Below are 72,089 nucleotides of genomic sequence, written 5' to 3'. Positions count from 1 at the left end.
AGGATGCAACTCATATTGTAGATATACAGCCACTCCTCCTCAACAGGATGCAACTCATATTGTAGATATACAGCCACTCCTCCTCAACAGGATGCAACTCATATTGTAGATATACAGCCACTTCTCCTCAACAGGATGCAACTCATATTGTAGATATACAGCCACTTCTCCTCAACAGGATGCAACTCATATTGTAGATATACAGCCACTCCTCCTCAACAGGATGCAACTCATATTGTAGATATACAGCCACTCCTCCTCAACAGGATGCAACTCATATTGTAGATATACAGCCACTCCTCCTCAACAGGATGCAACTCATATTGTAGATATACAGCCACTCCTCCTCAACAGGATGCAACTCATATTGTAGATATACAGCCACTCCTCCTCAACAGGATGCAACTCATATTGTAGATATACAGCCACTCCTCCTCAACAGGATGCAACTCATATTGTAGATATACAGCCACTCCTCCTCAACAGGATGCAACTCATATTGTAGATATACAGCCACTCCTCCTCAACAGGATGCAACTCATATTGTAGATATACAGCCACTCCTCCTCAACAGGATGCAACTCATATTGTAGATATACAGCCACTCCTCCTCAACAGGATGCAACTCATATTGTAGATATACAGCCACTCCTCCTCAACAGGATGCAACTCATATTGTAGATATACAGCCACTCCTCCTCAACAGGATGCAACTCATATTGTAGATATACAGCCACTCCTCCTCAACAGGATGCAACTCATATTGTAGATATACAGCCACTCCTCCTCAACAGGATGCAACTCATATTGTAGATATACAGCCACATATTGTAGATATACAGCCACTCCTCCTCAACAGGATGCAACTCATATTGTAGATATACAGCCACTCCTCCTCAACAGGATGCAACTCATATTGTAGATATACAGCCACTTCTCCTCAACAGGATGCAACTCATATTGTAGATATACAGCCACTTCTCCTCAACAGGATGCAACTCATATTGTAGATATACAGCCACTTCTCCTCAACAGGATGCAACTCATATTGTAGATATACAGCCACTTCTCCTCAACAGGATGCAACTCATATTGTAGATATACAGCCACTTCTCCTCAACAGGATGCAACTCATATTGTAGATATACAGCCACTTCTCCTCAACAGGATGCAACTCATATTGTAGATATACAGCCACTCCTCCTCAACAGGATGCAACTCATATTGTAGATATACAGCCACTCCTCCTCAACAGGATGCAACTCATATTGTAGATATACAGCCACTTCTCCTCAACAGGATGCAACTCATATTGTAGATATACAGCCACTTCTCCTCAACAGGATGCAACTCATATTGTAGATATACAGCCACTCCTCCTCAACAGGATGCAACCCATATTGTAGATATACAGCCACTCCTCCTCAACAGGATGCAACTCATATTGTAGATATACAGCCACTTCTCCTCAACAGGATGCAACTCATATATTGTAGATATACAGCCACTTCTCCTCAACAGGATGCAACTCATATTGTAGATATACAGCCACTTCTCCTCAACAGGATGCAACTCATATTGTAGATATACAGCCACTCCTCCTCAACAGGATGCAACTCATATTGTAGATATACAGCCACTTCTCCTCAACAGGATGCAACTCATATTGTAGATATACAGCCACTTCTCCTCAACAGGATGCAACTCATATTGTAGATATACAGCCACTTCTCCTCAACAGGATGCAACTCATATTGTAGATATACAGCCACTTCTCCTCAACAGGATGCAACTCATATTGTAGATATACAGCCACTCCTCCTCAACAGGATGCAACTCATATTGTAGATATACAGCCACTCCTCCTCAACAGGATGCAACTCATATTGTAGATATACAGCCGCTTCTCCTCAACAGGATGCAACTCATATTGTAGATATACAGCCACTACAGCCACTCTCCTCAACAGGATGCAACTCATATTGTAGATATACAGCCACTCCTCCTCAACAGGATGCAACTCATATTGTAGATATACAGCCACTCCTCCTCAACAGGATGCAACTCATATTGTAGATATACAGCCACTCCTCCTCAACAGGATGCAACTCATATTGTAGATATACAGCCACTCCTCCTCCTCAACAGGATGCAACTCATATTGTAGATATACAGCCACTCCTCCTCAACAGGATGCAACTCATATTGTAGATATACAGCCACTCCTCCTCAACAGGATGCAACTCATATTGTAGATATACAGCCACTCCTCCTCAACAGGATGCAACTCATATTGTAGATATACAGCCACTCCTCCTCAACAGGATGCAACTCATATTGTAGATATACAGCCACTTCTCCTCAACAGGATGCAACTCATATTGTAGATATACAGCCACTTCTCCTCAACAGGATGCAACTCATATTGTAGATATACAGCCACTCCTCCTCAACAGGATGCAACTCATATTGTAGATATACAGCCACTTCTCCTCAACAGGATGCAACTCATATTGTAGATATACAGCCACTCCTCCTCAACAGGATGCAACTCATATTGTAGATATACAGCCACTTCTCCTCAACAGGATGCAACTCATATTGTAGATATACAGCCACTTCTCCTCAACAGGATGCAACTCATATTGTAGATATACAGCCACTCCTCCTCAACAGGATGCAACTCATATTGTAGATATACAGCCACTCCTCCTCAACAGGATGCAACTCATATTGTAGATATACAGCCACTCCTCCTCAACAGGATGCAACTCATATTGTAGATATACAGCCACTCCTCCTCAACAGGATGCAACTCATATTGTAGATATACAGCCACTCCTCCTCAACAGGATGCAACTCATATTGTAGATATACAGCCACTTCTCCTCAACAGGATGCAACTCATATTGTAGATATACAGCCACTTCTCCTCAACAGGATGCAACTCAACATCATATTGTAGATATACAGCCACTTCTCCTCAACAGGATGCAACTCATATTGTAGATATACAGCCACTCCTCCTCAACAGGATGCAACTCATATTGTAGATATACAGCCACTCCTCCTCAACAGGATGCAACTCATATTGTAGATATACAGCCACTCCTCCTCAACAGGATGCAACTCATATTGTAGATATACAGCCACTTCTCCTCAACAGGATGCAACTCATATTGTAGATATACAGCCACTTCTCCTCAACAGGATGCAACTCATATTGTAGATATACAGCCACTTCTCCTCAACAGGATGCAACTCATATTGTAGATATACAGCCACTTCTCCTCAACAGGATGCAACTCATATTGTAGATATACAGCCACTCCTCCTCAACAGGATGCAACTCATATTGTAGATATACAGCCACTCCTCCTCAACAGGATGCAACTCATATTGTAGATATACAGCCACTCCTCCTCAACAGGATGCAACTCATATTGTAGATATACAGCCACTCCTCCTCAACAGGATGCAACTCATATTGTAGATATACAGCCACTCCTCCTCAACAGGATGCAACTCATATTGTAGATATACAGCCACTCCTCCTCAACAGGATGCAACTCATATTGTAGATATACAGCCACTCCTCCTCAACAGGATGCAACCCATATTGTAGATATACAGCCACTCCTCCTCAACAGGATGCAACTCATATTGTAGATATACAGCCACTCCTCCTCAACAGGATGCAACTCATATTGTAGATATACAGCCACTTCTCCTCAACAGGATGCAACTCATATTGTAGATATACAGCCACTCCTCCTCAACAGGATGCAACTCATATTGTAGATATACAGCCACTCCTCCTCAACAGGATGCAACTCATATTGTAGATATACAGCCACTTCTCCTCAACAGGATGCAACTCATATTGTAGATATACAGCCACTTCTCCTCAACAGGATGCAACTCATATTGTAGATATACAGCCACTTCTCCTCAACAGGATGCAACTCATATTGTAGATATACAGCCATCCTCCTACAGCCACTTCTCCTCAACAGGATGCAACTCATATTGTAGATATACAGCCACTCCTCCTCAACAGGATGCAACTCATATTGTAGATATACAGCCACTTCTCCTCAACAGGATGCAACTCATATTGTAGATATACAGCCACTTCTCCTCAACAGGATGCAACTCATATTGTAGATATACAGCCACTTCTCCTCAACAGGATGCAACTCATATTGTAGATATACAGCCACTTCTCCTCAACAGGATGCAACTCATATTGTAGATATACAGCCACTTCTCCTCAACAGGATGCAACTCATATTGTAGATATACAGCCACTCCTCCTCAACAGGATGCAACTCATATTGTAGATATACAGCCACTCCTCCTCAACAGGATGCAACTCATATTGTAGATATACAGCCACTTCTCCTCAACAGGATGCAACTCATATTGTAGATATACAGCCACTTCTCCTCAACAGGATGCAACTCATATTGTAGATATACAGCCACTCCTCCTCAACAGGATGCAACTCATATTGTAGATATACAGCCACTCCTCCTCAACAGGATGCAACTCATATTGTAGATATACAGCCACTCCTCCTCAACAGGATGCAACTCATATTGTAGATATACAGCCACTCCTCCTCAACAGGATGCAACTCATATTGTAGATATACAGCCACTTCCTCCTCAACAGGATGCAACTCATATTGTAGATATACAGCCACTCCTCCTCAACAGGATGCAACTCATATTGTAGATATACAGCCACTCCTCCTCAACAGGATGCAACTCATATTGTAGATATACAGCCACTCCTCCTCAACAGGATGCAACTCATATTGTAGATATACAGCCACTTCTCCTCAACAGGATGCAACTCATATTGTAGATATACAGCCACTCCTCCTCAACAGGATGCAACTCATATTGTAGATATACAGCCACTCCTCCTCAACAGGATGCAACTCATATTGTAGATATACAGCCACTCCTCCTCAACAGGATGCAACTCATATTGTAGATATACAGCCACTCCTCCTCAACAGGATGCAACCTATATTGTAGATATACAGCCACTTCTCCTCAACAGGATGCAACTCATATTGTAGATATACAGCCACTCCTCCTCAACAGGATGCAACTCATATTGTAGATATACAGCCACTCCTCCTCAACAGGATGCAACTCATATTGTAGATATACAGCCACTCCTCCTCAACAGGATGCAACTCATATTGTAGATATACAGCCACTCCTCCTCAACAGGATGCAACTCATATTGTAGATATACAGCCACTCCTCCTCAACAGGATGCAACTCATATTGTAGATATACAGCCACTCCTCCTCAACAGGATGCAACTCATATTGTAGATATACAGCCACTCCTCCTCAACAGGATGCAACTCATATTGTAGATATACAGCCACTCCTCCTCAACAGGATGCAACTCATATTGTAGATATACAGCCACTCCTCCTCAACAGGATGCAACTCATATTGTAGATATACAGCCACTTCTCCTCAACAGGATGCAACTCATATTGTAGATATACAGCCACTTCTCCTCAACAGGATGCAACTCATATTGTAGATATACAGCCACTCTCTCCTCAACAGGATGCAACTCATATTGTAGATATACAGCCACTTCTCCTCAACAGGATGCAACTCATATTGTAGATATACAGCCACTTCTCCTCAACAGGATGCAACTCATATTGTAGATATACAGCCACTCCTCCTCAACAGGATGCAACTCATATTGTAGATATACAGCCACTCCTCCTCAACAGGATGCAACTCATATTGTAGATATACAGCCACTCCTCCTCAACAGGATGCAACTCATATTGTAGATATACAGCCACTCCTCCTCAACAGGATGCAACTCATATTGTAGATATACAGCCACTTCTCCTCAACAGGATGCAACTCATATTGTAGATATACAGCCACTCCTCCTCAACAGGATGCAACTCATATTGTAGATATACAGCCACTCCTCCTCAACAGGATGCAACTCATATTGTAGATATACAGCCACTTCTCCTCAACAGGATGCAACTCATATTGTAGATATACAGCCACTTCTCCTCAACAGGATGCAACTCATATTGTAGATATACAGCCACTTCTCCTCAACAGGATGCAACTCATATTGTAGATATACAGCCACTTCTCCTCAACAGGATGCAACTCATATTGTAGATATACAGCCACTTCTCCTCAACAGGATGCAACTCATATTGTAGATATACAGCCACTTCTCCTCAACAGGATGCAACTCATATTGTAGATATACAGCCACTTCTCCTCAACAGGATGCAACTCATATTGTAGATATACAGCCACTTCTCCTCAACAGGATGCAACTCATATTGTAGATATACAGCCACTTCTCCTCAACAGGATGCAACTCATATTGTAGATATACAGCCACTCCTCCTCAACAGGATGCAACTCATATTGTAGATATACAGCCACTCCTCCTCAACAGGATGCAACTCATATTGTAGATATACAGCCACTCCTCCTCAACAGGATGCAACTCATATTGTAGATATACAGCCACTCTCCTCCTCAACAGGATGCAACAGGATCATATTGTAGATATACAGCCACTCCTCCTCAACAGGATGCAACTCATATTGTAGATATACAGCCACTCCTCCTCAACAGGATGCAACTCATATTGTAGATATACAGCCACTCCTCCTCAACAGGATGCAACTCATATTGTAGATATACAGCCACTCCTCCTCAACAGGATGCAACTCATATTGTAGATATACAGCCACTCCTCCTCAACAGGATGCAACTCATATTGTAGATATACAGCCACTCCTCCTCAACAGGATGCAACTCATATTGTAGATATACAGCCACTTCTCCTCAACAGGATGCAACTCATATTGTAGATATACAGCCACTCCTCCTCAACAGGATGCAACTCATATTGTAGATATACAGCCACTCCTCCTCAACAGGATGCAACTCATATTGTAGATATACAGCCACTCCTCCTCAACAGGATGCAACTCATATTGTAGATATACAGCCACTCTCTCCTCAACAGGATGCAACTCATATTGTAGATATACAGCCACTTCTCCTCAACAGGATGCAACTCATATTGTAGATATACAGCCACTTCTCCTCAACAGGATGCAACTCATATTGTAGATATACAGCCACTTCTCCTCAACAGGATGCAACTCATATTGTAGATATACAGCCACTTCTCCTCAACAGGATGCAACTCATATTGTAGATATACAGCCACTCCTCCTCAACAGGATGCAACTCATATTGTAGATATACAGCCACTCCTCCTCAACAGGATGCAACTCATATTGTAGATATACAGCCACTTCTCCTCAACAGGATGCAACTCATATTGTAGATATACAGCCACTTCTCCTCAACAGGATGCAACTCATATTGTAGATATACAGCCACTTCTCCTCAACAGGATGCAACTCATATTGTAGATATACAGCCACTCCTCCTCAACAGGATGCAACTCATATTGTAGATATACAGCCACTCCTCCTCAACAGGATGCAACTCATATTGTAGATATACAGCCACTTCTCCTCAACAGGATGCAACTCATATTGTAGATATACAGCCACTTCTCCTCAACAGGATGCAACTCATATTGTAGATATACAGCCACTTCCTCCTCAACAGGATGCAACTCATATTGTAGATATACAGCCACTCCTCCTCAACAGGATGCAACTCATATTGTAGATATCAACAGGATGCAACTCATATTGTAGCCACTCCTCCTCAACAGGATGCAACTCATATTGTAGATATACAGCCACTCCTCCTCAACAGGATGCAACTCATATTGTAGATATACAGCCACTCCTCCTCAACAGGATGCAACTCATATTGTAGATATACAGCCACTCCTCCTCAACAGGATGCAACTCATATTGTAGATATACAGCCACTCCTCCTCAACAGGATGCAACTCATATTGTAGATATACAGCCACTCCTCCTCAACAGGATGCAACTCAACTCATATTGTAGATATACAGCCACTCCTCCTCAACAGGATGCAACCATATTGTAGATATACAGCCACTCCTCCTCAACAGGATGCAACTCATATTGTAGATATACAGCCACTCCTCCTCAACAGGATGCAACCCATATTGTAGATATACAGCCACTCCTCCTCAACAGGATGCAACTCATATTGTAGATATACAGCCACTTCTCCTCAACAGGATGCAACTCATATTGTAGATATACAGCCACTTCTCCTCAACAGGATGCAACTCATATTGTAGATATACAGCCACTTCTCCTCAACAGGATGCAACTCATATTGTAGATATACAGCCACTCCTCCTCAACAGGATGCAACTCATATTGTAGATATACAGCCAGGACATATTGTAGATATACAGCCACTCCTCAACAGGATGCAACTCATATTGTAGATATACAGCCACTCCTCCTCAACAGGATGCAACTCATATTGTAGATATACAGCCACTCCTCCTCAACAGGATGCAACTCATATTGTAGATATACAGCCACTCCTCCTCAACAGGATGCAACTCATATTGTAGATATACAGCCACTCCTCCTCAACAGGATGCAACTCATATTGTAGATATACAGCCACTTCTCCTCAACAGGATGCAACTCATATTGTAGATATACAGCCACTTCTCCTCAACAGGATGCAACTCATATTGTAGATATACAGCCACTTCTCCTCAACAGGATGCAACTCATATTGTAGATATACAGCCACTTCTCCTCAACAGGATGCAACTCATATTGTAGATATACAGCCACTTCTCCTCAACAGGATGCAACTCATATTGTAGATATACAGCCACTATCTCCTCAACAGGATGCAACTCATATTGTAGATATACAGCCACTTCTCCTCAACAGGATGCAACTCATATTGTAGATATACAGCCACTTCTCCTCAACAGGATGCAACTCATATTGTAGATATACAGCCACTTCTCCTCAACAGGATGCAACTCATATTGTAGATATACAGCCACTCCTCCTCAACAGGATGCAACTCATATTGTAGATATACAGCCACTCCTCCTCAACAGGATGCAACTCATATTGTAGATATACAGCCACTCCTCCTCAACAGGATGCAACTCATATAGATATACAGCCACTCCTCCTCAACAGGATGCAACTCATATTGTAGATATACAGCCACTCCTCCTCAACAGGATGCAACTCATATTGTAGATATACAGCCACTCATATTGTAGATATACAGCCACTCCTCAACAGGATGCAACCCATATTGTAGATATACAGCCACTCCTCCTCAACAGGATGCAACTCATATTGTAGATATACAGCCACTCCTCTCCTCAACAGGATGCAACTCATATTGTAGATATACAGCCACTTCTCCTCAACAGGATGCAACTCATATTGTAGATATACAGCCAGATATACAGCCACTCTCCTCAACAGGATGCAACTCATATTGTAGATATACAGCCACTCCTCCTCAACAGGATGCAACTCATATTGTAGATATACAGCCACTTCTCCTCAACAGGATGCAACTCATATTTTAGATATACAGCCACTTCTCCTCAACAGGATGCAACTCATATTGTAGATATACAGCCACTCCTCCTCAACAGGATGCAACTCATATTGTAGATATACAGCCACTTCTCCTCAACAGGATGCAACTCATATTGTAGATATACAGCCACTTCTCCTCAACAGGATGCAACTCATATTGTAGATATACAGCCACTTCTCCTCAACAGGATGCAACTCATATTGTAGATATACAGCCACTCCTCCTCAACAGGATGCAACTCATATTGTAGATATACAGCCACTTCTCCTCAACAGGATGCAACTCATATTGTAGATATACAGCCACTTCTCCTCAACAGGATGCAACTCATATTGTAGATATACAGCCACTCCTCCTCAACAGGATGCAACTCATATTGTAGATATACAGCCACTCCTCCTCAACAGGATGCAACTCATATTGTAGATATACAGCCACTCCTCCTCAACAGGATGCAACTCATATTGTAGATATACAGCCACTCCTCCTCAACAGGATGCAACATATTGTAGATATACAGCCACTCCTCCTCAACAGGATGCAACTCATATTGTAGATATACAGCCACTTCTCCTCAACAGGATGCAACTCATATTGTAGATATACAGCCACTCCTCCTCAACAGGATGCAACTCATATTGTAGATATACAGCCACTCCTCCTCAACAGGATGCAACTCATATTGTAGATATACAGCCACTCCTCCTCAACAGGATGCAACTCATATTGTAGATATACAGCCACTCCTCCTCAACAGGATGCAACTCATATTGTAGATATACAGCCACTCCTCCTCAACAGGATGCAACTCATATTGTAGATATACAGCCACTTCTCCTCAACAGGATGCAACTCATATTGTAGATATACAGCCACTCCTCCTCAACAGGATGCAACTCATATTGTAGATATACAGCCACTCCTCCTCAACAGGATGCAACTCATATTGTAGATATACAGCCACTCCTCCTCAACAGGATGCAACTCATATTGTAGATATACAGCCACTCCTCCTCAACAGGATGCAACTCATATTGTAGATATACAGCCACTTCTCCTCAACAGGATGCAACTCATATTGTAGATATACAGCCACTCCTCCTCAACAGGATGCAACTCATATTGTAGATATACAGCCACTCCTCCTCAACAGGATGCAACTCATATTGTAGATATACAGCCACTCCTCCTCAACAGGATGCAACTCATATTGTAGATATACAGCCACTCCTCCTCAACAGGATGCAACTCATATTGTAGATATATACAGCCATATACAGCCACTCCTCAACAGGATGCAACTCATATTGTAGATATACAGCCACTCCTCCTCAACAGGATGCAACTCATATTGTAGATATACAGCCACTCCTCCTCAACAGGATGCAACTCATATTGTAGATATACAGCCACTCCTCCTCAACAGGATGCACCTCATATTGTAGATATACAGCCACTCCTCTTCAACAGGATGCAACTCATATTGTAGATATACAGCCGCTTCTCCTCAACAGGATGCAACTCATATTGTAGATATACAGCCACTCCTCCTCAACAGGATGCAACTCATATTGTAGATATACAGCCACTCCTCCTCAACAGGATGCAACTCATATTGTAGATATACAGCCACTTCTCCTCAACAGGATGCAACTCATATTGTAGATATACAGCCACTTCTCCTCAACAGGATGCAACTCATATTGTAGATATACAGCCACTCTCTCCTCAACAGGATGCAACTCATATTGTAGATATACAGCCACTCCTCCTCAACAGGATGCAACTCATATTGTAGATATACAGCCACTCTCCTCAACAGGATGCAACTCATATTGTAGATATACAGCCACTTCTCCTCAACAGGATGCAACTCATATTGTAGATATACAGCCACTCCTCCTCAACAGGATGCAACTCATATTGTAGATATACAGCCACTCCTCCTCAACAGGATGCAACTCATATTGTAGATATACAGCCGCTTCTCCTCAACAGGATGCAACTCATATTGTAGATATACAGCCACTCCTCCCTCAACAGGATGCAACTCATATTGTAGATATACAGCCACTCCTCCTCAACAGGATGCAACCCATATTGTAGATATACAGCCACTTCTCCTCAACAGGATGCAACTCATATTGTAGATATACAGCCACTCCTCCTCAACAGGATGCAACTCATATTGTAGATATACAGCCACTCCTCCTCAACAGGATGCAACTCATATTGTAGATATACAGCCACTCCTCCTCAACAGGATGCAACTCATATTGTAGATATACAGCCACTCCTCCTCAACAGGATGCAACTCATATTGTAGATATACAGCCACTCCTCCTCCTCAACAGGATACAGCAACTCATATTGTAGATATACAGCCACTCCTCCTCAACAGGATGCAACTCATATTGTAGATATACAGCCACTCCTCCTCAACAGGATGCAACTCATATTGTAGATATACAGCCACTCCTCCTCAACAGGATGCAACTCATATTGTAGATATACAGCCACTCCTCCTCAACAGGATGCAACTACAGCCACTCCTCCTCAACAGGATGCAACATATTGTAGATATACAGCCACTCCTCCTCAACAGGATGCAACTCATATTGTAGATATACAGCCACTTCTCCTCAACTCAACTCATATTGTAGATATACAGCCATTGTAGATATACCTCCTCAACACGATGCAACTCATATTGTAGATATACAGCCACTTCTCCTCAACAGGATGCAACTCATATTGTAGATATACAGCCACTTCTCCTCAACAGGATGCAACTCATATTGTAGATATACAGCCACTTCTCCTCAACAGGATGCAACTCATATTGTAGATATACAGCCACTTCTCCTCAACAGGATGCAACTCATATTGTAGATATACAGCCACTCCTCCTCAACAGGATGCAACTCATATTGTAGATATACAGCCACTTCTCCTCAACAGGATGCAACCCATATTGTAGATATACAGCCACTCCTCCTCAACAGGATGCAACTCATATTGTAGATATACAGCCACAGCCACATATTGTAGATATACAGCCACTCCTCAACAGGATGCAACTCATATTGTAGATATACAGCCACTCCTCCTCAACAGGATTCAACCCATATTGTAGATATACAGCCACTCCTCCTCAACAGGATGCAACTCATATTGTAGATATACAGCCACTTCTCCTCAACAGGATGCAACTCATATTTTAGATATACAGCCACTTCTCCTCAACAGGATGCAACTCATATTGTAGATATACAGCCACTTCTCCTCAACAGGATGCAACTCATATTGTAGATATACAGCCACTTCTCCTCAACAGGATGCAACTCATATTGTAGATATACAGCCACTTCTCCTCAACAGGATGCAACCCATATTGTAGATATACAGCCACTCCTCCTCAACAGGATTCAACTCATATTGTAGATATACAGCCACTTCTCCTCAACAGGATGCAACTCATATTGTAGATATACAGCCACTTCTCCTCAACAGGATGCAACTCATATTGTAGATATACAGCCACTCCTCCTCAACAGGATGCAACTCATATTGTAGATATACAGCCACTTCTCCTCAACAGGATGCAACTCATATTGTAGATATACAGCCACTTCTCCTCAACAGGATTCAACCCATATTGTAGATATACAGCCACTCCTCCTCAACAGGATGCAACTCATATTGTAGATATACAGCCACTTCTCCTCAACAGGATGCAACTCATATTTTAAATATACAGCCACTTCTCCTCAACAGGATGCATTTCATATTTTAAATATACAGCCACTTCTTCTCAACAGGATGCAACTCATATTGTAGATATGCAGCCACTCCTCCTCAACAGGATGCACCTCATATTGTAGATATACAGCCACTCCTCCTCAACAGGATGCAACTCATATTGTAGATATACAGCCACTCCTTCTCAACAGGATGCAAATTATATTGTAGATATACAGCCGCTTCTCCTCAACAGGATGCAACTCATATTGTAGATATACAGCCATTCCTCCTGAACAAGATGCACGTCATATTTTAGATATACAGCCACTCCTCCTCAACAGGATGCAACCCATATTGTAGATATACAGCCACTCCTCCTCAACAGGATGCAACTCATATTGTAGATATACAGCCACTTCTCCTCAACAGGATGCAACTCATATTTTAGATATACAGCCACTTCTCCTCAACAGGATGCAACTCATATTTTAGATATACAGCCACTTCTCCTCAACAGGATGCAACTCATATTTTAGATATACAGCCACTTCTCCTCAACAGGATGCAACTCATATTGTAGATATACAGCCACTTCTCCTCAACAGGATGCAACTCATATTGTAGATATACAGCCACTCCTCCTCAACAGGATTCAACCCATATTGTAGATATACAGCCATTCCTCCTCAACAGGATGCAACTCATATTGTAGATATACAGCCACTTCTCCTCAACAGGATTCAACCCATATTGTAGATATACAGCCACTCCTCCTCAACAGGATGCAACTCATATTTTAAATATACAGCCACTTCTCCTCAACAGGATGCAACTCATATTTTAGATATACAGCCACTTCTCCTCAACAGGATTCAACCCATATTGTAGATATACAGCCATTCTTCCTCAACAGGATTCAACCCATATTGTAGATATACAGCCACTCCTCCTCAACAGGATGCAACTCATATTGTAGATATACAGCCACTTCTCCTCAACAGGATGCAACTCATATTTTAAATATACAGCCACTTCTCCTCAACAGGATGCAACTCATATTTTAAATATACAGCCACTTCTCCTCAACAGGATGCAACTCATATTGTAGATATACAGCCACTCCTCCTCAACAGGATGCAACTCATATTGTAGATATACAGCCACTCCTCCTCAACAGGATGCAACCCATATTGTAGATATACAGCCACTCCTCCTCAACAGGATGCAACTCATATTGTAGATATACAGCCACTCCTCCTCAACAGGATGCAACCCATATTGTAGATATACAGCCACTTCTCCTCAACAGGATGCAACTCATATTTAAATATACAGCCACTTCTCCTCAACAGGATTCAACCCTTATTTTAGATATACAGCCACTCCTCCTCAACAGGATGCAACTCATATTGTAGATATACAGCCCCTCCTCCTCAACAGGATTCAACCCATATTGTAGATATACAGCCATTCCTCCTGAACAGGATGCAACTCATATTGTAGATATACAGCCACTCCTCCTCAACAGGATGCAACTCATATTGTAGATATACAGCCACTCCTCCTCAACAGGATGCAACCCATATTGTAGATATACAGCCATTCCTCCTCAACAGGATGCAACTCATATTGTAGATATACAGCCACTTCTCCTCAACAGGATTCAACCCATATTGTAGATATACAGCCATTCCTCCTGAACAGGATGCAACTCATATTGTAGATATACAGCCACTCCTCCTCAACAGGATGCAACCCATATTGTAGATATACAGCCACTCCTCCTCAACAGGATGCAACTCATATTGTAGATATACAGCCACTCCTCCTCAACAGGATTCAACCCATATTGTAGATATACAGCCACTTCTCCTCAACAGGATGCAACTCATATTTTAGATATACAGCCACTTCTCCTCAACAGGATTCAACCCATATTTTAGATATACAGCCACTCTTCCTCAACAGGATGCAATTCATATTTTAGATATACAGCCACTTCTCCTCAACAGGATTCAACCCATATTGTAGATATACAGCCACTCCTCCTCAACAGGATTCAACTCATATTGTAGATATACAGCCACTTCTCCTCAACAGGATGCAACTCATATTGTAGATATACAGCCACTTCTCCTCAACAGGATGCAACCTCATATTGTAGATATACAGCCACTCCTCCTCAACAGGATGCAACTCATATTTTAGATATACAGCCACTCCTCCTCAACAGGATGCAACTCATATTGTAGATATACAGCCACTCCTCCTCAACAGGATGCAACCCATATTGTAGATATACAGCCACTCCTCCTCAACAGGATGCAACTCATATTGTAGATATACAGCCACTCCTCCTCAACAGGATTCAACCCATATTGTAGATATACAGCCACTTCTCCTCAACAGGATGCAACTCATATTTTAAATATACAGCCACTTCTCCTCAACAGGATTCAACCCATATTTTAGATATACAGCCACTCCTCCTCAACAGGATTCAACCCATATTGTAGATATACAGCCACTTCTCCTCAACAGGATGCAACTCATATTTTAAATATACAGCCACTTCTCCTCAACAGGATGCAACTCATATTGTAAATATACAGCCACTCCTCCTCAACAGGATGCAACCCATATTGTAGATATACAGCCACTTCTTCTCAACAGGATTCAACCCATATTGTAGATATACAGCCACTTCTCCTCAACAGGATGCAACTCATATTTTAAATATACAGCCACTTCTCCTCAACAGGATGCAACTCATATTGTAGATATACAGCCATTTCTCCTCAACAGGATGCAACTCATATTGTAGATATACAGCCACTTCTCCTCAACAGGGTGCAACTCATATTTTAAATATACAGCCACTTCTCCTCAACAGGATGCAACTCATATTTTAAATATACAGCCACTCCTCCTCAACAGGATTCAACCCATATTGTAGATATACAGCCACTCCTCTCAACAGGATGCAACTCATATTGTAGATATACAGCCACTCCTCCTCAACAGGATGCAACTCATATTGTAGATATACAGCCACTCCTCCTCAACAGGATTCAACCCATATTGTAGATATACAGCCACTTCTCCTCAACAGGATGCAACTCATATTGTAGATATACAGCCACTCCTCCTCAACAGGATGCAACCCATATTGTAGATATACAGCCACTTCTCCTCAACAGGATGCAACCCATATTGTAGATATACAGCCACTTCTCCTCAACAGGATGCAACCCATATTGTAGATACACAGCCACTCCTCCTCAACAGGATTCAACCCATATTGTATATATACAGCCACTTCTCCTCAACAGGATGCAACTCGTAATTTAAATATACAGCCACTTCTCCTCAACAGGATTCAACCCTTATTTTAGATATACAGCCACTCCTCCTCAACAGGATGCATCTCATATTGTAGATATACAGCCACTTCTCCTCAACAGGATGCAACTCATATTTTAAATATACAGCCACTTCTTCTCAACAGGATGCACCTCATATTTTAGATATACAGCCACTCCTCCTCAACAGGATGCAACTCATATTGTAGATATACAGCCACTCCTCCTCAACAGGATGCAACTCACATAGTAGATACACAGCCACTCCTCCTCAACAGGATTTAACCCATATTGTATATATACAGCCACTTCTCCTCAACAGGATGCAACTCACACAGTAGATACACAGCCACTCATCCTCAACGGGATTCAACCCATATTGTAGATATACAGCCGCTTTTTTTCAACAGGATTCAACCCATATTGTAGATATACAGCCACTTCTCCTCAACAGGATGCAACTCATATTTTAAATATACAGCCACTTCTCCTCAACAGGATGCAACTCATATTGTAGATATACAGCCACTTCTCCTCAACAGGATTCAACCCATATTGTAGATATACAGCCACTTCTCCTCAACAGGATGTAACTCATATTTTAAATATACAGCTACTTCTCCTCAACTGGATGCAACTCATATTGTAGATATAAAGCCATTTCTCCTCAACAGGATGCAACTCATATTGTAGATATACAGCCACTTCTCCTCAAGAGGGTGCAACTCATATTTTTAATATACAGCCACTTCTCCTCAACAGGATGCAACTCATATTTTAAACATACAGCCACTCCTCCTCAACAGGATTCAACCCATATTGTAGATATACAGCCACTTCTCAACAGGATGCAACTCATATTGTAGATATACAGCCACTCCTCCTCAACAGGATGCAACTCAGATAGTAGATACACAGCCACTCCTCCTCAACAGGATTCAACCCATATTGTAGATATACAGCCACTTCTCCTCAACAGGTTGCAACTCACATAGTAGATACACAGCCACTCCTCCTCAACAGGATTCAACCCATATTGTAGATATACAGCCACTTCTCCTCAACAGGATGCAACCCATATTGTAGATACACAGCCACTCCTCCCCATCTCTTTAATATTCTATTCCTATTAAATAATTTGTAACTCTGTATTTCAAAGAAATTTCTACTATCAAAATCATCTGTGTTCCAGCTATTCCAATTGTATTAAAATCCTCCATTCCTATCAGTGTTTTAAAGTTATCTGTTTTATTTATTATCCTTCTAGCATTACAATAATAACAATTAAGCCTATTTTTATAACTACTTATATATTTATTTCCTATGCTAATGCTTTTCTCTGCCTCTTGTTCTTTTTGTGTTTAGTTTTTTCTGCCCTCACCACTGTCCAGTCCTAGTTTAAAACTTACCTTAGAGCTGAATTAGTATCTTTAGCGAAAACGCCAGTTCCCCACTCTAGTTAAATGTAAACCATCCATTTCTAAAAGCCCTCTTCTTCTACTGAACTGATCCCACAAACCAATCAGGCGATCTTCTCATCTTTACATACTAACCTAAGCCTAGTATATAACCCTAGTAACCTGCTTATAACTTCATCTCCATAGATATTACCTAGCAGTATCCCTGTAAAAATTAAGTTATAGTTTTTCTTGAAATGCCTTTATTAACCACTTGCACGTATTAATTAACTTCTCTGATCTACCTTTCTTCGCATTGGCCCTTACATGTACCACGAAAGCTGCATCTCCATTAGCTCCCTCTATTACATTTGCTCTGTAAGTTATATCCTCCACCTGTGTCTCTTGTTAGCATAATGTGATTCTTTTATCCCTATTCACCCCATAGACTGTTCTATCCACATGTCTTGTCAAGGAATCACTTATAACTATAACCTCCTTGTCATTCACATCCTTATTTGAGCCTTTTGTTTTCCTTCCCTTCAATAGTTGCTCATTCGCTTAAGCCAAGCGCTGAAATTTGTCGCTCAATGGAATAAGGTCATTATAACTAAATTAACTGCTTTTAACCCTAATAGTAGCCTTTCTAACTTTCTTTATGTACCCCTTGTATTTAAAAGCTTAACTTCCTCCCGAAATCCTGCTACTATTTCCCACACTCTTTTATCAATTGCCTCAACTTTAATTTGGATAACTTTCAACTTCACCTTGAAACATTACATAAATATTGCATATCTTCACAACTAGCTTCCTTAAAAGTGCATGCTAGTCCTGAGTTCCCAAATAAAGCCCACTCATTGCAGCACCCATTACAAGCCCAACAAACTATGAAGACTTCAGTCCTAAAACTAAATTAAAAATCGTGGCAGGTATTCCAATTTAGCACTTTACGCCTCAGGAAGAGAGGCAAAGCAATCGAGGGAGCTCAGAAGAGTCCTTCTCTTCGCCCTACTCGCGAAGTTAAATTTGATGCTGAGCTAGTGATTAAGAGCTAAATCAAAATAATTTTAAGTTTACGAGATTGTGCTGTAGACTGGTGATAAAGATCCATTGGTGGTCTACGAGAGGTTAAATATTAACCCCCCCCCCCAAAGAACAAACAACAAGAGGATAGGGATCTGTAAATCTTAATACCTGGTAATTTATATGTGGGATGAAAACGAGAGTACCCCGAGAAAAACCCGCTTTCACTAACCAGATGCCGAATGATATATCTGGTTAGTACCTGAGCTATAAACAAAGAGGACAATTAGACATTAAATAAACATTTAGTAATAAACATTACTAAATTGAATTAGTAGACATTAGTAAATTGTTTGAATGCATTAAAGGTTGAAATGTACATTTGTCAAGAGGAGGGGGTGACTGATAAATGGTGAACTGGGCTGTAAGCGGGTTACGGATTACTGCTTTTTTTTTATAAAATTTAGTGGCTAGTTGAAGTAAATGTGTTTTTACAGGTGGTATGTCATATATTTTATCTAGGTATCAGTGAGGAGTGTAGCATCGCGAACGGAAGGCAGTCCTGATAGTCTTAAAATAGTCGTAACCATTCTATTTAAACTTATACTTACAGCCTAAAAAATAATAAATACCAAATATCAGTATACTATTTTTAACACTGTTACTATTATGGCTAACGTTTAAGAAGGATTTATATTATTTTTATCACTGCTTTGTCTTTACACTAAAGTATTAAAATTTATATTTTATTACAAGAAACATAGAAAAATAACTTAATAAGTTAATTCTTAAAACACCAAGACACATTGAACTAGCTTTTAACTTGAATTTATTTATTAAAACAATGAATTTATACACTTTTACGATTTACTCTCAAATTGAGATACACCTAAGCCTAAAGTACTGTTATACGTATTAAGCCTATTTTAACATTGTAAAACTTACACCTCTAAACTCCAAATTAAAACTTTAACTGCCTTACTTTATTTACCAAAATCACTATATCTAGATATTATTGTGTTAATAAACCTAAATTACTACAAAGTATAATATTACCATTAAATAACTTTTAGAAATCTCAACAGATTAAGTTTGTTTGTTTGTTTGTTTGTTTTGGAATTTCGCACAAAGCTACTCGAGGGCTATCTGTGCTAGCCGTCCCTAATTTAGCAGTGTAAGACTAGAGGGAAGGCATCTAGTCATCACCACCCACCGCCAACTCTTGGGCTACTCTTTTACCAACGAAAAGTGGGATTGACCGTCACATTATACGCCCTCAACAGATTAAGAGTTAAAAAAAAATTACAGCGATTTATCTTGGCTGTTTCTTTTTCTTCTCAAGAAGAAACACAAAAATATTCCTTTAAAAATAAAATTACGTTCCATAATTTTTCCAAAAGTGAACTATCTGCTGTGCCCACCTTGGAAAATCGAATAACTGACTTGAGCATTGTAAATTCGGAGACTTATTGCTGTCCCCACGACGAACGAAGAAATATGCACTCTGTACACTGCAAAGTAGTATGATATAAGAGCTTCAAAATAAATTAAATAAACATGTTTGTTACCCTTATTTTAAGTTTCATTTATTTTTGAAACTGATTGCTTTTGATAACCCTGCTAAGGTACATCTGGTGTATTTGAATACACAATATTTTTATAATGTCATATGTTAATTTTTACACGTAATTGATGCGAACTTAACTTCCATTGTACCTGGAACAATAAATGTCGCTCAGAATTCTAGAAAATTACATAAATATTTCGCTTGGCATGACCTAGTGTTTAGGGTTCGAATTCCAGTAGTCAAACATGTTCTACCAATCTGCTGTGGGGACATTATAAAGTGTCAGTCAATCCCACTATATATTGATAAAGATTTGTCTAGAAGTTGGCAGTGGGTGACGTAGAGTAGCTGCCTTCTCTGTAGATTGTAGCAGCTAAATTATGGACAACTAGCTCACATAGTCCCCTATTAGCTTTACGCGAAATTCACCCAAACTATAAATATTCTTTTCATAATGTCATATTCTGAACATAATTGGAAATGCCACATTTTCTTTTAGTGAGTTTAATTTCATATCAATAATTTTTCCTCAACCAAAAACAAAACGAACTGCTTCCGCAATTTCTCTTTTAAGGAACGACGACAACAATAAGAGTATTTCAAGGGCAATTATTTTTTAAAAAAAAGATAAAGGGTATTCTAAATGTTTCGAGTTACACGTGCTGAAATACATTTTAGTGATAATTTGGATAATAAATTTCATGATTATTAATGTTACATGTTACAAATAAAAATAACAACCAAAAAACCATTAAATACGAGAATAGTTCTCTGACACTGAACATCCCAGTATGAGGAAGGCCGATCTGTGAATTCTATAGGCAGCGGTTTATGTGTTATGTTATCGCTAATGCTCCACGCTTTCGTGCCGAAGATGCGCGAAAACAGATATTATCAAATTCCACTATTTGACTAGACAAGAGCAGACCAAGAGTTAATAGGAATGGGTTACCTCTTGTTTGTTAGTTGAAATTTTGGGACGGTTACTGTCAATAGTAGCTTTGTGGGAATATATATATTTCGAGAAAAAACGTAACATCATTAAATTAAGATATAAAAAAAATTTTAAAACTAGAGATGTTTAAAGAACAACTAAACTCGGAGTGTTTTTACAAAAACATATGAAATAGAAAATGGTGAAGGTAACTGTGATAAGAAACATATTATTTTAATCAGAAAAATTATCAGGAGAGCTTACAGAATGGAGTAACAATAAAATAATATAAAGAGAACCCAGTTTACGTGAACCAAGAAGCACAAATTCTAAATAAGAGTAGCAGTGAACGACTAGGATTATTCACATTTCTGTATGTTATCAGTTAAATAAATTTAAAAACATAAGATGGGAGTGAAGACAATTCAAACTCTCAACCAATGATGATTCGTTATCTGGTGACCTGATTCCAGGTGGCACATGGCAAAATGGAAACCTGCTCATTTCGGGGTTTCATCTTGCGTGTATAAAAGGAACGAATTTTTTCCAGCTGAATTAGTGATACCCCCTAGTGTAAAACGAGAGAAATTAAGTAGGTAAATAGCTGGGTGGCCACCTGGTGTCAGAAATTTTCGTTTGAAACAACGAACCCTCTCAGTTACAGGATTTATAATATTTACAGATATTATGTTTGTTGTGATATTATACCTGTGGAGTTAATAGATTATTTAGAATTTATATATGCGTATGAGTTTCTGTCTTTTTATCTAATAATTAGCTGTTAGAATTTCAAACTTCTGTGAATATAATTATGTTGTGTATTCGGTTTGTTTTCACCAGAAAGAACTACAATAATATATACCTAACATTCCTCTGAATGTGTTTACTTAATCCAAATCGTCGTCACTTTTCTTTACAGGTTGATTTACAGTACATTAGTTTAGTAACGATGAAGTGTATTTTACTCGTAGGTAAGATTAATTATTGTATTTTTAATATCTCTTATTTAATAAAATAAGGAAACAATCAAATTATCTTGCAAAACATACAAAAACCAAAGCAGTGAAAAATGTATATCACAATATGGATAACGATATGTAACAATATATAGCTATCTTTTTCAAATATTACAATAATTTTCATAGATCAAGTACTGTTCTGTGATTTACAAAATATCTCAAAGTCAAAAGTGGAAAGTGTTCTTCATTCGATCTTATTTTATTACAACTACTTATTATACATTCTCGTTTGCAGCTTCCATGCTAATGGCAGTGATCTTTTCCTTACCACGGGTAAGTCAGCGAAACTTCTTCAGACATCCTCAAAAATTCAACTTAATCGGTCGATCGACTTAACTTTGTTGACTGAGAGAAATAACTCATATCCTATATATATATGTATATTAGATGCTAAGACCGTTTCCTGTTTGAAAAAAGTGTACAAAATAACCGTTTTTAATTATTTTATTTTTTATTTTTCCTGGTTATACTTTACATAATCCATGCTGTACTCACGGATATCGAAGCCCAGTTTTGAACGTCATAAGTCTTCAGGCTTACTCCTGAGCTATTGGTAGCAAATTTTTATTTTTAAATTTGGCAGGGTTTTAGTTGTTTGAAGAAAGTGGTCACAGATATGTACACCTTCCAGCTTTACCCCACGGGGTTCTTCAGGAACATAAGTTCACCTTCTTGCCGCTCGCGTGCCCCATAATGGAATAGCACTAAGTTTACGGATTTACAACCCTAAAATCAGGAGTTCTATTCCCCTCTGTGGACACAGTAGATAACCCGATGTGGCTTTGTTATAAAATACATTCACACATTCAGTCCGCTCGCTGAATGGGTTATTAACACCATAGATAGAAATGAAAAGATGGTTTTTTTCTGATCACTGTTTCTGGAGACTTCGAGAAATGAAGAATAAAGTTCCGTTGTAGATTTTTAGGTCTTCTACGGTGTTTTTCCTCAAGAGGTAGCAAACTGTATTTCATAAAACTAATATGTAAGTGTTTTAGTCACTTGCACGTGCCCTCCACATGGACAGCGGTAAGTTTTCGGATTGCCAACAGTGAAATCAGCGGTTAGATGCTATCAGTACACACAGCAGGTAGGCTGCTATGGCTTTACTATAATACTATAAAAAACACATACATAAATACGCTTGTTAACCAAATGATGCATTTATGTGTATTGAGGTTAACCCGATTTAAACAATGTTAGTTATTCCTCATAATTAATAGAGTAAATGGGAGATTGCTTTCTAAATCAAAGTCAAGAAGAAACAAACTAAGAAATAGGCTCGCATGAGAATCTTATACGTCCATAACGTGTAGTGCATGATGAAAGCATTATTTTATTACATGAATTTGCTTGTTAATATTGTACGATGTGACCAGTTAAACACATTACTAACTGTTAAGTTTATCGTCACCTTGTCAGTCGACGAGTGCAGTTTTTAAGAAACAAAGTTCTAAAACAGCTTCAAACACATTCAGGTTTCTATTACTTTTATTTAAGAAATATGTTTATTTAAAGTTAACACATAAAACGAAATTCGGTGCCAGATACGTGCCTTAGCTTGCAATTTATATACTATAGAAAGTTTAAATTATGTTTCAGTTTTCAAATTACGATTTGAAAAATTGATTTGTTTGTGTTTCTCAACCTGTTTATAGATATACCTTTGCCTTATTGGAAAGTAGCCCATATTTATTTAATACGAAACTAAGTATAGATAAAGAGTACTGTAATTCTATTTCAGAAATGAATAAGAACATACGATTTTCACTAAACAAATTCACGTAAAATTTTTTAAACGACTGCATTAATAGTGTTGTTTACACTGGAAACTGAAGACCTATTTTTCTACATCTGACAGGCAAAACGAGCTGCTTTTGAACTGCCAGACGGCGCGCAGCTCATTGTGGACAGTATAAACACAGGTTTCTCCTGTGATGGGCTTGGACATGGCTATTATGCTGATGTGACTAACAATTGCCAGATATTCCACGTATGTGTTCCGTCGGTGTTGGATAATGGAGACCAAACCATTTATCAGTACAGCTTTTTCTGTGGTAATCAGACCGTTTTTAACCAACTGACTCTCACTTGTGCCTTCCAAGAAGAAGCTATACCTTGTGCAAACGCTCCTGACTTTTACTTCGTCAATGACAACATAGGAATTGAGGACGCACTTTTCTTGACTGATGATGATGTACAGAGAGCAAATCAACTCATTGGTGGGTATGGTTCTCGTGTACAGAAAAAATAAAACTTGGAAAACATATAAGATAATGATCAAATGACCAGGCTATGAATATTGTTTTTCAGTATGCAACAAACAATTTCCTTTTTCATGTATAGCTAATAGAGTGGTTTAATGTTGGCATAGATGATTCTGTGTTTTCTTTCTTAGTTCAGTATTATTTCTACAGGAATAACCCTAATAAACCTGAGAACCAATTTATAATTTCTAACAACAATTTTTTTTAGCATCGTATTGTCTGTTCAATAACCGATATTCCATTCAAATGGTTACAGTCTCTTATTATGCTCATCAATTTCTAAGTTGTTTGTAAACATTATCACTAACTTGTTTGTGAATTTTCCAGTGTTTGTCCTCATGTGTTCTGTATTCACAGATTACTTTTGTGTATATATGTATCGTATACTTACGTTTATTATATTAAATTGTTCAACTTTGAATGTAAACTTGACATCTCTATATTTCCAGAGTTCCATTTTTTTCTTAAACACCTTTTCAAAAGTCCAAGTTTATATGGAAAAATCTCACAACATCAACCTCGACAAATATACTTAAAATAGATTCACACCATCAAATGATTCTCCATATAACGAGTTTGTCTTAATATCAAATAACACCATAAATTACGTTGTTCAAACTAAAATGGTCACAGGATCATAGATCAGCAACTTCAAGTTACGTGTAATCCGTATTAAACAATGATGAAAAATATATTGTTGAGATGTAATCACAAAATTCGATACAACTGGGAGCTGTAAGCTAAATGAAACGCTGATGTAAACAAGCTTAAAGTTAAATATAAAATAACTATCCAGCCTTATATTTGATATTTGTATTTTCAGATATTATAAAATATATATTATCTTTAAAAGACATTTATGGACTAGATAAGTTTATAACGTCGTCTGTTTATTTGCCAGACTTCTATTGGACAATTTATAAATTGAATACACTTTTGTTCTGAGCAGGTTATGAAATCTCTCGGAATTTCAGTAAACTAAATAATTGATACAATGATCCATAAATGTATGCAGTTATTACTTAGGAACAGTTGTATGCTTGAGCTACTTTTGATGTATTACTTTTATATGCTTTCTCAATATGCAAGCTCTCAGTGTATTTTAATTAATTATTTAACATATTCCAGGCTACTCTTTGTGTAAACTATCGGCTTTATTCTCTGTAACAGTATTGCTTAACAATTTTAATAAATATATATTATACTTTTATTACTTCAGATATCAATCATTAAGAGGATTGTATTGCTTTGTTAGCTTATTATATGATCTAAGTGATATTATTGTAATTACAGATGAATATATATTGATAAGAGGGAGGATGATAAACGTATGTTATCTACTCTTTTTGTTTTGTTTTGTGACAATGCATGTGATTAGTTTCACTGGTGCTCCCCGCTAGTACAGCGGTAAGTCTTTGGATTTACAACATTAAAAATCAGGGGTTCGATTCCCTTCGTTGAGCTCAGCAGATAGCCCTATGTATAAGAAAAACAAACACACACAGTTACACTGGTAAATTATTAGCTGGATCACCCTTTAGTTTTGAGCTAAGGTAGGTAGTATTCTTAGCTTAAAAGCTAGTCATAATTACACGGTATTTGTAAGTCAGTAGACAGACACAATAAAGTGTGATTCGAATGAACTTTAACTTTTTATGAGTAAAGTATCATATTGTAAAGTGTGAACCCATAACTAAATACGGCTAGCCTTTAAAATCTTCGATAAAATAGTTTGTTCATTTGTTTATGAATTTCTCGCAAAGCTACTCGAAGGCTATCTGCGCTAGCCGTCCCTAATTTAGCAGTGTAAGACTAGAGAGAAGGCAGCAAGTCATCATCACCCACCGCCAACTCTTGGGCTACTCTTTTACCAACGAAAAGTGGGATTGACCGTCACGTTATAACGCCCCCACGGCTGAAAAGGGGAACATGTTTGGTGCGACAGGGATGCGAACCCACGAACCCAGATTACGAATCGCCTGCCTCCACCCATCTAGCCATGCAGGGCCTCAAAGAAATAGTAAATCCATGAACGAAATCTGTGTTGGATATTTCTATTACTTGTATCCATATTTCATAATTGGCTTTTAAAACTGCTGCCAAGATTAAACGAGTTCATCACTGACGTGTTATATTTGTAATATACTGTAGAAATTACTTATTTATATTAGCACAAATTAATTGATTGATTCCTTCAAATTAAAACATGTTCTTTCATAATTTTTATATAAAGTCTGTAATTCCAGGGTTTATTGATCGTTTTACTTTTGTTTCTGGTCTTTCATCTTGTGTTCTTCAAATCACAGTTCTCAACGTTCTGGTCATGTGATTTGCTAGACCATCTATTTAACAGCTTTTGTGATAGAGAAATATGTGCAGCTGTTATTTTACACTTTCGTTCAACCCTTTCTCAGTTCCAAATGAAAGAAGACCTTTCTTTTCGTGAATGTTACTGACTTTTATTGTTGTTGGAGATCTACATTGATATTAACAGCAATTTTTAACAACTACAGATAGATAGATTTTTTTTTTACTTCATGAGCCTGAGGGATCGTGGTAAAATTAGGCAGGGACGCAAACATGATCAGAATACATCACTAATTTATTTCTCATAAAATCACACATTGAAAACATTTAAGATCCAGAATCGTCGTTTTTTAGCATTAATAAGAAGCATGAAACTGATGTTTTTTTAAAATTACACTTAATTAAGGTTCAAAGTTAGTGCTCCCTAACATCAAAAGTGATTGCAAATGTTTATCACATTAAGCTGAACTTTTCACAAAATAGATAGTATGAAAAACTAAAATAAATTCACAAGCAAAGCTTTTTAAATGAACATGTTGATCACTAGAAGACATTCATAGAACTCTATCAGTTTTCCCTCTTTGTATTTGTCTTTCAACATGTCATTGGATTGCACATCAATTAATTCTACACTTCAGGTGGCAGTTCATCAATAGCACAATCAAACTGCTTTTGGAAAATCCTTATTTCTGTTGCGCTTGCATCAAGATCAGGAAAACGCTCCTTCAACTGCAGTTTCAAATCAGAAAGGATGTCTTTCGCAAACCTACGTGGGAATGGAGAACACTTTTCTTGTTTGAACTTTTCACAATATGAAAAGTGTCTGAAACAACTCCTCATCAACTGGAACTCAAATAGATATAGTTTTTGCCGAAATGCTTTAAAATCGGTCTACAGATGAACATGGTTTCGTCTTGTTACCTAAGACTGAATTCATTCAGGTACGTGGTGCAGTCAAGAGAAAAAGTTAATTTTCAAAGCCATTCAACCGTGAGTAACGGTTGAGATCATTGATTTTCATTTTAGAAAATTTCAATCTCAGTTCTAAGCCCAAAAAGTCGAGAAATAACCTTTCCACAACAAAGCCATTGAGCTGAAGTGTGGTACCATAAGTCTTGATATGTCGCTTCTATTTCCGTCAAGAATTCATGGAATTGACGATAACAGAGTTCATGAGAACAAATGAAGTTAATTGTTAGAACTACATGCTGCACGGCACGTGACAGATACAGATATTTTCCACACACCGCCTGCTGATGAATAATGCAACGATGAATCATAAGCTTGGAACAATTCGCTCTTCTTAAAACTTTGTAAATTTATCCAACTAAACCTTTTCCTGCACTACTTATATTTTTACCACCATCCGTTGTAACACATTCCAGCTGTTTTCATTCCAGGTTGTACTGAAAATGTCCTCAGTGATTGTTCTGTCTTATAATACCTGTAAAGTGTCGGACACATCTGTTGACTCGTTAATCGCGATAGAAAACCACTCGAGCTCTTTGACCTTATCTTTCAACTGAGACACAATATTGTTTCCAATGCCTTCGATTCTACGTGCAACAGTATTCGTCGAAAGGCTAATATTCTTAAGTAAGTTTGCTTTTTCTGGATAATTTTTTCGGCTACTTCAATCATACATAATTCAATTCGCTCACCACCTGTAAATGGTTTTTCTCTTGGTTAACATGTGTGCCACTTGGAAACTTGCTCTTGTTGCAACTTCATTCTCGGGTTTCTTCCTGTTAAATACAAACTGTTGTAACAACAAGATACATTTAAAGGTTTCGAATTTATGAGAATGTAGCATTCCCGTGAACTGAGAATAGTTTGATGACTGCTTATTTTTATAACGTGTCGCATCGTGGCGGGCTGTGTCACAACTACATTGGCTTTTCCTCAATTACCTTTTATTCTTTGTTCTTATACATTAAAAAAATATATTACTATTTAAATAAACTGTTGGTAGGCCGAAGTCGCGGGCTGTAGTTTGGAGACCCCTACCCTAAAACATGAAATGATTCTTTAAACAATTTAACGAATTTAATTATAAAAAGAAAAAATATACAATTTAAATGGCTGAAACGTTGTAGAGACAATCGCTATTCACTTATAGATGCATAAGTAAATCTAAGTGCTGGTGTTTTAAATGTTAAAGAGATATAAATGTACAGATAGTTTATATAATGGCGCTTCAGTAGCATACTGGCGTTTTTCGCACTTACAGTATTAGAAGCCTGTATACGGTACCAATGATGGGTAGAGCACAAATGTGTCATTGTGCAGCTTTGTGATTTACAACAAACAAACAAAAAACATGTTTAACAAAAAACTTCAGAATACAAAGTTAACTTGCTGTTTTTCCTACATCTTCAACCTGTATACATACAAGGACAACAGACAGTGAAGAGGTCGACTTGCCAGGGATTAGGAGAATTGTGTATATCTTTTACATTTAGGCTACAGCTGAGGACAAATGCCACAACTTCGTGGACAACTTACCCAGAATGGATATCTTGTGAGTAGTAATTTACTATGTATCTGAGAACCGAGCACTTATTCAACAGTTTTAATGGTGCTAAGTGAACGTAGGAACATTTATAGTTTATTTCTGTTAATTTTACAGTTACACGAAAGTTTGAAATGTCATAAACCAGAAATACTTTACTTGTACGACATCTAAAAAAGTGTCAGTGTGAAGTATCGTTTAATTGTCTTTTTATTTCTAATATAATCTGGACTATAGATGTAACACGTACTTACAAGTATCCAATTAGATAAGCCAATAGTATTCAATTTTTTTGTTGTGTCATACATAATGTTAGTTAGTGTTTGTTCTTATCATAATTTCTTATTATATTTTTTCCTTTTCATGAAGGCATACATTATTTTCGTTACCAACATGGAAGAAGATTTCTATCAAAATGAGAAAAGTGAGATGACTTTGAAGTCAGAATTCTACCTTAGTTCTGAAGGGTCTTTTTGTCCACAGAAACTGTGATGAAAGATAGTTTAGTTTCAATAACTTACCTTCAGTATTTTGGGAAAATTATTACTAGTTTATTTATGTAGATATATAGACGTTTTGAAATATCATGAATCAGAAGCACCTTACCTAAAGTGTTAGAGTAAAGTGTTATTTAGTTTTTATTCAGATATAACAGGACCTTTGCCACATTTTGCATTAAATAGGTGAATGCTTGCCTGCACTATTTGTGTTAGATATAATGAGAAAATTGAAATTACTTTCAAGTCAAAACACTACCAAGGTTCTTATGAGCCCCTTACTCCAATGAAACCACGAAGAGACATTTTAAAGTTTCAGTAACTTTCCTTCTGGAAGAATTATCTGACAAATAAGAATGTATCACTTCTACTTACACGAAGACAAATTTGTACGTATTCTGTATAGTAATGGTTCTTCTACAAATAATGTTTCTTTATGAAGTTTTCTGGTCAGCATTGTTATTGTATCATACAATATTGTAACACGAAGGTGATCTATACAATATGTTCTAACGAGCCACTTGTTTCCTAAATATATTTATCGTGTTATATATTGCAAGCTATATTATATTTGTCCAGTTATCACTGACAGCTACTCTTTCCACATTATTTGATGGTTTATATTACTAATGAATTAAATCTTTCTTGGAAGATTGTACTAGTTTCACTATTCTCTCCCTCTATAATATATAGAATACCCTACATTTCCTACTGTATTTTATTAATACAGAAAATTTTCAAAATTTCATTTAGTTTCTTTTTTTTTTCTTCCTAACAGATTATACCTACTTCATCAGCATGACGCCTACTTCAGTTATGTAAATTGTGATATCAGTGTTCTCCACTCTGGCCGAGTAGATGACATCTAGATGTTACAGGTTCCTTTTTGCTCAGAGAACGAAAATTTACGTGGTAACGCGTGTCACTTGTGAGATCAACAAAGGATTCCCATGTCTGAAAGCGCGACGGTTTTACTCAAAATAGAAATTTCTACTTGGTTTAAGATGTGAGTCGATTGACAGACAATCATTTTTGGGAATAATAAGTGTTTATTAATTAAATGTTACAGTTAGAAGGCGATCGTACAGTGCGCATGAAAGCACGAACATTTTTTATTTTATTTTAAAAGCTATTTCTAAACTTTATAAAACGTATCCAGTTTCTTTGTTTTCTTATATCCAGTTTAGTTGTTGAGTTAATTTAAACATATCTTGTAATTATCCTGTTTGAATTTACAGTTATAAAACGGACGTATCTAATACTTGTGCAGAAATCTGTTTCCTTGAAAATAAAATACCATTATACTACTTTTTAACGTCCAAGATGTATTTCTACTATATTCCGTTACAGCACGACTTTTCATCGTCTCTAATTTTCCAATGACTTGTTGAGTTACATGTTCAGAAATGTTTTAATATTAAATTAAAATGACATTTTACTAAGATATGAGCATCAGAGATGGATTCCAACTTCTTTGGTTAGTTTTATTCCCTCTCTTAAGAATCGACAATTTTGTGTACTTGTACATTTTAGCATCAGTTAAATTTATGCTTATATAAAAACGTATACTTCGTTTCACAATAATTATTTATTACAAAATTCCACTTTTTAACTCTATTATTATCGTATTTTTATTATATGTAAAGAGAACACGTTGCTAAAAATGATTTTCATCACTTTATATCAGATCCACCACTTGAAGACGAAAAACTAAAAGTACTTCCAAAAATGTCGTCATTTCTACACTAGCTACCGTTGTATATTAGTCGTCCGAGACTTTCTTGTGATATTTGAGGATATTTTTGAAGCCATCATTTCTCATGGTGACGAAGAAAAAATTAAGAAGTGTCGAGTGTATTGATGTAAGACATTTTGGGACTAACCGGACAACTATCTTTATGAACCTCAGGAACTCAATCCATGACACAAAATAGAAACACTTGGTTTTATTTTATTAAATACTTGTTGTATTTTGTTTAAATTCTCAAGTTTAGTAATGAGCTTTATCTGTATCCATTATTTCCGTTTTATCACTTAATATATTTTTCTTAACTTTTACTTCAATGTTTTCTTAGTACATAGTTACACGAATTATAGTTTTGGAAGTCTTGACTTCTCTCTGACCAACTGGTGAAATTTTTATTTTAAGTATATATACTGTTTTCCTTATCAGGTTTTCATTTTAACTACATCTTTATTTATACTTCATTTTTATCCCCTGAAATTACCCACTTATATTATCAGGTTTTATTTCTTAGTTATGTGTAGCATTGTAATATTAATAACCTGCATTTAATTGTGATTTTAATATACTACTTCTCAGAGCTGATGCTAAAACACCTGTTAAGCACGATTCAAGTTGAATGAAGTTGTATGAAAGTTTGTTTGCTTGTTAAAAAGAAAAAGGCAACACAATGGACTTAGAGTTATCTGAACATCAAGGTTTTCTAGCACCCACACGTACTCTTGAACTTTGGAGGTTATCTATGATAGATAATGAGGTGAAACTCAGTGAAATTGAACAAAAGTTTGCGAAATATAGATCTGTACCTAAAATACATTGATTATTTTCTAAATATGCTATTGAAGATATCGTGTGTAAATAATAAATGTTCTCTCCACGTGTTTCATAGGAAAATGTTTTCGATAATAATCCTGTGTATTTATGTATTATTTTTTTCTACCACGGTACAAAATTTTCGGTTGATATTTAGACTAGGTTTTGCATTCTCTTCTAGAACTTCCTTATAAAGTTTCATATATTAAACTCGTGTCTACCTAAGGTAAAAGTACTTTAATTCTCTGTCTTTAATTCAGATTGAACTTTTCAACAAACACGTTTCACTAGTCAGTGTACCAGTTGTTCCTTCATCGTATCAGCAGATAAGAGATATTTCCATTTCATATTTCGGTGCTTATTCTGCCAAATGTAGAATACAGGTGCTCGTGTGTTTCATGTATTGAGATACTACTGTTCAAATTGAATACAATTCCAACGACAAAGAATTTTGCATAAATTCCTTTATCACTATATTTATTGATATAGATTTTCATTTCTAAAAAAATAAAAATTAAACTAAACAAAAAGATTCAGAGGGCTATTCACAATAAAACAATTTATAAATATTTATAACATAATAATTGTTAATTGTATGGAAGCTGTACTTCCAGTATTAACCTTATGACTCAGTAAGTATTTTGATATTATTGATCAGTTGTGAGACCTCCTCAGCTCTTCCAAGAAAGTGGTACGCTGTCGTAATGTGATATTTTCATATCAGGCTTTCTACATCTACCAACAATGATGCCTATTTCTGATGGGATTTGTATGTTGAAAAATCATGACATGATTAGAATTTTATGGTATATTGTGTTTAGAATCCTAATAATATATTTAATCGTAAGATCTAGAATAGTCTACTGTTAGGACACGTCAATAAATTTATTCCTGACAAGATTTGATATAAGTATTTCTCTTCATCATGGTACAATAATCGCTGTCCCAACTTTCAGTAGATATGCTATTATGGATTATTTGGTAAAAGTAAATGAGTAGTATAATTTTTATAATGATATATGAAATGGATTTATTACTTAACACTTTTAACAGCCTACTCTAACCTGCATTTGTAAACTTAAGTACATAAACAGCATATTAAGAGAATTATATTTCTTGTGGAATAATAAAAGGTTCAGTAATTATGTTACAAAAATAAGTTTATTTTTCTATTTGTTTTCATGGGGGCAATACAATAACTTTTTGCTTTCAACAATGTTTCTCACGTGAATTTAATATATTGCTATTCAATATTGCTAGACTCCAAGACTAGATCAGTAACACCGTTGAATGTGTACTACACTTTCAGCCGTTGGTGCTTTAGAAAAATAACACCCAATCCCTCACTCGGTTCAAATAGCAGTATATACTCCAAAACTGTATAATGCCCGTTCTGTCTCTGGTTAGTATCTTAAAAGTAATGTTAAGTATCAATCCGTGATGACAAAAAAACCCACTCGTAGAGAAAATTATACATGTAAAAAACGGCTGTTATGGATCGAGAAAACACTGTGTAGAAGAGCAAACAAAGTTTCGATCTTCTTCGGTCACCGTCAGGTTTTCCAATCCATACCAGCCGTTTTTCACATGTATAATGTTAAGTTAAGTTAGATATCAAGGTTTTAATATTCTGAACTAATTGGAAATGACACATTTTCTTTTAGTCAGTTTAATTTCATATCAACAATTTTTCCTTAACCAAAGACAAAACGAACTGCTCTCGCAATTTCTCTTTTAACCAATGACATCAACAAGAAGAGTATTTGAAAGGAAGTTACGTAACTAGTATAACTATTGTCACGTGAACACAAAGAAAACATCTCTTGAGCCACCCTGTGGGAAAATTATTAAAATCCTTGCAATGATTGAAATAAATTAATTATAGTTACCCATCTCAGCAACATAACGACTGAACTAACTAATTGAATTGGAATATTTGTCTCTACATTAACAGAAACTACAGATAAAATAATTATTTTTTTAAGAGAGGTAAAAGGTATTCTAAATGTTTCGTGTAACACATTCTGAAACACGTTTAAGTGATAATTTGAATAATAAATTTCTTGATTATTAAATACATGTTACAAATAAAACGACAACCAAATACGTTAAAATACAAGAATAGTTCTCTGACACAAAGCTCCCAGTGGGAGAAGGCCAATCTGTAAATTCTATAGGCAGCGGTTTATGTGTTGTGTTACCGCTAATGCTCTACGCTTTCATGCCGAAGCTGCGCAAAAACAGGTATTGTCAAATTCCACTGTTCGATTAGACAAGAGCAGACCAAGAGTTAATAGGAATGGGTTACCTCTTGTTTGTTAGTTGACATTTTGGGACGGTTACTTTCAATAGTAACTTTGTGGGAATATATATATATCGAGAAAAAACGTAACATCATTAAATTAAGAAATAAAAAAGGTTTTAAAACTAGAGATGTTTAAAGAACAACTAAACTCAGAGTGTTTTTACAAAAACATATGAAATAGGAAATGGTGACGGTAACTGTGATTAGAAACATATTATTTTAATCAGAAAAATTATCAGGAGAGTTTACAGAATGGAGTAACAATAAAATAATGTAAAAAGAACACAGTTTACGTGAACCAAGAAGCACAAATTCTCTATAAGAGTAGTAGTCGACGACCATGAGTATTCACACTTCTGTATGTGGTCATTTAATTTCATTTAAAAACATAAGATGGGTGGTAGCCAATTCAAGCTCTCAACGAATGATGATTCGTTATCTAGTGACCTTATTCAAGTGGCTTATGGCAACAAGGAAACCGGTTGATCTAGTGGTTTTTTCTCGAGAGTAAAAAGGAAACGAACTTTATCCAGCTGAATTAGTGGATACCCCATAACAAGAAAAAGTAGAGAAATTAGGTTGGTAAATAGCTGGCTTGCCACCTGGCGTCAGAGATTTTCGTTTGAAGCAACGAACCCCCTCAGTTACAGGATTCATAAAATGTACGGATATTATGCTTGTTGCGATATTATACATGTGGAGTTAACAGATTCATTAAAATTTATATAAACATATGTGTTTGTGTCTTTTTATCTAATAATTAGCTGTTAGAATTTCAAGCTTCTCTGAATATAATTATACTATGTATTTGGTTTGTTTTCACCAGAAAGAACTACAATAATATATACCTAACATTTCTTTGAATGTGTTTACTTAATCCAAATCGTCGTCACTTTTCTTTACAGGTTGATTTCCAGTACATTACTTTAGTAACGATGAAGTGCGTTTTACTCGTAGGTGAGATTAACTGTTGTATTTTTTTAATATCTCATATTTAATAAAATATGTGTGTAAGACATTTTTTTGTATGAAGAAAACAATCATAGCATCTTGCAACACATAAAAAACAAAGCAGTGAAGTATATATGAAACATATAATATGTAATAATCTATAACAATAAACATAACAACATGTAACAATACAGATAATAATATATAACAATATGTTACAAAACACATAACAATATGTTACAATATATAGCTATATATAAAGTCTACTCGCGGAATGGGCTATTAACACCAGTGAAGATGTCGATAGAAATAAAGAAGATTGTTTTTTTCTGATTACTGTTTCTGGAGGCTTCGAGAAATGACGAATAAGAATCGATTGTAAATTTACAGGTCTTCTACCGTGATCTTCCGTAACAGGGAGCAAACTGCATTTCATGTAGAAGTGTTCTAGTCACTTCGACGTGTCCTCTGGCGGGACAGCGATAACTTTACGGATTTACAACGTTGAAATCAGGGGCTAGATTCCATCAGTTGACATAGCAGGTAAGGTGCTATGGCTTTGAAAAAGATATACATATATGCAATGTCAGTTATTCCACATAATAAATGGAATAAATGGGAGATTGTCTTTTGAGTAAAAACAATAGGCTCACATGAGAACCTTGTAGTTACATCACGTGTAGGGCATTATGAAAACATAATGTAGGGCGTTTGAAAACAAACGCGAGTTTGTTGTTACTTTAGAAATGTTAATATTGTACGGTGTTACCAGTAAAATACACTATTAACTGTTAAGTTTACCATCTTGTCAATCTCCGAGTGCAGTTTTTAACAAACAAAGTTCTGAAAGAGTTTCAAACACATTTAGGTTTCTGTTACTTTCATTTAAGAAATATGTTTATTTAAAGTTAACACATAAAACCTAATTCGATGCCAGTTACGTGCCTTAGCTTGCAATTTAGATACTATAGAAAGTTTAAATTTTGTTTCAGTTTTTATATGACGATTTGAAAAATTGATTTGTTTGTGTTTTTCAACCTGTTTATAGATTTACCTTTGTCTTATTGGAAAGTAGCCCATATTTATTTAATACGAAACTACGTATAGATAAAGAGTACTGTAATTCTATTCCAGAAATGAATGAGAACATACGATTTTGACTAAATAAATTCACGTAAAAGTTTTTAAACGACTGCATTAATAGTGTTGTTAACACTGGAAACTGAAGACCTTTTTTTCTCCATCTGGCAGGCAAAACGAGTTGCTTATGAACTGCCAGACGGCGCGCAGCTCATTGTGGGCGATGTAAAACCAGGTTTGTACAGTGATGGGTTAGAAATGGCTGTTATGTTGATTTGACTAGCAAATGCCAGATCTTCCACGTATGTGTTCAACAGGTGTTGGATACTGGAGACCAAACCATTTATCAGTACAGCTTTTTCTGTGGTAACCAGAGAGTTTTTTAACCAACAGACTCTCAATTGTGCCTTCCAAGAAGAAGCTAAACCTTGTGCAAACGCTCCTGACTTTTACTCCGTCAATGACAACATAGGAATTGAGGACGCACTTTTCTTGACTGATGATGATGTACAGAGAGCAAATCAACTCATTGGTGGATATGGTTCCCGTGTACAGAAAAAATAAACTTGGAAAACTTGGTTTAATGTAGGCATAAGTGATTCTGTGTTTTCTTTTTTAGTTCAGTATTATTTCTGCAGGAATAAAGCTAATAAACCTGAGAAGCAATATATAATTTTTAACAACAGTATTTTTTTAGCATCGTATAGTCTGTTCAATAAACGATATTCCATACAAATGGTTACAGTCTCTTATTATGCTCAACCATTTCAAATTTGTTTGTAAGCATTATCACTAATTTGTTTGTGAATTTTCCAGTGTTTGTCCTCATGTATTCTGTATTCATAGATTACTTTTGTATATATATGTATCGTATACTTACGTTTATTATATTAAATGGTTCAAATTTAAATGTAAACTTGACATCTCTATATTTCCAGACTTTCAAGTTTTTTCTTAAACACCTTTTCAAAAGTCCAAGTTTATATGGAAAAATCTCACAGCATCAACCTCGACAAATATACTTAAAATAGATTCACGCCACTAAAGGGTTCTCCACACAATACGTTTTTCTGTTTATCTTAATATCAAATAACACCATAAATTATGTTGTTCAAACTAAAATGGTCACAGGATCATGGATCAGCAACTTCAAGTAACGTGTAACCCGTATTAAACAATGATGAAAAATCACAAAAATTGATATCGATAAAAGAGGAATCTCATAAATATCTGTTTCTTCTAAGTTATGAAATAACAACTATTATAAAGAATGAAACTCAGTGTACAAGATATATTTATGGAAGTGTACGCACCACGAGGATAGGAGTTGATTAAGTTGATACGTATTGTCAAACGACTTTTGATTTCAATTAATTACAAATTTAGTAATATTTTCAGACTTCAGGTGTCACTAAATAGATAATGATCAGACAGTAACTGAACTATTTCTCAGGATAAATATGTTTGGGCTTTTATAACTCCTCCCATTTATTAAAGTGATAAAGTGTGACGTGACACACATCCGCTTTTGCAAAGGTTAGATATATATATATATATATGAAATGGATTTCACAGTTACAAATTAAAACACAATTTAAGACTAAAAAGACAGTTTGGATTTTTTATCCCCTCTGCCTCAATGCTGATTGGTTGAGTTAAACGAGCGATCTCGAGAACATTACGCGTATACCCTTAGGTTCAGTCAGTTTAGAGTTGGTAAAAAGTACAGAGATGTTATTTCAATTTTATAAATTTATTATAGTTTTTCTTTGTGTTGTATCAGTTTCTCTCACACGCACACAGAATCTGTAGCACTATTAAATTTTAAAAAAATATCTTATTTCAGTGTCCACTTTTCTATTGTTCGATCCAAATCTTCAGAATAAATGTTACTTTAACTCATGACTTTCAAGGGGTTGGACCACGATGCTTTAGTTCAGTCAAGACTGTTTCAACATAAAGTGTAGCATTGTAATACTAATAACCTGCATTTAATTGTGATTTTAATATACTACTTCTGAAAGCTGATGCTGAAACACCTGTTAAACATGATTCAACTTGAAGGGTCATGTGTGAAAGTTTGTTTGCTTGTTATAAAGCAAAAGGCTACAAAATAGACTAAGAGTGATCTGAACATCTAGGTTTTCCAGCATCTACACTTACCCTTTAACTACAGAGAGCATCTATGATAGATAATGAGGTGAAACATCAGTGAAATTGAACAAAAGTTTGCAAAATATAGATCTTTACCTAAAATACACTGATTATTTTCTAAATATACTATTCGAAATATCGTATGTAAATAATAAATGTTCTAATCACGTGTTTCATATAAAAATGTTTTCGATAATAATCCTGTGTATTTATGTATTATTATTTTCAACCACGGTACAAAATTTTTGGTTGATATTCAGACTAGGTTTTGCATTTTCTTCTAGAACTTCCGTATCAAGTTTCATATATTAAACACTTGTATACCTAAGGTAAAAGTACATTAATTCAAATTGAACTTTTCAACAAACACGTTTCACTAGTCAGTGTACCAGTTGTTCCTTCATCGTATTAGCAGATTAGAGATACTTCCATTTCATCTCTCGTTGTGTTTATTCTTCCCAATGTAGAATACAGGTACTCGTGTGCTTCATGTGTAGAGATATTACTGTTTAAAATGACTACAATTCCAACGACAAAGAATTTTGCATAAATTCCTTTATCAATTTAAATGTAGGGCAGTTTACGTGCAATGCTAAATATATAGACACTGTTAATAATATAACATTAATTATTTGATATAGATTTTCATTTCTAAAAAATAAAAAGTAAACTAAACAAAAAAATTCAGAAGGTTATTCACAGTAAAACAATTTATAAATATTTATAATATAATAATTGTTAATTGTATGGGATAATAGTTCATGTCTTTGAAGTCAATCTTTAGTAGTAGGTACGTATTCCTCTGAGTGGTTTTGTTAAACTTCTGGCAGTTCACTCCGAACCTTCTAAGTTCATCTTTCTTCTTCACAAATAATGTAGATTAACTCAGGGTTTCGTATTTTGTTCTATAGCTATTTGTCCCTTCTTGGTTTTATCTCTATGAAAGATTCAGACCGATTAGCAAGTTGGAGTTGCGTCACTAATATATAGAAGTTGTACTTCCAGTATTACCCTTATGACATATTCCACTTGCATAATCTAAATAATGAGGTGCGTTACCGAAAGTATTTTGTTGTTATTGATCAGTTGTGAGGCCTCCACAGCTCTTCGAAGAAAGTGGTCGTTATGTGATGTTTTGATATCATCTTCCATCAATGGACCAATTTCTGATGGATTTTGTATATTGAAGTACTACCTATAAATATTCACATCTTGTAACGAAAATTCAGACATGAGTAGAATTTTATTGTACATTGTCTTCATAGCCCTAGTAACATACTTATTCGTCAGATGTGCAAGAGATCTTCTGGAATATTGTCTTCTGTTAGGACATGTAAATAAATTTATTCCTAACAAGTTTTGATATAAATATTTCTCTTCATGATGGTAGAATAATCGCTGTCCCAACTTTCAGTGGATATGTTATTATGGATTATTTGGTAAAAGTAACTGAGTAGTACAGTTTTTATAATGATATATGAAATGGATTTATTACTTAACACTTGCTACAGCCTACTCTAACCTGTATTTGTAAACTTAAGTACCTAAACAGCATGTTAACAGAATTATATTTCTTGTGAAATAATGAAAGGAACAGTAATTATGTTGAAAAAATAAGTTTCTTTTTCTATTTGTTTTTAGAGGGCAATACAATAAAGAAGAAATAATTATCTTCAATAATGTTTATCACGTGAATTTAATATATTGCTGTTCAAGGATGAAACAATATTTATTTTCAAGATATATTTTCAACTGTAAAAACAAAAAAAAACAGTAAATACTTGATGCATTACATATAAAAATCTTCACAGTCAAAGATCAATATATTACTAAGACCTGTCTTATATCATCTTTGTTCTTGATTGTCTTTCAAGTTGTAATATTCGGATACAAAGTTACTTGTGAGCTATTATTTGTAGGTAGTTTTAAGCCTGCAAACAGTTATGTAGCTAAAAAAGAATTTTACTGTTTGTAAGAGAAGCTTAGAAACACACTCATATTATTTAAGTATTTAAGATGTTAGAGATATCACACACATCTATGATCTAACTAGTATGATCACCTCTGATGCTGTAAACAACAGAAAGTTTTGCACACTTTGTAACAACTGATATCATTAAAGTTATTAATTTCATGATTCAATATTGCAGTTGTGAACTATTGAAATTTCATGTTTATAAAAGAACTAATATAAAAGGTGTTTTAATATATATATTTATATGCAATGATTGCTGTTACAAATAAACTGCTTATGAACTAGTATATTCTGTTGAGAATAAAATTACGCCGATCCCAAGGCTGGTAACTTTAAGAAACCTCTACTGCAGATTTAATTGATGGTGCAAATCGTAAAATTTTCTGATGTGAGATTTCTCAACCAAATAGTTTAACGTTTCGTGCTTCAGAAACGTCAGATTTACTCGAAGCCACTACCGCTATCCATGTGACTAATCACTCTAATTTAGGTATAATGTAGGAAAAACCATTCTATGGTTGGGAAAGCAATTGCCCAGGGACCCGGAGGAATGAAACCTGGTTATGCCACAAAGCACCTTTACGTTACATCTATGTTTAATAGTTAAAACACCTTTAGACTAATAGACTATATCTTTGTTTACTCATAAAACCATCTTCGGACTACATCTTTGTTTACTCAGGAAAACACCTTCAGACAACATCTTTGTTTAATCATAAAACCTCCTTTAGACTACTTCTTTCCTTGTTCGCGAAACCACCTTTAGACAACAATTTTGTTATTTCATAAACAACATAGTTTTTGGCTTTTATTTGCATATAGAAACTTGATACGTCAAGAATGATCGAAATAATAATTTCAGCAATAATTAACACATGCATTTAATACATATAGATTGTTTTATTTAGTAAGTTCTTCAAAATGTTAAAAAGAGAGACAAAAAGAGAAACTCCTGGTTGTAGGATACTTCTGTCTACACTCATTGACAACGTGCACTATTACGGTGTCAGTCACTTAAATATAATAAATTTTGTCTTCAGATAATTATAAAAAGCAGCTATAACGAAATCAACTTCTTATTAATCAAGCTTCACTATGTATTTTGTCACGGAAGATATGTCGAGTTTATTTAATATACATTTTATTCAATAAACCAACTTCCAAAAATAAACGTTTCTTTATTTTATCAAGTGATTTAACTCATCTGTAATGAACATTTTTGTTGTGTAAGAAAAGTTCAACATGACCTTTTCGACTAAACTTTATGAGGTTAAAAGAGGTCATGTTGAATTTTACATTACATTTTGAATCTTATTTCAAACGAAAAATGCATATTTAGTTTTAATTCGTGTAAAAGACTTCGAATTCAAAACTACATTCGTAAAGGGAATGGTGTAAGCACAAATCATGTGACTGCCCATTCTGTGTTTGGAATTTTAGCTACTTTGAGAAACTGCGTCTCTATTGACTAAGTACCGGAGCACCTGGACTCCAAACCAAACAAAATAACCACATTCAACTACGACACGAAAATATCTGGAACCTGTTATTATGTCAAAGTAAGAAATGGTACACTGATTTATCGAAAGTGTATTCGTTGGAAAGTCTTGAACTGTAACGAGGATTAAAGTACTTGTATCCTAGGTAGACACGTGTTCTATACATCAAACTTGATACGGTAGTTCTGAAACAGAACGTAAACCCTAATCTGAATACAAACCTAAAATTATGATTCGTAGCCTAAAAATTAAAAGGTCGCCGAGAATATAAAGCATCATCGAAATGTCATTCCTTACCACTACCAGTTGTATATTAATAACACCATACTTTACTTGGTTTCATTAGACTACTGACTCACTTCTCATACATTATCTTTTTGTATTTTATTTCAAATAAGAATTTACATAAAAGGCTTAGAATTCAGAACGATATAGATAAAAGGAATGGTGACAATATTCTGTAGATGGAATTGTAGCTAATTCAATTGGTACTGTTCCTTTACATGAAGCACTAGAGAACATCATTTTCATATCTGGCAGAATAAACCCACCGATCGATAATATCGAAATATTTGTTGTAAGTTATTGTTTTAAAACAATAAATGGTACATTGGCTCATAAAGCATACTTGTTGGATGGAAAATTCTTTTCCATAGTTTCCGTATAAAGTTTAGTGTATAATCCACGTGTCTATGCACTAAACTTTATACCGAAGCTATGGAACAGAACACAAAGATTAACACGTTACAGGAAGTGTAAAACATTATCGAAAACATTTGATCATGAAGCACTTGTGCACAACATTTGTTCTACATACAGAATATGTCCAATAGCGTATTTAGAAAGCAATAGTGTGTTTGATACAAAACTATATTACAAAGGTTTCTGTAACACTTCAATAATGTTTCATCTCACATATTTTCTTCGATTTCTTGGTAATTTTTAATTACTTTTAACCACTGTTAATATCAAACACTACAAACGTTAGAATAAACAATCTTTATATAATTCAACTTAAAATTAAACACACATCGTTAAATGTATAGTTTTCACTACCTATGTTTGTAACTGTTCAAGTGAAGTAATGATACTTGCAAACCTAACATGGAAGTTTATACAAGTACAGAAGCAAGGTAAACACTTACAACAATTGCAGTTTATAAAAATAATATTAAACTACTTGTCGTTTGCATATGACAAACTACAGATTTGTGGTGTAAGCACTTTTAGCTAAAGACATTAAATAGTAATAACATGTCATCGTATCAGTAGAGTTCACTGTGTCGGTATTTGGGTATTGATGTTGTTAAATACCCAGGAGGGTCAGGTACATTTGACCTCTTCCTCCCTCCCGAACGATTATAGCGTCTGTCTTTAGGTTTTTTTTTTTTTTTTTTTTTTAAGCTTTGGGCCAGAGTAAAAGTATAACATCATACTCAGACCCATTTCAGGGCTCAGTCCATGCATGGACGAACAAGAAGTGTTTTTTTTCTTCATTTAATTTTTTTTATATATATATATATTTTTGTATTTTCATATGTATATATATATATTTTTTTGTATTTTTCTCCTTTTTCTCGATTGAGAGAATGCTACTACTACTTGTAGTACACACACAAAAAAGAAAGTAAGAATAATTTTTATTAATCAATACTTGAATAATAATTCAAAAAGAGAAAAAAATAAAAATAATAATGATTAAAAAGAAAATAATAATTATAATAATAAAAAGAAACAAGGACTAAGTGTCTAGTGCATAGTGGCCAGCTTGTGTTACATTTCTTAAATATATGTTAAAAGGGAAGAGGTATTTAGGACCATTTACATCATGTACGTGATATCTGTCGAGATCACACATTAAGTCATTTTTATGCCAATTCTTATTGAAATATTTTAGAGAATTATGCAAGAGTCTTTCAGATATTGTGTCTATGTTTGCATACTTGTGCATGAATGTGGTTCAGGTGCTACGTGGTACTTTATACGCTGAAGTTAGCACTGAATTTTGTATACGTTGAAGTTTCTGTACATGTGTGGGTGCTATGTTAATCCAGGCAGGTGATGCATATTCTATTGTTGGTCTAATGTACGTTTTGTAGATTTTAAGTATGTTGTCTGGTGATGTTCCTTGAATTTTACCTGAAAGACTTCTTGCATAGTTTGCTCTTTTCCAGATTCGTATCAGTACATTTTTAATATGTGGTAGCCACGTTAATTTTGAATCATAGGTTAGACCTAGAAATTTAGCAGAAGTAGCAGTCAGTAAAAGTGATCCATTCATATATAGTTTTGGTGGATCTTTTTTCAGCTTATTCAGTCTGCTGAATAATATGACTTGGGTTTTTGGAATATTGATTTTGATTCTGTATTTCTGGCAGTATTCTTCGATGTTATTCAGGACTGGTTGTAGGTTCGTTGTTGCTATTGACGGAGTGAGGGCACTTTTCCAGACTGCTACATCGTCAGCGAACTGTGATGCATAACCTAAATTTAGGTCCGACAGAGGCATATTACTCACGTACATGATAAATAATATAGGGCTAACAACCCCTCCTGCGGGACTCCTGCTTCGAGTGAAAAGGACCCTGAGTGGGCCCCATTTACATTTACTTTACACATTCTGTTATCCAGGAAGTTGGACAGCCAGCGAATAGTTTCCTGGGGTAATACCATTTCAAGTAATCTATGTCGTAAGCCGTTATGCCACACTGTGTCAAATGCTTTCTCAATGTCGAGAAAGCAAGCTACAGTGCATTCTTTTTTGTTGAAGCTGTCGGTAATTGATTCTGTAAGTCGAATCAGGTGGTCTGTAGTTTGGCGGTTTTTTTTCGAAATCCGTTTTGAATTTCTGGTAATTTTGAATTTTCTTCTAAGTAAACTGACAGACGATTACTAATTATCCTCTCTAATACTTTGCCAATACAACTGGTTAAGCTAATCGGGCGGTAGTTGTTTGGTTTATTCGCTGGCTTTCCTTCTTTCTGGAACATTAATATTATTGCTTCCTTCCAAGAAACGGGGATATATCCAGCTGATAGTGAGAGATTAAATAACGCTGTTAGGTGTTCATATAATCTCTGAGTGCCTTGTTTTAGGAGGATAGCTGGAATACCATCTTCTCCAGGGGCTTTGTTTTTTGTGTTGTTAATAGCAGTTACGACTTCTGTTACAGTGATATGTTTTATCAGTTGATGAGTGCTCCAGTCTTTTGTTTTTTCTTGGAGTGTAATAGTGTTGACTGGAAATTTAGGTATAAAAATGCTTCTGTTTTGATCAATAAAGTTTGTGACTGTATTATAAAAGTATCTGTTCATGTCTGGTTCATGATGTGTCTTAAACGTGTTTTCTAGGAGTGATTTAGATCGGAAGAGAAGGTGTCCCAGTTTTCTTGTTTCTGTTGTCTGATTAAGTTTCGTATTTTATTCCTTATTGTGTTTATCTGAGTTTTAAGTGTGGGGTTGCGATTTTGAATGTACTGTCTGCGGAGTATACGACTGTAGATTTCGTTGTATAAAGTTTGGTTTGAATTTCGCGCCAAGCTACACAAAGACTACTTGTACCAGTAGTCCCTATTTTAATAATGTAAGACTAGAGGTAAGACAGCTAGTCTTCACTACCGACCGCCAACTCTCTGGGCTACTTTTTTACCAACGAATAGTGGGATTGACCGTCACTATATATAATACCCCCACGGTTGAAAGGGCGAACATGCTTGGTACGAGTCGAGTGCCTTAACCATCTGGCCATGCCGAACCATGTCTAATTCACAAAAAACAAACAAGTTCTTTAATAACACACTACCATTGTATGTATCATCAGGTCTTGTGTAAAGATAGTTACCAACTCATTTAAATATATATGTAATTTTCAAATGTCTTTATTTTCATTTTTTATCAATTGAAAGCTATGGCGGTTTTATTCAATAAAATATTCTGTATAAGAATAATTTACATACTTTTAAGTCATACAAAACAATGACTGGATTTTATTTCTTTAAATAAGGTATTGATGAAAAACAAAACATATTTTTATATAGAATCTCATACAGATGATCTCTTTTCTCTACCACAACTAAAAACCATACTTAATAAATTACTACAAATTCAACAGTGTTATTCTTTTATAAGAGTTTTATTTCGAATAAAGGTACATGAGAGTTAAACATATAACAAAAAGAAGAAAACCACAACAGGTTATTATATCATAGGTAATGAATATTCATGATGTTCTAAAAACACGTTTGTCCAAGAAGATTTAAACAAATGAAATAGAAACCCTATAACTCATAACCCTATATCCCAAGCGAATCGGAAAGGAGACTCCCAGTTTGTCATGAAGAAGAAAGTCCACCTTTTGACAGCGCTCTAGTAATAGGGTTTCTATTTCATTTTTATCAGAGGTAATGTACAGATACATGGTGGTTTTCATCAGCTGTGAATATCAGTAACATGAAAATATGTAAATATTAACGTAAATTTTCTTAGAACAGAATTAGTAACATTTCATTCAATATATTAGTCAAATCACTGAATACCAAAAGTTTTAGAAAATATCGAAATACTAATCAGTGTTATAAAATGACGACATAACATTGTTGCCTTTCGTTTCGTGAATCTTAGCCAGATAATTATTAAAATGCAAAACTAGTCAGTTTTACAAGTGGATTAAGTAAATCATATATCTTTTTAATTTCTGTTCTATCTAAAACATGTTCACTGATGTTGACCGAAGAAGGTCGAAACGTTGTTCGCTTTTCTACATAGTGTTTTCTCCACCCATACCAGCCGTTTTTTACATATATAATGTTAAGTAATGTTAGATATCATGGTTTTAATATTCTGAACTAATTCGAAATGCCACATTTTCTTTTAGTGAGTTTAATTTCATATCAACAATTTTTCCTTAACCAAAAACAAAACGAACTTGTTTGTTTGGGAATTTCGCACAAAGCCACTCGAGGGCTATCTGTGCTAGCCATCCCTAATTTAGCAGTGTAAGACTAGAGGGAAGGCAGCTAGTCATCACCACCCACCGCCAACTCTTGGGCTGCTCTATTACCAACGAATAGTGGGATTGACCGTCACATTATACACCCCCACGGCTGGGAGGGCAAGCATGTTTAGCGCGACGCGGGCCCGAACCCGCGACCCTTGGATTACGAGTCGCACGCCTTACGCTCTTGGCCATGCCAGGCCTCAAAACGAACTGCTACCGTAATTTCTCTTTTAACGAATGACGTCAACAAGAAGATTATTTCAAGGAAAATTACGTAACTAGTATAACTATTGTCACGTGAACACATAGAAAACATCTCTTGAGCACCTTGTGGGAAAATTATTAAAATCCTTGGAATGATACAAATAAATTAATTATAGTTACACTTCTCAGCAACATAACGACTGAACTGACTAATTAAGTTGGAATATTTATCTCTACATTAACAGAAACTACAGATAAAATAATTATTTTTTTAAGAAAGGTAAAAGGTATTCTCAATGTTTCGTGTAACACATTCTGAAACACGTTTAAGTGATAATTTGGATAATAAATTTCTTGGTTATTATGTACATGTTACAAATAAAACAACAACCAAATACGTTAAAATACAAGAATAGTTCTCTGACACTAAGCTTCCAGCGGTGAGAAGGCCAATCTGTAAATTCTATAGGCAGCGGTTTATGTGTTTTGTTACCGCTAATGCTCCACACTTTCATGTCGAAGATGCGCGAAAACAGGTACTGTCAAGTTCCACTGTTCGATTAGGCAAGAGCAGACCAAGAGTTAATAGGAATGGGTTACCTCTTGTTTGTTAGTTGACATTTTGGGACGGTTACTGTCAATAGTAGCTTTGTGGGAATATATATATTTCGAGAAAAAAAGTGACATCATTAAATTAAGAAATAAAAAAGGTTTTAAAACTAGACATGTTTAAAGAACAACTAAACTCGGAGTGTTTTTACAAAAAACATATGAAATAGAAAATGGTGAAGGTAACTGATTAGAAACATATTATTTTAATCAGAAAAATTATCAGGAGAGTTTACAGAATGGAGTAACAATAAAATAATGTAAAGAGAACACAGTTTACGTGAACCAAGAAGCACAAATTCTAAATAAGAGTAGCAGTGAACGAATAGGATTATTCACATTTTTGTATGTTATCAGTTAAATAAATTTAAAAACATAAGATGGGAGTGAAGACAATTCAAACTCTCAACCAATGATGATTCGTTATCTGGTTACCTGATTCCAGGTGGCTCATGGCAGAATGGAAACCGCCTTATTTCGGGGTTTCATCTAGCGAGTATAAAAGGAACGAATTTTATCCAGCTGAATTAGTGATACCCACTAGCGTAAAACGAGAGAAATTAGGTAAGTAAATAGCTGGCTAGCAACCTGGTGTCAGAAATTTTCGTCTGAAACAAAAAAACCCTCTTAGTTACAGGATTTATAATATTTACAGATATTATGTTTGTTGTGATATTATACCTGTGGAGTTAACAGATTATTTACAATTTATATATGCGTATGTGTTTCTGTCTTTTTATCTAATAATTAGCTGTTAGAATTTGAAACTTTTGTGAATATAATTATGTTGTGTATTTGGTTTGTTTTCACCAGAAAGAACTACAATAATATATACCTAACATTCCTCTGAATGTGTTTACTTAATCTAAATCGTCGTCACTTTTCTTTACAGGTTGATTTACAGTACATTACTTTAGTAACGATGAAGTGCGTTTTACTCGTAGGTAAGATTAATTATTGTATTTTTTAATATCTCATATTTAATAAAATAAGGAAACAATCAAATTATTTTGCAAAACAAACAAACACCAAAACAGTGAAAAATATACATCACAATATAGATAACAATATGTAACAATATATAGCTATCTTTTTCAAATATTACAACAATTTTCATAGATCAAGTACTGTTCTGTGACTTACAAAATATCTCAACGTTAAAAGTGGAAAGTGTTCTTCATTCGATCTTATTTTATTACAACTACTTATTATACATTCTCGTTTGCAGCTTCCATGCTAATGGCAGTGATCTTTTCCTTACCACGGGTGAGTCAGCGAAACTTCTTCAGACACTCTCAAAAACTGAACTTAATCGGTCGATCGACTTAACTTTGTTGACTAAGAGCAATAACTCATATTCAATATATATATATGTATATTAGATGCTAAGACCTTTTCCTGTTTGAAAAAAGTGTACAAAATAACCGTTTTTAATTATTTTATTTTTTATTTTTCCTGGTTATACTTTACATAATCCATGCTGTACTCACGGATATCGAAGCCCAGTTTTGAACGTCTTCAGACCTACTCCTGAGCTTCTGGTGGCAAATTTTATTTTAAATTTGGCAGGTTTTTAGTTGTTTGAAGAAAGTGGTCACAGATATGTACACCTTCCAGCTTTACCCCACGGGGTTCTTCAGGAACATAAGTTCACCTTCTTGCCGCTTGCGTGCCCCATAATGAAATAGCACTAAGTTTACGGATTTACAACCCTAAAATCAGGAGTTTTATTCCCTTCTGTGGACACAGTAGATAACCCGATGTGACTTTGTTATAAAATACATTCACACATACAGTCCGCTCGCTGAATGGGTTATTAACACCAGTGAAGATGTCGATAGAAATGAAAAGATGGTTTTTTTCTGATAACTGTTTCTGGAGACTTCGAGAAATGAAGAATAAAGTTCCGTTGTAGATTTTTAGGTCTTCTACGGTGTTTTTCCTCAAGAGGTAGCAAACTGTATTTCATAAAACTAATATGTAAGTGTTTTAGTCACTTGCACGTGCCCTCCACATGGACAGCGGTAAGTTTTCGGATTGCCAACAGTGAAATCAGCGGTTAGATGCTATCAGTACACACAGCAGGTAGGCTGCTATGGCTTTACTATAATACTATAAAAAACACATACATAAATACGCTTGTTAACCAAATGATGCATTTATGTGTATTGATGTTAACCCGATTTAAACAATGTCAGTTATTCCTCATAATTAATGGAGTAAATGGGAGATTGCTTTCTAAATCAAAGTCAAGAAGAAACAAACTAAGAAATAGGCTCGAATGAGAATCTTATACGTCCATAACGTGTAGTGCATGATGAAAGCATTATTTTATTACGTATATTTGCTTGTTAGTATTGTACGATGTGACCAGTTAAACACATTACTAACTGTTAAGTTTATCGTCACCTTGTCAGTCGACGAGTGTAGTTTTTAAGAAACAAAGTTCTACAAAAGCTTCAAACACATTCAGGTTTCTATTACTTTTATTTAAGAAATATGTTTATTTAAAGTTAACACATCAAACGTAATTCGGTGCCAGATACGTGCCTTAGCTTGCAATTTATATACTATAGAAAGTTTAAATTTTGTTTCGGTTTTCATATGACGATTTGAAAAATTGATTTGTTTGTGTTTTTCAACCTGTTTATAGATTTACCTTTGTCTTATTGGAAAGTAGCCCATATTTATTTAATACGAAACTACGTATAGATAAAGAGTACTGTAATTCTATTCCAGAAATGAATGAGAACATACGATTTTGACTAAACAAATTCACGTAAAAGTTTTAAACGACTGCATTAATAGTGTTGTTAACACTGGAAACTGAAGACCTTTTTTTCTCCATCTGGCAGGCAAAACGAGCTGCTTTTGAACTGCCAGACGGCGCGCAGCTCATTGTGGGCAGTATAAAAACAGGTTTCTACTGTGATGGGCTTGGACATGGCTATTATGCTGATACGACTAACAATTGCCAGATATTCCACGTATGTGTTCCCCAGGTGTTGGATAATGGAGAGCAAATTGTTAATCAGTACAGCTTTCTCTGTGGTAACCAGACCGTTTTTAACCAACTGACTCTCACTTGTGCCTTCCAAGAAGAAGCTATACCTTGTGCAAACGCTCCTGACTTTTACTTCGTCAATGACAACATAGGAATTGAGGACGCACTTTTCTTGACTGATGATGATGTACAGAGAGCAAATCAACTCATTGGTGGATATGGTTCTCGTGTACAGAAAAAATAAAACTTGGAAAACATATAAGATAATGATCAATTGACCAGTCTATGAATATTGTTTTTCAGTATGCAACAAACAATTTCCTTTTTCATGTATAGCTTATAGAGTGGTTTAATGCAGGCATAGGTGATTCTGTGTTTTCTTTCTTAATTCAGTATTATTTCTACAGGAATAAAGCTAATAACCTTGAGAACCAATTTATAATTTTAACAACAATTTTTTTTATAGTCTGTTCAATAAACGATATTCCATACAAATGGTTACAGTCTCTTATTATGCTCAACCATTTCAAATTTGTTTGTAAGCATTATCACTAATTTGTTTGTGAATTTTCCATTTGTTTGTGTTACTCCTCTAAAATAACCACGATGTTATTGGATAAAATAATGGTTATAACACAACTTTTGATAAGGTTAATTGACCTTATTAGCCGTCCCTAATTTAGCAGTGTAAGACTAGAGGGAAGGCAGCTAATCATCACCACCCACCTCCAACTCTTTCGCTACTCTTTGACCAACGAATAATGGGATTGAACGTCACGTTATAACTCCTCCAACGGCTGAAAAGGGGAACATATTTGGTGCGATGGGAATGCGAACCCACGAACCCAGATTACGATTCGCCCGCCTCTACCCATCTAGCCATGCAGGGCCTCAAAGAAATAGTAAATCCATGAACAAAATCTGTGTTGGATATTTCTATTACTTGTATCCATGTTTCATTATTGACTTTTAAAACTGCTGCCTAGATTAAACGAGTTTAGCACTCACGTGTTATATTTGTAATATACTTTAGAAATTACTTATTTATTAGTACAAATTAATTGATTGATTCCTTCAAATTAAAACATGTTCTTTCGTAATTTTTATGCAAAGTCTGTAATTATAGGGTTTATTGATCGTTTTACTTTTGTTTCTGGTCTTTTATCCAGCTTTCTTCAAATCACAGTTCTCAACTTTCTGGTCATGTGATTTGCTAGACCATCTGTTTAACAGCTTTTGTGATAGAGAAATATGTACAGCTGTTATTTTACACTTTCGTTCAAACTTTTTTCAGTTCCGGATAAAAGAAGACCTTTCTTTTCGTGAATGTTACTGACTTTTATTATTGTTTGAGATCTACATTGATATTAACAGCAATTTTTAACAACTACCGATAGATAGATTTTTCTTTAGACTTCGTGAGCCTGAGGGATCGTGGTAAAATTAGGCAAGGACGCAGAATCGTCGTTTTTTAGCATTAATAAGAAGCATGAAACTGATGTTTTTTGATAAAATTACACTTAATTAAGGTTCAAAGTTAGTGCTCCCTGACATCAAAAGTGATTGCAAATGTTTATCACATTAAGCTGAACTTTTCACAAAATAGATAGAATCAAAAACTAAAATAAATTCACAAGCAAAGCTTTTTAAATGAACATGTTGATCACTGGAAGACATTCATAGAACTCTATCAGTTTTCCTTCTTTGTATTTGTCTTTCAACATGTCATTGGATTGCACATCAATTAATTCTAAACTTCAGGTGGCAGTTTATCAATAGCACAATCAAATGGGTTTTGGAAAATCCTTATTTCTGTTGCGCTTGCATCAAGATCAGGAAAACGCTCCTTCAACTGCAGTTCCAAATCAGAGAGGATATCTTTCGCAAACCTACGTGGGAATGGAGAACACTTTTCTGGTTTGAACTTTTCACAATATGAAAAGTGTCTGAAACAACTCCTCATCGAAATGAGCCTGAGTTTTTGCCGAAATGCTTTAAAATCGGTCTACAGATGAACATGGTTTCGTCTTGTTATCTAAGACTGAATTTATTCAGGTACGTGGTGAAGTCGAGAGAAAAAGTTAATTTTCAAAGCCATTCAACCGTGAGTAACGGTTGAGAGCATTGATTTTCATTTAAAAAAATTTCAATCTCAGTTCTAAGCCCAAAAAGTCGAGAAATAACCTTTCCACAACAAAGCCATTGAGCTGAAGTGTGGTACCACAAGTCTTGATATGTTGCTTCTATTTCCGTCAAGAATTCATGGAATTGACGATAACAGAGTTCATGAGAACAAATGAAGTTAATTGTTAGAACTACATGCTGCACGGCACGTGACAGATACAGATATTTTCCACACACCGCCTGCTGATGAATAATGCAACGATGAATCATAAGCTTGGAACAACCCGCTCTTCTTAAAACTTTGTAAATTTATCCAACTAAACCTTTTCCTGCACTACTTATATTTTTACCACCATCCGTTGTAACACATTCCAGCTGTTTTCATTCCAGGTTGTACTGAAAATGTCCTCAGTGATTGTTCTGTCTTATAATACCTGTAAAGTGTAGGACACATCTGTTGACTCGTTAATCGCGATAGAAAACCACTCGAGCTCTTTGACCTTATCTTTCAACTGAGACACAATATTGTTTCCAATGCCTTCGATTCTACGTGCAACTGTATTCGTCGAAAGGCTAATATTCTTAAGTAATTCTGCTTTTTCTGGATAATTTCTTCGGCTACTTCAATCATACATAATTCAATTCGCTCACCATCTGTAAATGGTTTTTTCTCTTGGTTAACATGTGTGCCACTTGGAAACTTGCTCTTGTTACAACTTCATTCTCGGGTTTCTTCCTGTTAAATACAAACTGTTGTAACAACAAGATACATTTAAAGGCTTCGAATTTATGAGAATGTAGCATTCCCGTGAACTGAGAATAGTTTGATGACTGCTTACTTTTATAATGTATACGAATGTTGTATTCTTTTAGCACTGGAATAATCTCGTTGCATATTAAGCACAACGCTTTGTTACGTCATTCAATAACAAAGTCATACCTTCTCTGCTGTTCCTAAAAAACACGACATTCAAAGTAAACTTTTCTCTTCTTTCCTTGTCCTGACATAATAACTAGGTATAACTATTAATTCGAACATAAAGTAAACAGCAGCATTCATGAACACAATCGGACGTGCAGGGGGGTAGGCGTGGGAACATGCTACTTCAGGGCACTGGGATCGATAAGTGAGATTACATAATACTAAGTAATATGACGTTTTCCAGCAAGTAGAAAAGTGGTTTTCACCTCGATTGACTTTGGCTCATTTACGTTGTCTTTTTTACTTTTATATCATTAAAAATGAAAATAATAATAATATCATTATATCGTTTCATTACTTTAATGAACTGTTGGCGGGCTGTATCAAAACTACACTGGCTTTTCCTCAATTACGTTTTATTTGTTGTTCTTATGCATTAAAACATTATATTACTATTTTAATAAACTGTTGGTTGGCCGAAGTCTCGGGCTGTAGTTTGGAGACCCCTACTCTAAAACATAAAATGATTCTTTAAACAATTTAACGAATTTAATTATAAAAAAAAAATATCCAATTTAAATGATTGAAACGTTGTAAAGACAATCGCTTTTCACTTGTTGATGCATAAGTAAATCTAAGTGCTTGTGTTTTGAATGTTAAAGAGATATAAATGTACAGATAGTTTGTATAATAGGTTATTATTATTCTTATTTGATACGTATTGCCAAACGACTTTGAATTAAACTAATTACAAACTTAATAATATTTTCATACCGCAAGGGGCGCAAGATAATTAAAATTGAAAGAATACTCCTGGCAAAATGATTTTCCTCGGGCTCGAAATGCACATATGTAACTTCCTAAAAATAATAATAAATAAAGTGTGTCCATTGTTAAATTACTTACAACTTTGTTGGATGGTTGATTTGCATTCACAGGGATTGTTATATTGGCTTGTAACTTGAGTAAATCCATATCAGTTTACAGTGGCACCAATAAAACTTCCACATCAAACACAAACAAGATAGACCAGCTGGAGCAGAGCTTGATAAAAACTAAACCAAAATGATACGTTTAACAAAATCCTTTACGATTAAAAGTATCTAGAAAAACGAAGCTTTGTAGTCACATTTTTTCTCTCTCCTCTGTTTTAGTTCTGTCCTGAAGTCGACAATGAGCTTTAAATTTAAGAACAATTAACTTTTAACTTGCAACTTGATCAAGGAGCACGCTAGCTTTACTTTGTTTCTAAAGTCACATACACGCATAATTTACAGTTTACTTGAACCGTATATACACAGAGAATTGAAGTTTTAATTTTCTGAACGTTTGTGTTGATGTTCAATAAACAGTATTTTGAATACTGATAAACGAAACATCAGTGTTCGTATTTCATTTGATTTTTATAAAAATCTAGAATGTAGCTACAAAATGTCGCCATTGAGGACACCAAGTGAAATGTGTAGTCCTATAGTGCGCTAGAGTTCTCTTGAACAATCTTTCAAATTTATATTAATGGCGCTTCAGTAGCATACTGGCGTTCTTCGCACTTACAGTATTAGAAGCCAGTATACGGTACCAATGATGGGTAGAGCACAAATTGTCCCTAATTTATTAGAGTAATACTAGAGGGAAGGCAGCTAGTCATCACCACCCACCGCCAACTCTTGGGCTACTCTTTTACCAACGAATAGGGGTTTACCGTTACATTATAACGCCCCCACAGCTGAAACGGCGAGTATGTTTGGTGCGACGAGGATGCGAACCCGCGACCCTTTAGAGTAGGAGTCGCAAGCTTTAACACGCTTGGCCATGCCGGGCCAGCACCAGAATCATGTAGTTTATCAACAATGTTTAACCCTATTAACGACATTTCGATTCAACATTTTGTAAAACTGTGACATCATATAAGTGTGACAACGTTATTTCTGCGTTTGTTTTTTAATTTTACCCAAAGCCACTCGAAATCCAACTGCTTTAACTATCCCTCATTTAGCTGTAATAAACTATACGTAAGACAGAAAGTGATCACATTTCACCACCAGTTCTTCGGCTATTCATTACTAAATGACTGATGTGTTTAATCATTACATTATAACGTACTCATGGCAGAAAGGGCGAGTATGTTCGATGAAGAAGATTGGAATCCGGTAACCGCAAATTGCGAGTCGATTACTCTAACCATCAAATAACATAAAAAATAACACTTACTAGGAGAAACTCTCTGTGTTCCTTCAACCAAAGTCGCTGATATCTTGTATGACTGGGTTCTGTTCATACAACGGAATACGTTGTTTATTACTTTGAATGTATTTGGCTTGATGCTCATACATGTGGAAATGAAAATAAACTTCATAGTTTATCTATAAATTACTGTGAATAAATTACATTTAGATCAACCCTTCCTCTGTAAAATGTTATAGAAACTGATAGGATCGCTTTGCGAAACAGTTTGTATCAGTGTAATGCACCTGGCGGCCTGCGACGTCTTTTTTTTCAGTCCACACAAATGTTTGACCACGCATAAAAAAAATAATTGATGTAAACCGAATTTCAGAAATAACAAAAAGAAATAAAATTATTAATGTCCTAAAACCTATCAGTTCCTGAAATTTTTGTTATGAAGGCTATTCACAAGTTCATACTCGAAGGTAAATTCCTTTGTGAGAATCAAAATTGAGATCATTCATGAAATCAATTCATGGCGTATTAATAGAACAGTTATTGATAAAAATCAATTGGTTAACAATTTCTAATATGTATTAAAGCCAGTGCGTTTCGATAACATTACGTTCCAACAATGGTTTTTGTGTTTTGTTGTTTGGCAAATGTATATACTGACATTATTGTTAATCTATCTACAGAAAGTACAAAATTAAATGCATAGACAAGACATCTGTAAAAATATTTGTTGATTTCGTAATTATGAGTCTCCTTTGATTAAACAGGTTTGTTTTGCATTAAATGTTACTGATATTAACAGAAAATAGCTACATTCATAATCGATTAAAGTTTAAATTGAATCCATATTTTGTTTCATTAATAAAATTATGCCCTTGGTTTTAGGCCAGGTAATAAACACAACATTCTTACTTTGGGCATATTTTACAAACGTTCACTACAGTTATAAGGTTTTACGATGACTTACACCTACATCACTAAATACATAATGAGCAGACAGTAACTGAACTATTTCTCAGGATAAATATGTTTGGGCTTTTATGACTCCTCCCATTTATTAAAGTGATAAAGTGTGACGTGACACACATCCGCTTTTCCAAAGGTTAGATATATATATTTATATGAAATGATTTCACAGTTACAAATTAGAACACAATTTAAGACTAAAAAGACAGTTTGGATTTTTTATCCCCTCTGCCTCAATGCTGATTGGTTGAGTTAAACGAGCGATCACGAGAACGTTACGCGTATACTCATAGGTTCAGTCAGTTTAGAGTTTGTAAAAAGTACAGAGATGTTATTTCAAATTTATAAATTTATTATAGTTTTTTTTGTGTTGTATCTGTTTCTCTCACACGCACACAGAATCTGTAGTACTATTAAATTTTTTAAAAAATATCTTATTTCAGTGTCCACTTTTCTATTGTCCGATCCAAATCTTCAGAATAAATATTACTTTAGCTCATGGGTTTCAAGGGGTTGGACCACGATGCTTTAGTTCACTCAAGACTGTTTCAACATAAAGTGTAGCATTGTAATATTAATAACCTGCATTTAATTGTGATTTTAATATACTACTTCTGAGAGCTGATGCTGAAACACCTGTTAAACATGATTCAACTTGAAGGGTCATGTGTGAAAGTTTGTTTGCTTGTTATAAAGCAGAAGGCTACAAAATAGACTAAGAGTGATCTGAACATGTAGGTTTTCCAGCATCTACACTTACCCTTGAACTACATAGGGTATCTATGATAGATAATGAGGTGAAACATCAGTGAAATTGAACAAAAAATTAAGAAATATAGATCTCTACCTAAAATACACTGATTATTTTCTAAATATGCTATTGGAAATATCGAATGTAAATAACAAATGTTTTAATCACGTGTTTCAAAAGAAAATGTTTTCCATAATAAGCCTATGTATTCATGTATTCATTTTTCTACCACGATACAAAATTTTCGGTTGATATTCAGACTAGGTTTTGCATTCTCTTCTAGAACTTTCGTATCAAGTTTCATATATTAAACTCGTGTCTACCTAAGGTAAAAGTACTTTAATTCTCTGTCTTTAATTCAGATTGAACTTTTCAACAAACACGTTTCACTAGTCAGTGTACCAGTTGTTCCTTCATCGTATCAACAGATAAGAGATATTTCCATTTCATACTTCGGTGTTTATTCTGCGAAATGTAGAATACAGGTGCTCGTGTGTTTCATGTATAGAGATACTACTGTTCAAATTGAATACAATTCCAACGAGAAAGAATTTTGCATAAATTCCTATATCACTATATTTATTGATATAGATTTTCATTTCTAAAAAAATAAAAATTAAACTAAACAGAAAGATTCAGAAGGCTATTCACAATAAAACAATTTATAAATATTTATAACATAATAATTGTTAATTGTATGGAAGTTGTACTTCCAGTATTAATCTTATGACATATTCCACTTGCATCATCTAAATAATGAGGTTTATGTGTTGTGTTACCGCCAATGCTCCACACTTTCAATGCAAAATGCGCGAAAACAGGTATTGTCAAATTCCACTGTTCGATTAGACAAGAGCAGACCAAGAGTTAAAAGGAATGGGTTACCTCTTGTTTGCCAATTCAAGCTCTCAACGAAAGATGATTCGTTATCTAGTGACCTGATTCAAGTGGCTCATGGCAACAAGGAAACCGGTTGATCTAGTGGTTTCTTCTCGAAAGTATAAAGAAAACGAACTTTATCCAGCTGAATTAGTGGATACCTCAAAATGAAAAAAAAGTAGAGAAATTAGGTAGGCAAATATCTGGCTAGCCACCTGGCGTCAGAGATTTTCATTTGAAGCAACGAACTTCCTCAGTTACAGGATTCATAATATGTACGGATATTATGTTCGATATTATACCTGTGGAATTAACAGATTCTTTAAAATTTATATAAACGTATGTGTTTGTGTCTTAATATCTAATAATTAGCTGTTAGAATTTCAAGCTTCTGTGAATATAATTATACTATGTATTTGGTTTGTTTTCACCAGAAAGATTGTTGTTGTTTTGAATTAAGCACAAAGCTACACGATGGGCTATCCGTGCTCTGCCCACCACGGGTATCGAAACCAGGATTTTAGCGTTATAAGTCCTCAGACATACCGCTGAGACACTGGGGAACTCACGAGAAAGAACTACAATAATATATACCTAACATTTCTCTGAATGTGTTTACGTAAACCGAATCGTCGTCACTTTTCTTTACAGGTTGATTTACAGTACTTTAGTTTAGTAACGATGAAGTGCGTTTTACTCGTAAGTAAGATTAATTATTGTATTTTTTAATATCTTATATTTAATAAAATATGTGTGTAAAACATTTTGTTTAAATAATCAAAGTATTCTGCAGTACATAAAAAACACTATATCACAATATTGATAACAATATGTAACAATATATAGCTATATTTTCCAAATATTACAACAATTTTCATAGATCAAGTACTGTTCTGTGACTTACAAAATATCTCAACGTTAAAAGTGGAAAGTGTTCTTCATTCGATCTTATTTTATTACAACTACTTATTATACATTCTCGTTTGCAGCTTCCATGCTAATGGCAGTGATCTTTTCCTTACCACGGGTGAGTCAGCGAAACTTCTTCAGACACCGTCAAAAATTCAACTTAATCGGTCGATCGACTTAACTTTGTTGACTGAGAGAAATAACTCATATCCAGTATATATATGTATATTAGATGCCAAGACCGTTTACTTTTTGAAGACAAGTAAACAAAATAACCGTTTTTAATTATTTTATTTTTTATTTTTCCTGGTTATAATTTACATGATCTACTCTGTACCCACGGATATCGAAGCCCAGTTTTGAACGTCATAATTCTTCAGACCTACACCTGAGCTACTGGGGGCCATTTTTTTTAAATTTGACAGGTTTTTAGTTGTTTCAAGAAAGAGGTCACAGATACGTATACCTTCCAGCTCTACCCCACGGGGTTGTTCAGGAACAGTAGTTCACCTTCTTGCTGCTCGCGTGTCCCCTACTGGAGCATTGCTAAGTCTGCGGATTTACAACTCTAAAATCAGGAATTCTATTCCCCTCGACGGACACAGTAGATAGCCCGATGTGGCTTTGTTATACGAAAACACACACACATACAGTGTACTCGCGGAATGGGTTATTAACACCAGTGAAGATGTCGATAGAAATAAAGAAGATTGTTTTTTTCTGATTACTGTTTCTGGAGGCTTCGAGAAATGACGAATAAGATTCGATTGTAAATTTACAGGTCTTCTACCGTGATCTTCCGTAACAGGGAGCAAACTGCATTTCATGTAGAAGTGTTCTAGTCACTTCGACGTGTCCTCTGGCGGGACAGCGTTAACTTTACGGATTTACAACGTTGAAATCAGGGGCTAGATTCCTTCAGTTGACATAGCAGGTAAGGTGCTATGGCTTTGAAAAAATATACATATATGCAATGTCAGTTCCACATAATAAATGGGATAAATGGGAGATTGTCTTTTAAGTCAAAGAAATAGGCTCACATGAGAACCTTGTAGGTCCATCACGTATAGGGCATTATGAAAACATTATTTTATAACGCGAATTTATTGTTACTTTAGAAATGTTAATATTGTACGGTGTTACCAGTAAAATACACTATTAACTGTTAAGTTTACCATCTTGTCAATCTCCGAGTGCAGTTTTTAACAAACAAAGTTCTGAAAGAGTTTCAAACACATTTAGGTTTCTGTTACTTTCATTTAAGAAATATGTTTATTTAAAGTTAACACATAAAACGTAATTCGATGCAAGTTACGTGCCTTAGCTTGCAATTTAGATACTATAGAAAGTTTAAATTTTGTTTCAGTTTTCATATGACGATTTGAAAAATTGATTTGTTTGTGTTTTTCAACCTGTTTATAGATATACCTTTGCCTTATTGGAAAGTAGCCCATATTTATTTAATACGAAACTAAGTATAGATAAAGAGTACTGTAATTCTATTCCAGAAATGAATAAGAACATACGATTTTCACTAAACAAATTCACGTAAAAGTTTTTATACGAATGCATTACTATTGTTGCTTACACTGGAAACTGAAGTTCACGTTTTCTATATCTTACAGGCAAAACGAGTTGCTTACGAACTGCCAGACGGCGCGCATCTCGTTGTGGGCGATGTAAAACCAGGTTTGTACAGTGATGGGTTAGAAATGGCTGTTATGTTGATTTGACTAGCAAATGCCAGATCTTCCACGTATGTGTTCAACAGGTGTTGGATACTGGAGAGCAAATCGTTAATCAGTACAGCTTTCTCTGTGGTAACCAGACCGTTTTTAACCAACAGACTCTCAATTGTGCCTTCCAAGAAGAAGCTATACCTTGTGCAAACGCTCCTGACTTTTACTACGACAATAACAGCATAGGAATTGACGACGCACCTTTCTTGACTGATGATGACGTACAGAGAGCAAATCAACTCATTGGTGGATATGTTTCTCTTGTACAGAAAAAATAAAACTTGGAAAACATATAAAATAATGATCAATTGACCAGCCTATGAATATTGTTTTTCAGTATGCAACAAATAATTTCCTTTTTCATGTATAGCTTATAGAGTGGTTTAATGTAGGCATAAGTGATTCTGTGTTTTCTTTCTTAGTTCAGTATTATATCTACAGGAATAAAGCTAATAAACCTGAGAAGTAATATGTAATTTTTAACAACAGTATTTTTTTAGCATCGTATAGTCTGTTCAATAAACGATATTCCATACAAATGGTTAAAGTCTCCTATTATACTCATTCATTTCAAATTAAATTTTGTAAACATTATCACTAATTTGTTTGTGAATTTTCCAGTGTTAGGCCTCATGTGTTCTGTATTGACAGTTTACTTTTGTATGTATATGTATCGTATACTTACGTTTGTTATATGAAATTGTGCAACTTTGAATTGAAACTTGACATCTCTATATATCCACACTTTCAATTTTTTTTGTTAAACACCTTTTCAAATGTGCAAGTTTACCTGGAAAAAATTTAACAATATCAACGTCGATAAATATATTTAAAATATTTTCACACCACTAAAAGGTTCTCCATACAACGACTTTTCTGTTTGTCTTAATATCAAATAACACCATAAATTATGTTGTTCAAACTAAACTGGTCACAGGATCATAGATCAGCAACTTCAAGTAACGTGTAACCCGTATTAAACAATGATGAAAAATATATTGTTAAGATGTAATCACAAAATTCGATACCGATAAAAGAGGAATCTCATAAATATCTGAAATAACAAGTATTATAAAGAATAAAACTCAGTGTACAAGATATATTTATGGAAGTGTACGCACCACGAGGAAAGGAGTCCATTAAGTTCATACATATTGCCAAACGACTTTTGAATTCAATTATTTACAAATTTATTAATATTTTCAGACTGCAGGTGGCGCTAAATGATTGAAAGTGAATGTAGACTTCTGGCAAAATGATTTTCTTCCGGCTCAAAATGTACATATGTTACTTCCTAAAATTAATAATAAACAAAGTATGTCCATTGTTAAATTAAGTACAACTTTGTTGTATGGTTAATTGGCATTCACAGGTATTGTTATATTGGCTTAGAACATGAGTGAATCCCTATCTTTCTACAGGGAAAGCGTGTTAAGACGTGCGACTCGTAATCTGAGGGTCGCGTGTTCGCATCCCCGTCGCGCCAAACATGCTCGCCCTTTCAGCCGTGGGGGCGTTATAATGTGACGCTCAATCCCACTCTTCGTTTGTAAAAGAGTAGCCCAAGAGTTGGCGGTGGGTGGTGATGACTAGCTGCCTTCCCTCTAGTCTTACACTGCTAAATTAGGGACCGCTAGCACATATAGCCCTCGAGTAGCTTTGTGCGAAATTCAAAAAACAAAACAAACAAATATTCTACAATGGTGCCTCCCGCTAGTACAGCGGTAAGTCTCCGGATTTACAACGCTAAAATCAGGGTTTCAATTCCCCTCGGTGGGCTCAGGAGATAGCCCTATGTGGCTTTGCTATAAGAAAAAACACACAAACACACAGTGGCATATCAAACACAAGCAATACAGACCAGCTGGAGCTGAGCTTGATGAAAACTAAACCAAAATGGTACGTTTAACAAAATCCTTTAATTATCTGAAAGTTGGTACTAATGTTCCAACAAACAATATTTTATCTACTGATAAAAGAAGCATCAGTGTTCGTACTTCATTTGATTTTTATAAAAATATAGCTACAACATATCGCCATTGAAGACACCAAGTGAAATGTGTAGTCCAACAGTGTACCAGAGTTCCACTTAAACATTCTTTCAAGCTCATATTTAACAGCGCTCAAGTGGCATTCTGGCGTTCTTCAGTCCACAAAAATGTTTGACCACGCATAAAAAAAATAATTGATGTAAAACCGAATTTCAGAAATAAAGAAAAAAAATAAAATTATTAATGTCCTAAAACCTATCAGTTCCTGAAAGTTTTGTCATGAAGGCTATTCACAAGTTCATACCCGAAGGTTAATTCATTTGTAAGCCAACCAAAATTAAGATCATTCATGCAATCAATTCATGGCGTATTCATAGAACAGTTATTGGTAAAAAATCAGTTGGGTTAACAATTTCTAACATGTAGAAAAGCCAGTGCGTTTCGATAACATTACATTCCACCAATGGAATATATCCTGACATTATTGTTAATCCATCTACAGAAAGTACAAAATTAAATGCATAGACAAGACATCTGTAAAAATATTTGTTGATTTCGTAATTATGAGACTCCTTTGATTAAACAGGTTTGTTTTGCATTAAATGTTACTGATATTAACAGAAAATAGCTACATTCATAATCGATTACAGTTTAAATTGAATCCATATTTTGTTTCATTAATAAAATTATGCCCTTGGTTTTAGGCCAGGTAATAAACACAACATTCTTACTTTGGGCATATTTTACAAACGTTCACTACAGTTATAAGGTTTTACGATGACTTACACCTACATCACTAAATACATAATGAGCAGACAGTAACTGAACTATTTCTCAGGATAAATATGTTTGGGCTTTTATGACTCCTCCCATTTATTAAAGTGATAAAGTGTGACGTGACACACATCCGCTTTTGCAAAGGTTAGATATATATATTTATATGAAATGGATTTCACAGTTACAAATTAGAACACAATTTAAGACTAAAAAGACAGTTTGGATTTTTTATCCCCTCTGCCTCAATGCTGATTGGTTGAGTTAAACGAGCGATCTCGAGAACGTTACGCGTATACTCTTAGGTTCATTAAGTTTAGAGTTTGTAAAAAGTACAGAGATGTTATTTCAATTTTATAAATTATTATAATTTTTCTTTGTGTTGTATCAGTTTCTCTCACACGCACAAAGAATCTGTAGCACTATTAAATTTTAAAAAAATATCTTATTTCAGTTTCCACTTTTCTATTGTTCGATCCAAATCTTCAGAATAAATATTACTTTAGCTCATGGCTTTCAAGGGGTTGGACCACGATGCTTTAGTTCACTCAAGACTGTTTCAACATAAAGTGTAGCATTGTAATACTAATAACCTGCATTTAATTGTGATTTTAATATACTACTTCTGAGAGCTGATGCTGAAACACCTGTTAAACATGATTCAACTTGAAGGGTAATGTGTGAAAGTTTGTTTGCTTGTTATAAAGCAGAAGGCTACAAAATAGACTAAGAGTGATCTGAACATGTAGGTTTTCCAGCATCTACACTTACCCTTGAACTACATAGGGTATCTATGATAGATAATGAGGTGAAACATCAGTGAAATTGAACAAAAGGTTGAGAAATATAGATTTCTACCTAAAATACACTGATTATTTTCTAATATGATATTGGAAATATCGAATGTAAATAATAAATGTTTTAATCACGTGTTTCATAAGAAAATGTTTTCCATAATAAGTCTGTGTATTTATGTATTCATTTTTCTACCACGATACAAAATTTTCAGTTAATATTTATACTAGGTTTTGCATTCTCTTCTAGAACTTCCTTATAAAGTTTCATATATTAAACACGTGTATACCTAAGGTAAAAGTACTGTAATTGAGATTGAACTTTTCAACAAACACGTTTCACTAGTCAGTGTACCAGTTGTTCCTTCATCGTATTGGCAGAATAAGATACTTCCATTTCATCTCTCGTTGTGTTTATTCTGCCAAATGTAAATATTCACATCTTGTAACGATAATCCAGACATGAGTAGAATTTTATTGTACATTGTCTTCATAGCCCTAGTAACATACTTATTCGTCAGATCTGCAAGAGATCTTCTGGAATATTGTCTTCTGTTAGGACATGTAAATAAATTTATTCCTAACAAGTTTTGATATAAATATTTCTCTTCATGATGGTAGAATAATCGCTGTCCCAACTTTCAGTGGATATGTTATTATGGATTATTTGGTAAAAGTAAATGAGTAGTACAGTTTTTATATTGATATATGAAATGGATTTATTACTTAACACTTTTAACAGCCTACTCTAACCTGTATTTGTAAACTTAAGTACATAAACAGCATATTAACAGAATTATATTTCTTGTGGAATAATAAAAGGTTCAATAATTATGTTAAAAAATAAGTTTCTTTTTCTATTTGTTTTTAGAGGGGCAATACAATAAGGAAGAAATAATTATCTTCAATTATGTTTATCACGTGAATTTAATATATTGCTGTTCAAGGATGAATCAATATTTATTTCCAAGATATATTTTCAACAGTAAAACAAAAGAAAACAGTAAATACTTTATGCATTACATATAAAAATCTCCACAGTCAAAGTTCAATATATTACTAAGACCTGTCTTATATCATCTTTGTTCTTGATTGTCTTTCAAGTTGTAATATTCGGATACAAAGTTACTTGTGAGCTATTATTTGTAGGTAGTTTTTAGTCTGTAAACAGTTATGTAGCTAAAAAAGGATTTTACTATTTGTAAGAGAAGCTTTCAAACACACTCATATTATTTAAGTATTTAAGATGTTAGAGATATCACACACATCTATGATCTATCTAGTATGATCACCTCTGATGCTGTAAACAACAGAAAGTTTTGCACACTTTGTAACAACTGATATCATTAAAGTTATTAATTTCATGATTCAATATTGCAGTTGTGAACTATTGAAATTTCATGTTTATAAAAGAACTAATATAAAAGGTGTTTTAATATATATATTTATGTGCAATGATTGCTGTTACAAACAAACTGCTTATGAACTAGTATATTCTGTTGAGAATAAAATTACGCCGATCCCAAGGCTGGTAACTTTAAGAAACCTCTACTGCAGATTTAATTGATGGTGCAAATCGTAAAATTTTCTGATGTGAGATTTCTCAACCAAACAGTTTAACGTTTCGTGCTTCAGAAACGTCAGATTTACTCGAAGCCACATCCGCTATCCATATGACTAATCACTCTAATTTAGGCATAATGTAGGAAAAACCATTCTATGGTTGGGAAAGCGACTGCCCAGGGACCCGGATGAATGAAACCTGGTTATGCCACAAAACACCTTTACGTTACATCTATGTTTAATAGTTAAAACACCTTTAGACTAATAGACTATATCTTTGTTTAATCATTAAACCATCTTCGGACTACATCTTTGTTTTCTCAGGAAAACAACTTCAGACAACATCTTTGTTTAATCATAAAACCTCCTTTAGACTACTTCTTTCTTTGTTCGCGAAACCACCTTCAGACAACAATTTTGTTATTTCATAAACAACATAGTTTTTGGCTTTTATTTGCATATAGAAACTTGATACGTCAAGAATGATCGAAATAATAGTTTCAGCAATAATTAACACATGCATTTAATACATATAGATTGTTCTATTTAGTACGTTCTTCAAAATGTTAAAAGAGAGACAAAAGAGAAACTCCTGGTTGTAGGATACTTCTGTCTACACTCATTGACAACGTTCACTATTACGGTGTCAGTCACTTAAATATAATAAATTTTGGGTTCAGATAATTATAAAAAGCAGCCATAACGAAATCAACTTCTTATTAATCAAGCTTCACTATGTATTTTGTCACGGAAGATATGTTGAGTTTCTTTAATATACATTTTATTCAATAAACCAACTTCCAAAAATAAACGTTTCTTTATTTTATCAAGTGATTTAACTCATCTGTAATGAACATTTTTGCTGTGTAAGAAAAGTTCAACATGACCTCTTCAACGAAACTTTATGAGGTTAAAGAGGTCATGTTGAACTTTACATTACATTTTAGAATCTTATTTCATACGAAAAATGCATATTTAGTTTTAATTCGTGTAAAAGACTTCGAATTCAAAACGACATTTGTAAAGGGAATGGTGTAAGTACAAATCATGTGACTGCCCATTCTGTGTTTGGAATTTTAGCTAATTTGAGAAACTGCGTCTCTATTCAGTAAGTACCGGAGCACCTGGATTCCATGCCAAACAAAATAAGCACATTCAACTACGACACGAAAATATCTGGAACCTGTTATTATGTTAAAGTAACAAGTGGTACACTGAATTATCGAAAGTGTATTCGTTGGAAAGTCTTGAACTGTAACGAGGATTAAAGTACTTGTATCCTAGGTAGACACGTGTTCTATACATCAAACTTGATACGGTAGTTCTGAAACAGAACGTAAACCGTAATCTGAATACAAACCTAAAATTATGATTCGTAGCCTAAAAATTAAAAGGTCGCCGAGAATATAAAGCATCACCGAAATGTCATTCCTTACCACTACCAGTTGTATATTAATAACACCATACTTTACTTGGTTTCATTAGACTACTGACTCACTTCTCATACATTATCTTTTTGTATTTTATTTCAAATAAGAATTTACATAAAAGGCTTAGAATTCAGAACGATATAGATAAAAGGAATGGTGACAATATTCTGTAGCTGGAATTGTAGCTAATTCAATTGGTACTGTTCCTTTACATGAAGCACTAGAGAACATCATTTTCATATCTGGCAGAATAAACCCACCGATCGATAATATCGAAATATTTGTTGTAAGTTATTGTTTTAAAACAATGAATGGTACATTGGCTCATAAAGCATACTTGTTGGATGGAAAATTCTTTTCCATAGTTTCCGTATAAAGTTTAGTGTATAATCCACGTATCTATGCACTAATCTTTATACCGAAGTTATGGAACAGAACACAAAGATTAACACGTTACAGGAAGTGTAAAGCATTATCGAAAACATTTGATCATGAAGCACTTGTGCACAACATTTGTTTTACATATAGAATATGCCCAATAGCGTATTTAGAAAGCAGCAGTATGTTTTGATACAAAACTTGGTAACATTTTAATTACTTTTAACCACTGTTAATATTAAACACTACAAACGTTAGAATAAACAATCTTTATATAATTCAACTTAAAATTAAACACACATCGTTAAATGTATAGTTTTCACTCCCTATATTTTTAACTGTTCAAGTGAAATAATGATACTTGCAAACCTAGCATGGTAGTTTATAGAAGTACAGAAGCAAGGTAAACACTTACAACAATTGCAGTTTACAAAAATATTATTAAACTACTTGTCGTTTGCATATGACAAACTACAGTTTTGTGGTGTAAGTACTTTTAGCTAAAGACATCAAATAGTAATGACATGTCATCGTATCAGTAGATTTCGTTGTATAAAGTTTGGTTTGAATTTCGCGCAAAGCTACACAAGGACACTTGTACCAGTCGTCCCTATTTTAATAGTGTAAGACTAGAGGTAAGGCAGCTAGTCTTCACTACCCACCGCCAACTCTGTGGGCTATTCTTTTACCAACGAACAATGGTATTGACGGAACATTATAACGCCCCCACGGCTGAAAGGTCGAGCATGTTTGGCGCGACGGGGATGCGAACCCGCGACCCTCGGATTACGAGTCGAACGCCTTAACACACTTGGCCATGCCGGGCCTGTCTCCAAGTGCATTTTTTAAGAAACAAAGTTCTTTAAGAGCTTCACACACATTCAGGTCTCTATTACTTTTATTTAAAAAATATGTTTATTTAAATTTAACACATAAAACGTAATTCGGTACGAGATACGTGCCTTACCTTAGAATTTAGATACTTTAATAAGTTCAAGTTTTATTTCAGTTTTCAAATTACGATTTGAAAAATTGATTTGTTTGTGTTTCTCAATCTGTTTATAAATATATTTTCGCCTTATTAGAAAGTAGTCCATATTTATTTAATACAAAACTAAGTATAGATAAAGTGTACTGTAATTTTATTCCAGAAATGAATGGGAACATACAATTTTCATTAAACAAATTCACGTAAAAGTTTTTAAACGACTGCATTAATAGTGTTGTTAACACTGGAAACTGAAGACCTTTTTTTCTACATCTAACAGGCAAAACGAGCTGCTTTTAAACTGCCAGACGGCGCGCAGCTCATTGTGGGCAATATAAACACAGATTTCTCGTGTGATGGACTTGGATATGGCTATTATGCTGATGTGACTAACAAATGCCAGATATTCTACGTATGTGTTCCGTCGGTGTTGGATAATGGAGACCAAACCATTTATCAGTACAGCTTTTTCTGTGGTAACCAGACCGTTTTTAACCAACTGACTCTCACTTGTGTCTTCCAAGAAGAAGCTATACCTTGTGCAAACGCTCCTGACTTTTACTTCGTCAATGACAACATAGGAATTGAGGACGCACTTTTCTTGACTGATGATGATGTACAGGGAGCAAATCAACTCATTGGTGGATATGGTTCTCGTGTACAGAAAAAATAAAACTTGGAAAACATATAAGATAATGATCAATTGACCAGCCTATGAATATTGTTTTTCGGTATGCAACAAACAATTTCCTTTTTCATGTATAGCTTATAGAGTGGTTTAATGCAGGCATAGGTGATTCTGTGTTTTCTTTCTTAATTCAGTATTATTTCTACAGGAATAAAGCTAATAACCCTGAGAACCAATTTATAATTTTTAACAAGAGTATTTTTTTAGCATCGTATTGTCTTCTCAATAACCGATATTCCATACAAATGGTTAGAGTCTTTTATTATGCTCATCCATTTCAAATTTGTTTGTAAACATTATCACTAATTTGTTTGTGAATTTTCCAGTGTTAGTCCTCATGTGGTCTGTATTCACAGTTACCTGTATATATGCATCGTATACTTATATTAAATTGTTCAACTTTGAATGGAAACTTGACATCTCTATACTTCCAGAGTTTCATTTTTTTCTTAAACACCTTTTCAAAAGTCCAAGTTTATATGGAAAAATCTCACAAAATGGTCACAGAATAATGGATCAGCAACTTCAAGTAACGTGTAACCCGTATTAAACAATGATGAAAAATATATTGTTAAGATGTGATAACAACATTCGATACCGATAAAAGAGGAATCTCATAAATATCTGCTTGTTCTAAGTTATCAAATAAGAACTATGGTAAACAATGAAAGTCAATGTACAAGATACATTTATGGAAGTGTACGCACCACGAGTTTATTAAGTTTTGAACTCACGTCTTATAGCACCTCTCAATGACTCATCGGTAGCTCTGTGCTTAGAAATATAAATATCGGGTGTCGATATCCGTGGTGGGCAGAGAACGGATATCTCGTTGTATAGCTTTGTGCTTAACAACGAACTAACAAACTCTCCGTAAACATTTCGTAAATTTAACCCTCATGTAATATTATCCTACACAAAAACTGGGAGCTAAATGAACAGCTCAGGTTAACAAGTCTTAATGTTAAATATATAATAATTATCCAGCTTTATCTTTGACAATTCTATTTTCAGGTATTATAAAATATATACAATCTTTAAAAGATATTTATGGACTAGATAAGTTCATAAAGTCGTCAGTTTACTTACCAGACTTCTATTGGACAATTTATAAATTGAATGCACTTTGTTCTGAGCAGGTTATGAAATCTATCGGAATTCCAGTAAACTAAATAATTGATACGATGATTCATAAATGTATGTAGTTATTACTTAGGAACAGTTGTATGCTTAAGTTACTTTATGTGTATTACTCTTATATGCTTTCTCGATATGCTAGCTTTCAGTGTATTTTAATTAATTATTTAACATATTCCAGGCTACTCTTATTTATGTATCTTATGTCATTTCAGATATTAATCATTAAAAGAACTGTGTTGCTTTGTTAGCTTATTATATGATCTAGGAGATATTATTGTAATTACAGTTGAAAATATATTGATAAGAGGGAGGATGATA

The 72,089-nt window shown here is 35.1% G+C and overlaps 3 protein-coding genes and 1 long non-coding RNA gene across 5 annotated transcripts; all 4 read left to right on the top strand.

The window, feature by feature from the left end:
• Nucleotides 1-22,539: 22,539 nt before the first annotated feature.
• LOC143228138 (uncharacterized) lies at nucleotides 22,540-25,654 on the top strand. The gene is made up of 3 exons (XM_076459455.1): nucleotides 22,540-22,590; nucleotides 22,874-22,911; nucleotides 24,500-25,654. Exons 1-3 carry the CDS (start codon nucleotides 22,569-22,571, stop codon nucleotides 24,890-24,892), a joined length of 453 nt encoding a protein of 150 aa, XP_076315570.1. The 5' UTR covers nucleotides 22,540-22,568; the 3' UTR covers nucleotides 24,893-25,654.
• Nucleotides 25,655-35,992: 10,338 nt separating this feature from the next.
• LOC143228137 (uncharacterized) lies at nucleotides 35,993-51,939 on the top strand. Of its 2 annotated transcripts, XM_076459453.1 has the most exons (4): nucleotides 49,080-49,114; nucleotides 49,443-49,494; nucleotides 49,779-49,816; nucleotides 51,406-51,937. In XM_076459453.1, exons 2-4 carry the CDS (start codon nucleotides 49,473-49,475, stop codon nucleotides 51,796-51,798), a joined length of 453 nt encoding a protein of 150 aa, XP_076315568.1. In that variant the 5' UTR covers nucleotides 49,080-49,114; nucleotides 49,443-49,472; the 3' UTR covers nucleotides 51,799-51,937. The 2 variants fall into 2 exon arrangements, with proteins under 2 accessions (XP_076315569.1, XP_076315568.1); XM_076459454.1 differs by lacking the exons at nucleotides 49,080-49,114; nucleotides 49,443-49,494 and adding an exon at nucleotides 35,993-36,040 and having other exon boundaries at nucleotides 51,406-51,939.
• An 8,477-nt stretch (nucleotides 51,940-60,416) lies between these two features.
• LOC143229815 (uncharacterized) lies at nucleotides 60,417-62,566 on the top strand. The gene is made up of 2 exons (XR_013016082.1): nucleotides 60,417-61,220; nucleotides 61,912-62,566. It is a non-coding gene; the product is annotated as an uncharacterized LOC143229815 (long non-coding RNA).
• Nucleotides 62,567-68,029: 5,463 nt separating this feature from the next.
• LOC143228393 (uncharacterized) lies at nucleotides 68,030-70,616 on the top strand. The gene is made up of 2 exons (XM_076459657.1): nucleotides 68,030-68,065; nucleotides 70,224-70,616. The coding sequence occupies exons 1-2, from the start codon at nucleotides 68,030-68,032 to the stop codon at nucleotides 70,614-70,616; spliced, it is 429 nt and encodes a 142-aa protein (XP_076315772.1).
• The last annotated feature ends 1,473 nt before the right edge of the window (nucleotides 70,617-72,089 follow it).

This window comes from Tachypleus tridentatus, chromosome 10 (assembly GCF_004210375.1).
Source record: "Tachypleus tridentatus isolate NWPU-2018 chromosome 10, ASM421037v1, whole genome shotgun sequence".
Taxonomy (NCBI): domain Eukaryota; kingdom Metazoa; phylum Arthropoda; class Merostomata; order Xiphosura; family Limulidae; genus Tachypleus; species Tachypleus tridentatus.
Note: the sequence above shows the minus strand (reverse complement) of the source record. Positions and strands in the feature narration are given on the sequence as shown.

Excerpts from the sequence above, each read along its gene's own strand:
- LOC143228138 (XM_076459455.1), top strand. The coding sequence starts at position 22,569 with ATGAAGTGTATTTTACTCGTAG. Across the intron at positions 22,591-22,873 it reads GAAGTGTATTTTACTCGTAG|CTTCCATGCTAATGGCAGTG; the intron begins GTAAGATTAATT and ends TCTCGTTTGCAG. Across the intron at positions 22,912-24,499 it reads TGATCTTTTCCTTACCACGG|GCAAAACGAGCTGCTTTTGA; the intron begins GTAAGTCAGCGA and ends TACATCTGACAG.
- LOC143228137 (XM_076459454.1), top strand. The coding sequence starts at position 36,019 with ATGAAGTGCGTTTTACTCGTAG. Across the intron at positions 36,041-49,778 it reads GAAGTGCGTTTTACTCGTAG|CTTCCATGCTAATGGCAGTG; the intron begins GTGAGATTAACT and ends TCTCGTTTGCAG. Across the intron at positions 49,817-51,405 it reads TGATCTTTTCCTTACCACGG|GCAAAACGAGCTGCTTTTGA; the intron begins GTGAGTCAGCGA and ends TCCATCTGGCAG.
- LOC143228393 (XM_076459657.1), top strand. The coding sequence starts at position 68,030 with ATGACCTCTTCAACGAAACTTTATGAGGTTAAAGAG. Across the intron at positions 68,066-70,223 it reads AACTTTATGAGGTTAAAGAG|GCAAAACGAGCTGCTTTTAA; the intron begins GTCATGTTGAAC and ends TACATCTAACAG.